General features: G+C 37.7%; 3 protein-coding genes across 5 annotated transcripts in view; 2 read left to right on the forward strand and 1 right to left on the reverse strand.

The window, feature by feature from the left end:
• The first annotated feature begins 18,995 nt into the window (after positions 1-18,995).
• LOC143020679 (tetraspanin-2A-like) lies at positions 18,996-37,890 on the forward strand. Of its 2 annotated transcripts, none has more exons than XM_076177276.1 (6): positions 18,996-19,362; positions 25,872-26,069; positions 29,687-29,866; positions 33,113-33,190; positions 34,044-34,151; positions 34,496-37,890. In XM_076177276.1, the coding sequence occupies exons 1-6, from the start codon at positions 19,276-19,278 to the stop codon at positions 34,559-34,561; spliced, it is 717 nt and encodes a 238-aa protein (XP_076033391.1). In that variant the 5' UTR covers positions 18,996-19,275; the 3' UTR covers positions 34,562-37,890. The 2 variants fall into 2 exon arrangements, with proteins under 2 accessions (XP_076033391.1, XP_076033390.1); XM_076177275.1 differs by lacking the exon at positions 25,872-26,069 and adding an exon at positions 26,163-26,360 and having other exon boundaries at positions 18,997-19,362.
• Positions 37,891-41,002: 3,112 nt separating this feature from the next.
• LOC143020678 (KICSTOR subunit 2-like) lies at positions 41,003-57,861 on the reverse strand. 2 transcript variants are annotated; one of them, XM_076177273.1, is made up of 10 exons: positions 57,619-57,861; positions 56,819-56,934; positions 56,488-56,631; positions 49,813-49,964; positions 48,165-48,302; positions 45,337-45,475; positions 42,769-42,962; positions 42,404-42,566; positions 41,427-41,528; positions 41,003-41,167 (listed from the first exon to the last, which is right to left on the reverse strand). In XM_076177273.1, exons 2-10 carry the CDS (start codon positions 56,918-56,920, stop codon positions 41,003-41,005), a joined length of 1,299 nt encoding a protein of 432 aa, XP_076033388.1. In that variant the 5' UTR covers positions 56,921-56,934; positions 57,619-57,861. The 2 variants fall into 2 exon arrangements, with proteins under 2 accessions (XP_076033388.1, XP_076033389.1); XM_076177274.1 differs by lacking the exon at positions 57,619-57,861 and adding an exon at positions 57,106-57,240.
• Positions 57,862-60,934: 3,073 nt separating this feature from the next.
• Positions 60,935-65,000, forward strand: part of Alas (5-aminolevulinate synthase) — a 144,348-nt gene continuing 140,282 nt past the window's right edge. Inside the window, exon 1 of the mRNA XM_076177282.1 lies at positions 60,935-61,062. The gene's annotated coding sequence lies outside the window, so the exon portion shown is untranslated. The remainder of the gene's footprint in view (positions 61,063-65,000) is intronic.

A 65,000-nucleotide genomic window follows, 5' to 3' on the forward strand; every position in this document is an offset into this window, starting at 1 on the left:
TGCGCTTGTGGGCGCGCGCGCGTATGTGTGCATGAATTTGTATGCTCGTGTGTGTGCGCGCGCGTGTGTGTGCGTGTGAGTGTACGTGTGTGTGCTTGTGTGTGCGCGTGCGTGTGTGTGCGTGTGTGTGTGTGTGGGTGTGGGTGTATGTGTGTGTGCTTGTGCGCGCGCGTGTGTGTGCGTGTGTATGTGTGTGTGCTTGTGCGCGCGCGCGCGTGTGTGTATGTGCATGTATGTGTGTGTTTGTGCGTGCGTGTGTGTGTGCATGTATGTGTGTGTGTGTGTGTGTGTGTGTGTGTGTGTGTGTGTGTGTGTGTGTGTGTGTGTGTGTGTGTGTGTGTGTGTGTGTGTGTGTGTGTGTGTGTGTGCGTGCGTGTGTGTGTATTCATGTATTCACCTTGGTCTTTTGGATCACGTGTTGGACTCGTGATCGACAGCTATTTCCCTCCCGGAAGAGTGCTCAGAGCTCGTATGACCGATCTATGGGTAATGCTATGACCTTTCATACACACACACACCCAACTCCCCGCCCACGAGAGTCAGAGTAACGACCCGAAGCGCAGCGATACCGAAATGATTTCGGCACTGGGCAGGATTCGAACAATGTACTGCGAGCACCACCGTTCTTTCCAGTCCAGCCCTCTACCAACCGCGCCACCGAGTCGTGTTGTGTGTGTGTGTGTGTGTGTGTGTGTGTGTGTGTGTGTGTGTGTGTGTGTGTGTGTGTGTGTGTGTGTGTGTGTGTGTGTGTGTGTGTGTGTGTGTGTGTGTGTGTGTGTGTGTGTGTGTGTGTGTGTGTGTGTGTGTGTGTGTGTGTGTGTGTGTGTGTGTGTGTGTGTGTGACGCCGCGGTTCCGGTTAGGGTCGTCATTGCGTGGAGAGACGTCCCTCTTGGTCCAATAAACGGTTCCCTCCCTCCCTTGTGCGGTTTTACGCAGAACGGCCCAAAGAGAGGAACAAGGGGAAAGGCAAGAGGACCACGGAGAGGAGGAGGAGGAGGAGGAAGAGAAGGAGGAGGAAGAGGAGAGGGAGGAGGAGGAGGAGGAGGAGGAAGAGGAGGAGAAGGAGGAGGAGGAGTAGGACAAGGATTAAAATGAAGATAAAAGGTGGGAGGAGGAAGAAGAAGAGGAGTAATAGAAAACGGAGAGAGAGAAAGAGGTGGAGAATGTGGAAAAGAGGAGGAAGACAATGAGTAGGAAGAGGAGGAAGAGTAATTAGGAAGAGGAATAATAGAAAGATAAGGAGGAGGAGGATGGGGCAAAGAATTTGCGTTTTGTATAAATTTACATCATTTTAATAAAGAAATAGCTAGTCAATATCCTGACGAAATGCAGATAAACATGAAGGATCGCAAAAGTAATAGATATTTATGAATAAATACCAAATGCAAAATAAATAAAAATAAATAAATAAATAAGAGATAATGACCAAGTCAATATGCAGCAAACATAATTCATAATATACATACACACACACACACACACACACACACACACACACAAACACACACACACATACACACACACACATATATATATATATGTATATATATATATATACATATGTATATATACATATTTATATATATATATATATAACAATGGCAAACACTACTACACAAACACGACTGTCGACCAGTGCGTTGCATCTGCCGACCGACGCGTCTGTTCCAAAAGATATGCTCCAGCGAAACGGGAATGAAGCTATCCAGTCACGGTCACTCCGACGTCAAATAAAAAGAAAAAAAGGGGAAAAAAATCTAACAAAACCATCGTCGAGGCTCGGCAGGGGCTGTAGCCACACGAGCGGAATTTCTTTCCAACGGGTCCTTCCCCCGACATCTGTTGCAATCATTCTGTTAAAATTAACCATTCCATGTGGATTTTATGAGCAACTAAAACATCAAAATACTGCAAGAAAAATATAAAGTCATCTTTAGGCCTAAACGACATAGGGAAAGGACCCACTGAAGAATTCTATTTAGCTTGATGTTAGTCTCCAGACGACGCACTGTTGGCATTGTTCGTTCGTCTGTGCTCAAAAGAAAACGCGCGTAAATAAGACGACTGCACTCTCCTCCTCCTCCTCCTTCCACCCACTCCCGTCAGGGTTGGCGGTGAGTGAATGACTGCTTCAATCAGAAAGCGTTCCATATACTTGGTAGCCACGGAGTAGTCGACATCTCCATCCTGGCGACCCAAAAAAGAAAAGAAAACACGCTTTTGTGTACAGGATACGTAAGGTCGACGAGTAGATAGTGACGAAGTGTTGATTTGTAATGATCATCTATATTACAGTGTCTTTACCGCCCGATCATCCCATGGTGTTGTAACAGTGTTTTGAAGTCAAAAAGACACCATTATATAGATTTTCGTAACTGAGAATTTGGGTTCGCTTTTCAAATAGAAAAAACAAATAATAGTGATTCTTGAATTTGAAAAAATGGGGGCATCTGCGATGTGGTTCCTGCTCATTTTTGGCTCTCTCACAACTTCACTTGGACGAAATCGAGAAAACTCGAAACGACTTCGCTGGGAGGATGACCAGGTCCCCCTTGAACCCCCGAGTATCCGTTCCGTCTATTCCCGCAAGTACGACGCCCATGTGGTCAAGGCGGCCGGCCCTCCGTCCGCGACGCCTTCTGTAGCCCGCCAGGGGCGTAGGCTCGTGTTTATCAACAATAAGGCTTATGACCTGGACGACGCTCAGCAATACCACGTCTGGGAGCTCTACCAGAAGAAGGGGTTTGTCCCTACAACCAACCAAGACTCGAACTCATCACCAGAGCCTTTGAGCTTCCCTCACGCCTCCTCTGAGATGAGCGAAGAGTCGAAGATGACGACGACGACGACGAAGGCGACGACGACGACACCGAAGGCGACGACGACGACACCGAAGGCGACGACGACGACACCGAAGGCGACGACGACGACACCGAAGGCGACGACGACCTTGCCCAAGAAGGCAAAAATCCCCGAGAAGGACCCGACCAAGGACATCCCGAATGGGCAGCTCCTGAAGTCCTCCCGAATCGTCGCCGACCCCGAGAAGGCCAACCTGATCGAAACGGTCACCAAGGATCTCCTGGCTCACGAGAACCCACCTGACGAAGAGGTACTCGAAGTGGAGATCCCAGAACGAGCGGCCACGGAGGCGCCCCTGGAGACGTCGACGGTGCGCTACGTGAAGACCAGGTACTCCATCCTGGAACTCATCTGGAACGAAATCATGAACTTCGGCGACTTCTTCGGGAGGGAGATGGTGGGTACAGTGGCAGGAGTCTTGGAGTACTTGTGGAACACTCTCGTGTCCTACCTCCAGGGCAGGAACAGGAAAAGGACGTCATAATCCTGACGAAGTCGAGCGGTATGTCCTTTTCGCCCGAATACTCTTACACTCTTTCCCAGTTGTGGGTTCGAATCCCGCACTCCTCCCCTATTCCCAGCAGTGACTCCCAATTACCTGTTATCCCAACAGTCCCTAAAGCAGGTAATATGGACAAGGGCGACGGCTTCGGCCGCAGCTACTCAGCGCCTCCTGGTGTAGGCTCCTGACCTTCTTCGACTGACGAAGCTCTCCAAAAAGAATGAAGACGTCAGCGCATGTCATTTGACACGAGAAGATCGAGATGCATACAGGACGTGTCGGAATGTGACACACGTGCACACGCACACACGTACATACGCACATACCAGAAGTACTCATCTTGGTTAACTAAGAAATAATCAATTTGTCATAACTAAGAAAAAAAAAAAAAAATCCTACCCCACCACCACACACACCCTCCATGGCGAAAAACTTAATGGATCAACTGTGTAATAACGATAACCGTTGCCTCGAGGCCTTCCCCCCGCAGCCCCACAGTAACCGCCAACGATCCTCGGCTCCTCCCACAGCTCTCTCTCTCTCCGGGAAGAAACGTTTGACCCTTGTCTGTGTTATGTGAGTTTGGGTTTGTTTCGGTACTGTGAGGACAAAATTATCAGTCGCCGGTTACTAACTCTCCTTATGTGAAAACGTGGAATTAATCTTTATTGAAAATGATCTTGTTGCCGGTTCACCGAATGACAGCCCATCGGGGCTCCACTTCTAGATGGAAGTAAGGGTGTTGAATATGTAGACGGGGAAGCTTGGAGATGCTTTTCTCATACGTTTATATAGTGACCTGTATGAGCGTGGAATGGTGTGTGTATACAGTTGTAGTCTCCCATAGCATTACTACGTTTCTAATTTTATTAGAAATCCAGTATAGAATTCCACGGGGAATTGAATAAACTCATTATCTTTTATAATTCATTTCGGTAATGTCTACTTTATCTTGGGTGATTATTCATGAAAAAATATTGACGAACATATTTTGAATTCTGAAACTTCAGATTTTTCGAGAAAACATAATAATGAGGCAACAATCGCTTGGGTTTGGAAACGCACTGTCCCAAGCCGCCATGGCAAGCAAACTTACGAATTTCCAATGAAACCATTTTCCTAAAGTACTGTCAGTAATATTTGTGGTTGAATCTTCATGAAGAAATGAACGTGTATGTTTGATTTTAGAAATATTTTAATTTCCCAGTCATTTTCGAGACAATGCAACAATGAACACCAATTCGGGTGGATGGTATGTTTGGAAATTCAATTGTCCCCAAGTCGACATGGCGCGCATGCAAACGAACATCTTTTGAATCGTGTTCATTTCAAGACGCGCATCGCTGGCCCTTCTTGCATAGTGAAATCACTGAGGCAAGCCATCTGTCATTCCCGTTAATCATTCCACATTTCACACATGCATCGATACGTGGCACGTATACATCCCTGTATTCCTCATACGTACCTCATACCAAGGTCTTGCCTCATACCTCTGCAAGCTCCTATACGTTTCATCAAGAATGTATCATGTTTATATTCACACCTCTATATTTACTTGCAAACTTTGCATGATTTATCTAAAACTCAATTACGTCACGAATTATTCATTAACATATTTTGTGTATGTGTCCCCATTCAAAAACTCATCAGAAATCATATTCATTCCATCCGCAGTCTTCAATGCATTTCTTGTCGACAAAGCTCTGCGCATGCGTCACATGGAGGGCGCGTGTATGTGCGAATGCCGTGTCTCAGTTCCCCTTACCCACCCTCCCCACCATCGATGTGGGGGTGATTATTGTCTACTACCGTTACGGGGCTAGACGGACAACCATAAGCGTGAAGTTGCCCCCCCACCCCCTCCCATTCCCTAAGGCAGAGAGCACGCCCGCCAGCCCCCAGTGGCCCCTACGCGGACGCTGGCGTCCTCCCGTAGGAGTGACCGTTAAGGACCACAAGAGTAGAAATTCTCACGTAAAGTACTTCCTGTAGAGGTCGCTGTGCAGAATGACCATTCGTCTTAACGAGGTTCCTTTTACAACTGGACTACCGCTTGTTTCACATACACACACACACACACATATATAATATATTGATAAATTTATACAAGTTCGTTTAAAATGCAAGGGAATTACTGTATATAAATTGTACACAGGACTAGAACTTCGCTCGTGGGTTCCCACTGTCATCAGTGGTCAAACTTGGGTTTATAATTAATATTTTCTTGTACATTTCAAACAATCGCGCACGCACGCAAGCAAAGACGTACGCACACACACACACGACTCGATGGCGCGGTGGTAGATTTCCCGGCTACCACTGCGGTGATCCGGGTTCGAATCCCGCCCAAGGTTCAAATAATTTCAATATCGCTCTGCTGCGAGTCGTTACTCCAACTCTCATGGACTGGGAGTTGTGTGAGTGTGTGTGCGTGTAGGGTCGCAGGATTACCCACAGATCGATCATATATGTACTTCCTGGACATTCCAAAACATTCGAAGTTGGGAAGGCAAGATCCTCACCACTTTCTTGCGTTTTTATTATTATTAATTATTATTATTATTATTATTATTATTATTATTAATTATTAATTATTATTATTATTATTATTATTATTGTTGTTATTATTATTTAATAGGTGAAAGTTAGCTTGCATCTCTTCTGGCCACTTTAGTTACCAAAATTGTCACAAGAGGGCCCCAGGTATGCACGTGCCTTCAAATTATGAAATAATTAGGATTAATAATGGGCATTGTTGTGTGAAACACTTCACAAAATAATCGTACTATTAATAAATAAATAGACACATTAATAAATAAACTAATAAACAAGTAGATAAATAAACACATCGACTTTTGAGGTCAACTGCTCTGCAGAAAACAAAAATACTCTACAACGTTGTGGGTCAAATCAAAATTTGCTCTTGATGTATTTGTAGTCGAAAAAATTACCTTGCGGTTCAGTAAATCATGAGATGTGGGTGACGTGGCAGTATTGTTTGTGCGTATCAACAGAAAGCGTTGTTGCCATAATGCGTGTAATGGATTACAATATCAAGAACGGAAAAGTATGTCGATAGTAGTATATACTTTCGGTTCAAAACGAGGTAGGATGCAAAAGAATAAACAAATAAATGAATAAATATACAAATAAAATAAATAAACATATGGTGTAAATAAATGTAGCGGATAAATCAACTAATAGATACATTTAAAAAAAATGTGGACTTGGCGCGCAAATATGTCGCCATAATATCCGGCAACCTCTCCTTCCCAGCTTATCAAGGCCAATATTGGCATCACTTCATTGTCGGTCGAGTTTCATCTATTCATCTTCCCTCCTCTGTAGGTCACCTCCCCCACCCTCCCACCAGCCCTGCCCATGACCAACGACAAACGCTCCAATGCCGCTGTCACTACAAGTCTACAACAGTTTATCTGACTTTGAAGTCTTACGATTTCTCTGTCACTCACGCGTTTCTACATCCCTTCTCCCTTCTCATTGAACATTATCTGAGCTCCTATTTCCACGTTCATGGCGTGTTTTACTATGAAATACCATGACACGTCTATAATTTATATTTATTTCATCACCACCAAATGCAGTATGATTGTAAACAAATTTTGTATAATAAAAAGTTCTAAATGTAAAAACGGTTTTGTTCTCCTTTGAGGAATAATAAAAAGATTTATGAAAATAGAGAATCACGTAGAATAGATTCCAATACTACGCACATCAGCGAAGACAGCAAAAAAATGAGATCTAATACCACATAATTTCTTGGTTATTCTAATATAAGAGATTTCCGACATAAGATATTTTCTGTGTAATTATGAGAGGACCGCCACACGTGTGTATTTGTCTAGTTGTATTTTACGGGACGAGAGCTATGCTCGTAGTGACCGTTTTTGTATCCCTACCCATCCAGTTTGTTCAATCTTGTATAGTTTTGGCACTCACTGTTTCCCCGTTTAGTTTGTGTGCGTGTGTGTGTATATGTGCGCGCGAGCGTGTGTATTGTGAGTACAATGACGGCAAATATTCGTGACCTCTGGAATAATGGGACAAAGACTGGCCTTTGTAACCTGGAAGAACATGAAGAACATGAAAGGGAGAGAGAGAGAGAGAGTCAGATAAAGATGCAAAGTAAGAGATTTCTCTCTCCCGCCAAAAGCCCCCTTTCCCCGTTCACCTTTGAACCTCCCTCCCTCTCCCTACCGCCCACTTCCTCCGGGCCTAGTTCCTCCTTCTCCACGCCTTCGGGCTTAATCTTCCTCCCCCTCCCGACGGGCCTACTTTCTTCATTCGTCAATTTCACTTGTTCCTGTACCTACCATTCCTGAACAGATAATTTGTGTTACCAATAGATCACCTCAACTTGTCACTCGGTTTCTCTGGTATTAGAAATGACCCACAAAATCTCAGCCTGTCGTTTCTCTTCCTTTATTTATAGTCAAATCTATAAAATGCGTTGTCTACGCATCGTCTGCAATGTCTCAGCGTGTGTAAAATATCGACATTTTGTACAACCCAGCCATACCATAGAAAACAAAGAAATGTATAAATAGGTAGATAGATATATAAATGAAATGATTAATTAAATCAATGAAATGCTTAAGAGGAAGTCGACTGATCGCTGCGGACTGTACAAGCAAAGTGATCCATAAATTTCTTGGAAGAATTCTATTCGCAATAGAAGCCATTTGGAAATTTTCCCACAAATACCGAGAACTAAAGTGTTAGTTTCAACAAAAACCTTCCCATGGAAAATCGTTGATGTATTTGAGAAAACGACAAGACCGTTTAGCAGTAAATACCATTGAGTCGTCACCTCTACAATAAGATGGTCACGCCCAAAGCAGTCGCTAAAAGATTAATTATATAACAGTCTCCGTTACGTTCACATTGATGAGATCACGGAAGAACGACTGAGCGCGTATGAATGACAGAGATAAATAGAAAATAGAATTTAGAAACAACAGACATTTAGTGTAAAAACATAATCACAGACGAAATACATTACAGAATCAGCATTTATTTTACATGTTGTTGTAATCCTATCAACACTTAAAGATTTAGTTACACTTACAATGTATAATCTCTGACTAAACTTTTATATGAATAATACAATTATTTTCTTATCCTTTTACAGAGCTGTCAAATAATTTAATTGAATATTTTTTCTAAAACTTCTTGATGATTCTTGCTAGTGCAACATGAATATATTGATATCAATCACATCTTGTCTTTTTCACATTTAGATTGAGCTGGGCGTCCTTATAAAATTGTGTGTGTGTGATTCACCATTGTCTTGGATCACGTGTTGGACTCGTGATCGACAGCTATTTCCCTCCCGAAAGAGAGCTCATGTATGACCCTATGGGTAATGCTGTGACCTTACACGCAAACACACACCCAACTCCCCACCCACGAGAGTTGGAGTAACAACTCGCAGCGCAGCGGTACTGAAATTATTTCAGCCCTAGGCTTGATTCGAACCCGGACCGCCGTAGTGGCGGACGCGAATGCTACCACTACGCCGTCAAGTATGTGTGTGTGTATGTATTTGTGTACGTATGTGTGTGTATGTCTGTATGTATGTGTGCCGAGCTGGTAACGGTTTCAAATTCAAATTCTAAACTGTAATATGACCGTTATATTTGAAGGGGTATGCTACCATAGCCACTCAGTGACATTCAATATGATTTACACAACATTGATTTACATCAATAACTTAATATTAGTTCATATCAATATTGCTTTTGTTATTTTATTACCATATTACTATATATCGATATTACTCCGCTCGTGAATAAATTTTCAAAATATAACACACGTGTTATATATATATATATATATATATATATATATGTATATATAATATATAATATATATATATATGTATATATATATATATATATATATATATATATATATATATAAAAATATGTATATATATATACATATATATATATATATATATATATATACATATATAATTTTATCGGGTTCATTGATTCACTGCGGCTGTGAAATTCACGGAGCCAATGCCAGTAAATGTGAGGCTTAACTTCTCATTATATAACGCAAGAGTTATTTGGCATTTGGAAAATTTGAAAATAAATATCGTAACCGAAGAATTCGGCGAAGTCGTTTCTACTTAAACGAAGTAACAAAAGCGAGTAGCATGCTAGCGAGAAATGCCTAGTATGCCGCCACTTTTTGACGAAATGGTACTACATTTAACCAGTTATTATGAGAAAGACTATTGTACCACGAACCCCAGAGAAAGGGAGCGGATGTTGGGCAGTGCCTACGAAAGAAGGCCATGGAGATTAACATGTCTGGCAATGTCGTTCGTGTGTGAGGCACTGAATTCCCGTTTTCTGTAATAATAAGAGTTCGTCAGTTTACGTTTTCTATGGTCTCATTTAGCAGAAGTCATATACACCAGCATGTATACGTATATGCATTTGCGTATGAATGTTGTGTATGTATGTATTTATGTATGTATGTTGTGTATTTATGTATGTATGTTGTGTACGTATGTATTTTTGTATTTTCTATCCGCGTCCTATTGCATCCTAAGCTTATTATAAAGATACATTTCACACTAACCTTTTCAATACTATTAAACGACTTAAATATTTAGTCTACCTGTCGCCAGGCAATTTCATTCAGAAAATGGATTATTTGATTAAAGTATGACAATTATTATGTGGGAGAGTACCGAAAAATATCTAACTACGGATACCAGACACAAATGTTTCAAATTATTTTAACATCGGTTATGCTGCAGTGAATTTACATCATCGCTACTTACCAAATTATTTGTAATTCCGCTGATTTTGAGCTGGAATTCGTTCACATAAATTAGAACAATTCATTGATATCACAAGGCAATGGAAAATATCACTAAACACTCCAGTATTTGCACTCTCCACTACAAAACTTGCCTAATCGACAAACGTCGACATAAAGTAGTAGACACAAAATGTCGATCTTTCATCCGTAAATTTCTCATAAATTAATTGTTCGTTTTTTATATAAACTTTATGGATTTTCTACCAATTAGTAGGCACTAACTTTATAAAGACTAAAATGCAAAAATTCAAATTCAAGAGAAAACGATTTTTCAAAACGCGACTGACTGCAATTAACTGAAAATAGTGAACACGTAATTCACAACTCATGAAAGACAATCCATTGATTTTATTTATAAAACTTATGGATTTTCTGCTAATTAGGAGGAACTAACTTTATAATGACTGAAATGTATATATTCAAATTCAAGAGAAAACGATTTTTCAACACACGGCTGACTGCAATTAACTAAAAATAGTGAACACGTAATTCACAAAACTTGCATTTATTAACACACAAAATAAATTACATGTTAATACATACACAAGGCACATTTGTGTGAAAGGAAAAGGACTGAATGAAAAAAATTATTAATTTTCTTAAATAAGGTTTGAGGAGATATAAGAAATATCGATGACCAAATTTGGTGACGTCATGTCGCTTCAACGTCAGTCATGTGACGTCATGTCATGTGACGTCATGTGACGTCACGCGCCAACTGGACTGAAGTTGGGTCCGTAGTAACCAGACCTTCTCTACCTTCTCTAGTCAATATTTTAGGGATTTTAGTGACACCCCTATGGATCAGATTCATGTAGCATTCTTTTATTACTAGAGATAATAAATAAATAAGTACATAGGTAAAAGATAAGTATATAGATAAATAAATATTTAAATATATATATATATATATATATATATATATATATATATATATATAGATAAATATATATGAATAAACAGATAAACAAACAAACAAATAAATAAGTTAATAAGATAGATAAATAAAACATAAATGAAAATAGATAGATTATTTATATTTCTAGAATAGCTCCTTTCTACTGCCCTCCGTTGAGGGATTATCCCACTGGGCAATTTTTCCTCCGACACTCTACTTCCAACCTCCATTTGAGTAACTAGAATATGACTTCACTTACAGAAATGTAGACTTCTCTAAGAACATTTGAACTGTGTGTCTAACATTCGTCTAGGTTTACAATCTCTATGGCGGGAAGATAAATTTGATATTTGGAAATTTGAAAATTTAAATATTTTAACCGAAGTCGTTTTAACTCCAACGAACTCTCAACTGTCGGGGCTGGCGAAGTCCGTGGAAGCCTTTGACCACCGCCTCTATGAATCCATCAATTCGGAGCGACATCGTCCTCAAGGATAGAAGCACTGGTTCGTAACGGCCTCTCTCCGTCAGGTGATTACATCCACATGTTCCTTCGTCAGGTGGTTCCTCCTTCAGGTGGTTCCTCTGTCAGATGGTACTAGGTAGTTCCTCCGCCAGGTGGTTCCTTTTCTCATGTTCCTTCGTCAGGTGGTTCCTCCGCCAGGTAGATCTTCGCCAGTTGATTCATCCGCCAGATGGTACTAGGTAGTTCCTCCGCCAGGTGGTTCCCTTTCTCATATTCCTATGTCAGGTGGTTCCTTCGTCAGGTGGTTCCTCCGTCAGGTGGTTCCTCCGTCAGGTGGTTCCTCCGTCAGGTGATTACTTTTTCATGTTCCTCCGCCAGGTGGTTTCTTTTCTCATGTTCCCTCCTCAGGTGGCTCATCCGCCAGGTGGTTACTTCCGCATGTTCCTTCGTCAGGTGGTTCCTCCGTGAGGTGTTTACATCCGCATGCCCCTCTGTCTTTCCCTTGGTCGATCGATTATCTCGAGTTCGGAGAGTCGAGGCCGAGGTTCTTCAGGTGGTCGCTTCCGCATGTCCCATCCGTCCTTCCTTTGGCTGATCGGTTATCTCGAGTTCGGGAAGTCGAGGCCGAGGTTCTTTAGTCTGTTTACGCCCTTCGGGTGGGAGGTCATTGACTTTTTTTTTATCTGTTTATTTATTTTATTCTATTTATTCTTTTACTTATCTAATTTATTGTTTCGTTTATCTAATTACTTTAATCTATTTATTTATTTTTTTATTTATTCATCTACCTATTTTTATAGATTATTCATTAATTTATCTAATTGTTTTTATTTATTCATCTATTCATTCATCTACTTATTTTCACTTATCCGTTATTAATCAATTAATTTATTTTATGATTTTACTCGTTTGTAGATTTCTCTAATTATTTCATCTTTTTAATTTAATTTCGTATCCTATTTTAGATTGTCCTATTAAATTTTATATTCAATTATCTAATTTATTCTAATCATATTGATTTGTGCTCTTTCATCTCATTTCATGGTTATCTATTTAGTTTAATTTGATCTTATTTTGTTTATTCTTTGTTTTGTTGTGTGTGTATATGTGTGTGTGTATGTGTGCGTGTGTGTGTGTGTGTGTGTGTGTGTGTGTGTGTGTGTGTGTGTGTGTGTGTGTGTGTGTGTGTGTGTGTGTGTGTGTGTGTGTGTGTGTGTGTGTGTGTGTGTGTGTGTGTGTGCATTTACCTAGTTGTATTATACGGGAAGGGGAGCTATGCTCGTGGTGACCCGTTTTTGTATCTCGCAAGATCAAGTTTGTTCTTAAATTCTTGTACTGTGTTTGCACACACTATTTCTTCATCCAATTTGTTCCATATATCTATCACTCTGTGTGGGAAGCTGTTCTTTTTCAGGTCTCTTCTGTAGTTATCCTTTTTGAGTTTCATTGCATGTCCTCTTGTTTTTCCTCTGTCCCATTTTTATAAGTCCTCTCCATCAAGGCGTTCTTCACCTTTTATAATTCTGTAAATGTTTAGTAGGTCCCTTCGTTCTCATCTTTGTTCTAGGGTCGGCAATTCCATTTCGGCCAGTCTTTGTTCATATGTCAGGTTTGAAAGTGCTAGGGCCATCTTTGTCGTTGCTCTTTGTATTCTTTCTAATTTTCTTATATTCTTTTTTGTACTGGGTGACTATATCAGCGCTGCATATTCCAGTTTTGGCTTTATCAATGTTTGTAATATTTTCTCAATCATTTCTTTATGCAGGTATTTAAAGGCCACCTTTATTGATCTCAACAAATTGTATGTTTCTCCGACTTTTTTTTTTTTATATCGTGATGATTACTCCTAGGTCCCTTTCAGAATTTACTTTCTTTACTTCTTTTCCGTCAATTTTATACTGTCCTGATATTCTCTTCTTGCTTTTTTCCAAATTCAATTATACTGCACTTCTTGATGTTGAATTCTACCTCCCATCTCTTGCTCCACTCTGAGACTTTGTTCAGATCACTCTGTAATGAGTCACAGTCTATTTCGGAGTTTATTCTCTTTGATAATTTTGCGTCATATGTAAAGCAGTTCATGTAACTTTCAACGCCTTCATCCATGTCATTTACATATATAGCAAACATTATCGAAGGTAGTACTGACCCCTGTAGGACGCCACTACTCATTTCTTCCCATTTTGAATATTTGTCTCTGAGCACCACTCTCATTTTTCTTCCATGTAGGAAGTCCTCCATCCAATTCAATAATTTTCCATGTATGCCTCCTATTGCTTCCAGTTTGTATAGTAATTTTCTGCCTTTTGTAAGTCCAGAAATGCACAGTCTGCCCAGCCATCCCTTTCTTGCAATATATCTATCAATCTTGAATAGAAATAAATTAAATTGGTGGTACATAATCTTCCTTGTCTGAATCCAAATTGCCTCGGGTTCAGTATATTATTCTCCTCCAGATATTTTGTCCATCTATCTTTGATGATTATCTCACAAATTTTAACTAGTGTACTCGTTAAGGACACCCGTCTATAATTTGTTGGGTCTTCCTTATTTCCCCCTTTATATATTGACGCTATATTGGCATTTTTCCAGTCTCCTGGTAGTTTTCCTTCTTTGAGTGAATATTCAATTATTTTGTATATTTTTCCTGTTAATTCGTCTATACATTCCTTCAGTATCCAGTTTGCACGCGCGCGCGCGCCCGTGTGTGTGATTCACCAGACTTGGATCACGTGTTGGACTCGTGATCGACAGCTATTACCAACAAGTCTGTTAGTGGATGGTACGCGACGTAGGTGAAATGTAAAAGGCCGTTTACACGATCAAACCCGGTTTGTCAAACACATGTTTGAAGTGATGTTAGACCGTGTGAATGGGAGTATTTGGTTGTCAAACACGTTTGACAACCAAATACCCCATTCACACGGTCAAATTGTTTGTCAATCCCGGTTTGTCAAACAAGTGTTTGAAGTGATATTTGACCATGTGAATAGGATATCTGGTTGTCAAACACGTTTGTCAAATATGTTTGACAACCAAATACCCCATTCACACGGTCAAATAACACTTCAAACACTCGTTTGACAAATAGTTTGACCTCAGAGATTTATTGGAGAGGCGTGACCTAGGCTTAGACATGAGTGTTGACCTGACCCTGGCGTTGAGTACCGAAAAGTAGCGTTAGCTTGGGTCGCTCGGAATGGCCAGGATTTTAATACACACACACTATGGCCGAAATCTTCAGATTAATACGCTCAGGCAGAAGGTAAGATAGATCTAAATCACATTTACAAATTATCTACCTACAAAGAGGATCTACTATATAATTATTACATTAAATTTTATATGGGCGACTACAAGACACCATATTCCGTGTATAGGCCGATCTATGGGTAATGATGTGACCTTACACACACACACACACACACACACACACACACACACACACACACACACACACACACACACACACACACACACACACACACACACACACACACACACACAAACACACATTCATACATACACACACATCCATACGCACACACACACATACTAACACGCACATACATATGCATACACGCATAAATACACAATAACAAGCAAATACACACACACACGCATACATACATGCATACATACATACATACTTACATACATACATACTAATACGCAAATACACATACACACACGCATACATACATACTAACATGCACGCACACGCACACACACACACATGCATACACACACATACACATATACACACACACATGCAAACACATACATACACACGCACACACATACACACCTATACATACACACGCACACACACACATACACATATACACACATACATGCAAACACATACATACACACGCACACACATACACACCTATACATACACACGCACACACATACACACCTATACACACCCACGCACATACGCATACACACGCCCACACACTCGGTGGCGCAGTTGGTAGAGCGATGAACTACTAGCATGGTGGTGCGCGTAGTGCTTGGTTCGAATACTGCCCAGGGCCGAAATTATTTCGGTACAGCTGCGCTTCGGGTCCTTACTCTGACTCTCGTGGGCGGGGAGTTGGGTGTGTGTGTGTGTGTAAGGTCATAGCATTACCCATAGATCGGACCTACGAGCTCTGAGCTCTCTTCCAGGAGGGAAATAGCTGTCGATCACGAGTCCAACACGTGATCCAAAGACCAAGTGAAAGACCAAGTGAATACACACACACACACACACACATAACTCCGAAAATTTCAGCCCTGGACGGGATTCAAACTTGTATCGCTAAATCAGTGGTTGAGAACGATACCACTACACTGTCAAGCCGTGTATGTGTATGTGTGTACGTTTATGTATATAACTAAATTGTATTTAGCAAATTGCAACACACTAGATAAGAACTACGTTCGTGGAGCCCCGTCTCTATTCCTTCCGGGTGAGTTCATGGACCAAGGCCTCTCTTCGGAAATAGAAATATATATATTTATGTCCTTCAAACATCTTAAGTATTTTTTTTATTATTAATTGCAATGTCTTCCTCTTGTCCTTCCTCTCCACATGTGTGTGTCTGTGCGTTTATGTGTGCGTGCGTCAGCTCGAGCATAGCTGTGTCTTCACGCTGGAAAGATAATCGTCGATAAGGACAGGCAGATGTTATCTTATCGCTATAGATTATAGCGGCCATGTTCCGTGATCACATCTCCATTGCCTTGAATTTCAGTATGAACATCGTCATATATATAAATATAAATATAAATAAATGAATATGTATATATATATATATATATATATATATATATATATATATATATATATATATATATATATATATATATATATATATATGCTGGTACATTATGACAAGTTGATGGTGGAAAAAGAAGTCACGGGTTTAGTTCGGAGTTTGAGTTTATTCCTGACCGGTTTCGCTCTATGCTTTTTCTGAAGAAGCATAAAGCGAAACCGGTCAGGAATAAACTCAGGAACTCGAATACTAGGCCCGTGACTTCTTTTTCCACCTTCATCATATATATATATGTATATATATATGTATATATATATATGTATATATATATATGTATATATATATATATATATATGTATATATATATATATATACATATATACACACACACACACACACGAGTATATTGAGTTTATCAATATATTTTCAAAGTACGAGTATATGACTGGACAATATAAATAAGTACGCCATTTATTAAGATTATTAAGTCAATAAAATTAAAATATTGATTAAATACTGAGTAAACATTGTTCAAGCACAGGGAGGCGGGGTTTATTGAGTGACATCGAATCATCCAAGCTCACATAATGTGTGATATCGACATGACGTCATGTCGACCCCAAGGACATTCCCTACCAATATGGACAGACTCTACACAAATATTGTATTACCTACAAATCACTACTTTATTATTTACATACTAATGCAAGAAAAATTGCCTTTGGAATCTTCGCACATTAGTCAAAGGTGACAAACGATATTGTCAGCAGCTATGGTGGGAATTTCTTACAGGAAAACTAAATATGGTAGATATTTGCACAATGTCGTCAAAATACGAAAATGGAGAAAAACAAAATCCTAACGGATTTGAATGGAGTTATGCCTGTAGGCAGGTTAACAAGAGAGGAGCAGTAAAATACATGCGTGGGAGCTCCGAGATAAGATATCAATTGATAATATATGATAAACCAGCTCTATCCACTAACGGCAGGCTACAGCCTCTAACATGATGTACGTTCAAAATACGAAATTAAACTCATTTATTTTGTTTTGGCGTTAGCTAGACGATTTTATCTTTTATCAACCAAACTTGATCCACTCAAAGCACTCTGTACTCATTATCTTAATACTTTTACTATTCCCAGTATGCCGATTTCTTTATTTTTCTATTTATTTTTCATTCGTGTGCCTTGTGCGCCACGTGTATTCACCTCGGATCTGCTGCAGCCTCTTTTCGAGACAGCCAGACACCACCCTACGGCAGTGAGCTCAGAGCTCATTATTAGCAGATCTCTGGGTAGGTCTGAGACCACTCACACTCCACACACCGGGACAGCAAGGTCACAACTCCTTGACTAACGTCCCGTACCTACTCGCTGCTAGGTGAACAGGGGCTACACGTGAAAGGAGACAAACCCAACTTGTCTCCGCCCGGCCGGGGAATCGAACCCCGGGCGGAGACAAGTTGGGTTTGTCTCCTATATATATATGTGTGTGTGTGTGTGTGTGTGTGTATTCACCTTGGTCTTTGGATCACGTGCTGGACTCATGATCGACAGCTATTTCCCTCCCGGAAGAGAGTTCAGAGCTCGTATGACCGATCTATGGGTAATGCTGTGACCTTACACGCACACACACACCCAACTCCCCACCCACGAGAGTTGGAGTAACGACTCGAAGCGCGGCGATACTGAAATTATTTCAGCCCTGGGCATGATTCGATCCCGTACTTCCGTAATGACAGTCAGGGACTCTACCAACCGCGCCACCGAGTCGTGTGGATGTGTGCACGTGTGTGTACCTGCGCGCGTAGGCGTAGGCACGTACACACTTGGGCCAGACATTTTTATTATATAATTTTGTTTACACTTTTCTTTGAATTTCCTAACACTGAAAACCCTCCCCTCACTATTTTTCTGATATAAATAAGATGAATTATATATGTTAGCTTCCTATAGTCTTACGTGTATGTCTATTTTCTAATTAGGAAATAGTGTAAGAGCATTTGATAAAGAATAGAATTAAATCAAATCATTCAGTAGCAGCCAAAGCAATTGAATTTGAAATCTATGAAAACCAATTGAACTTAAACCAGGAACTGACCCTAAATCATTTAATTTGAATAATTAATTGTTTAAAAATATTTCGTTTAATGTTACTGCTGAAAAGGGATGGTTCAGATAATACAGGTTAGTTACTACATATTTCAGGTAATTTTGATTACTGGTAATTAATTAAAAAAGAAATGTCACGAATTTACGCGTAAATTCGTGTGGGGTGTTTATCAAATACCTCCTCAAAAATTATAATAAATATGAATAAAATAAAGTAAAATAAAATAAAATAAAATAAAAAATAAATAAATTAATAAATAAATGAGTATACAAATAAATAAATAAATAAACAAATAAATAAGATAATAATAGTAATGATAAAAATCACAAATACCACCTCCTAGAAGCCTGGTCTACGTAAATATCCCCATTTTCGGACATAATTACCCAAAATACACCATTTGGTACAGGCCTGTGGTGGTGCAAGGGAGAGGAAGTTATGTGTTGGTGTGCGCGCTATCTCAAAGCCACCGATAACAATCGATAAGACCTCCTTATCTCTCCCTACGGGGTTCTGCACGATACTCGGATCCGTCGGGGTGCGCAGTCGCAAGGAAGTTGCCCTCCAAGGCACACACACGCGTCCCGTAGATCCAAAAATATATTTGGTGAAAAAAAGAAGAAAATATTAATGTGAAGCTTAACGAGGAACTCGAGCAAGGTATCCTTGTCCCCCACGACGTCCCTCGTCTGCGAAGTCCTTAAGGGAATCGAAGTCTTTGTCGTCAGCGGCGTCGTCGAAGTGAAATTAGATTAGGTTCTCCTCCTGTAGAAGTCGCAGAAGGAGGGAAAAGTCAAGATGGCCCTTGGAGTCGGCAAGGGACGGCTCGAGGAGCACGTGGAGCTCCTTCAGTACCTGGTGTACATCTTCAACACCGTCTTCTTCGTAAGTAACACTCCAAGTGGTGAGGACGGGAGGGAGGGAGGGAGGGAGGGAGGGGGTGGTCCGCCCTTTGCACACGAGCGCATAATGTTCCTTTAAAGGAACAAAATGTTCAAATTTTGAATATTTTTATATGTAACTTATGCTGGGAAAATTACTTTTATTTCGTTAATATGTACCAATGTTTTCTTTTACATATCAGTGATCATTATCCGCTCGTGGGTTAAGATGGAACAAGATCTATTAAAAATCTTAATTTTTTCTATTATCACTAGTATTTGAAGATTATCTAAGATTTTTTTCTCATTATTAAAATGCATTTTAAAGATTTTCTAACGATTTATTTCTCGAATTATTGAATATTTTGTTTAAGAATATAATAATTATTTCAAGATTATCTAAGATTTTTTTGATTTCTAAATATTAAAAAAATATATTTTCTCTTTTTCTTTTGGGAATTTCTATAATCTGGAAGGAAAATATATTTTGAAAAAAAAAAAAAATACAACCACAACGTACTTTGTGAGTTGGAGTTAGGTGTCTCTAGTCGGGTGGTCAGTTAGGTTAAGTTAATCTAGGTTAGGTTAGATTAGGTTCAATAACTGTTTTTCTCGTTATGCAAATTATATTCAGTGTGGTCTAGGGAGACGATTTAGGGTAAAAATTTCTCGTTCTAGGGTAATCCGTCAGAGCCTCTATTATCTAGAAATATCTCTCTAGATTTGGGAACCTGATCTTCCCAAAAGAGAGAACTGTTATGTTTTTATTCTGGTCACCGTTGGCTTATTTCATTCAGTTCTGCAGGGATTGGGTAGAAGTGCCCTACATCAGCTCCCTCTGTTATTTGAATTCAATTATATTTCCTCTCACTCGTATTTCCTTATTTGCTTACGTTTTATGTCTATGATGTGTCCTAAAATAATAGCGATAATAAATAAATGAATAAAAGTTGTACAAAATATATGAAATAAATGAATATATAAAGATGTAAATATATAAACAAGTAATTAAATAAACACATAGATAAATAAATAAATAAAAAATGCACAGCGCGTAGCTCATCACAGGCATGCACTTCCTGCTGATGCGATTGAATGAAACAGCTCGATATATATCTTTATTTATTTAGTTGACTAACCCCCCACTACCAACAACAACAATGTCTTCATCCACAATCCCAATCCATTCACTCCAATCTTTTTCACCCTCACTTTCCTGCTCGACAGACAATCCTCTTATATCCAAGGCCCCTTTCACTCTATCACTTCACCTCATTCATGGTCGTCCTCTCTAGCTCACCTCATCCACCTCCTTCTTTGCTCGTCGTCCTTAAATCATTCTTTCCATGTGCCCAAACCACTTCAGCTCACTTTGATCTGCGCTAACGGACATCAGCTCCCTTCCCAACCCAGTTCTCTGCCTCAATGCCCATTCCATCCATTCTTGCAACACCTGTCTTCTCTCCCTCTCTTCCGAGAGGACAGAGTCCAACTGGCCAGACTGTGATGTGGCCACCAAACAGCCCTTCTAAGTTACCAGAGGAAACTGGATGACCGCATCGCAGATAACAATCCAGGATGCAACACTTCCACCCCATACAACACATTATGGAAGACTGCATTGCACATAATCACGCAAGCCAACAACACAATATATATATATATATACTCTACAAAGAATTTGTGGGGAAAACCCCGTTTCAGCCATGACGTTCCTCAAGGAGACAGAACTGCTCGGCCAGACAGTCTAGGGAACGACAACACCTATCATACTTCTTAAAATACTCATTTCAAACACAGTCATTTCCTACCTAATTCCCTTAAATTCCAAGCCTCAATTCCATACACATAACCTTTGTACAACATTCCATTCGCATTCTCTGTCAAGTATATATTTCTCGTGACACTTTTCAATCCAACCAGACATTTACTTGTTTCCTTTATCTTTATCTTCCCCCTCCACATCCGCTTTCATCACATGGAGTACTCCAAACTCTCCATTCGCTCCGTCCACCTCACTCCATCTACTGCCCACTCTCTTTGCTGGTCTTTCCTCAGCCAGTCTTTCCATAGACACTCCTTGATCTACTCTATCCCAAGGTCCCTTTCACCCGTTCTCTCCCTAACTTCCACATGTCTCATCCTATCCTACCTTGCCACACCATCCTTACTTTTCACACTTTATCTCAAAACATCTTCAGGATCTTCCTTCCGAGTCTGTTCCATACCACGGGTACAATCACTTCATGTAACCTTCTCCTTGCATTCTTCCCCCAAATATCTATTTCTCATGACGTTTCTCATTCCACAAAGAGTTTTCTTTGCTTTCTTCAATCTAACATTCACACCCAAACCCACTCCTCCGTTCACTCCCACATGCAAACCAAAACTACTTCAAACTTTCCAGCTTCTCACCTTGAGGACCACAATGGAAATAAGCGTACATGCTTTTTGTGTTATCCTCGGCAATTTGCATTTATTATTCCGAATTATGTGTTCTTGTCATTATTTACACTTCATGTACATTGATTCATTGCCAAATAAAGTCTATCTATCTATCTATCTATCTATCTTCAGACTCCTCGTGTCCAATACGCCACCATTATCACGTCTTGTCCAAATCATTTCCTCACTATTCTCAACATTCAATCTCAACTTCCTTTCAAACTCAATCACTAACTGTTTCAATCTTTCTCAAATTCGGCTACGAACGCTGTGTCATCCACAAACAACGATTAATCACTTTCCAATCGAAATGCTCTTTGGAGAAAATATATTTGTAGGGGTTATGTATCGACATGACGTCACTCAAAATTAATGACTCATAGACTGTAGGCGATATGACGTCATGCGATGACGCATTGCGATTTCAGGAAATCCGTTTAATTTTTCAAAACTTCTTTTTAACGGTTCCGCCTGCCGGCAACGAGAGTTGCCAGATATTGCTATATACAGATTTTAGCTATTTATTTATTCACGTATTTATTTTTTAAGTCAGAAGAAGACAAATTTGGAGAAATCTACAACAATTCTTCAAAGTTCTAAATATCTTTTAATTCAATTCTGCCAAAAATAATTGTTTATGTAACTTTTTTTTTAATTCTTAACTTTTCCAAATATATGTGAATTAAAATATTCAACTTCCTTCCATATTTGGGGACACTACATTTTGTTCCATTTTCCATTTAGAAAAAGAACATTGAATATCGGAAACACCTCGTACCCCGAATATCAGAAACAATTCCGAATAACGGACACTCCGAACAACAGATATTCCAAATAACGAACATTCCGAACAACAGATATTCCAAATAACTGAAAATTCCGAATAACGAAAAATTCCGAATAACGGACATTCCGAATAACGGAAATTCCGAATAAGGGAGAGAATAGTGCGATCATGAGAGTACGAACTTAACCTGCTTTAGGATCTCGATTGACCAGAGGGGCTATCACACTGGGCTTCCACGGGCTTCGCCAGCGCCTACCGTTGAGAGTTCGTTGGAGTTAAAAACGACTTCGGTTACAATATTTAAATTTTCAAATCTCCAAATATCAAATTAGCTTTCCGTTATATATAGAAAAGCTGAATGATGAACTCAGAGATTATAAACCTATAAGAAAGTTAAACAAACTACTGAAATATTCTTAGAGAAGTCTAGATTTATGTAAACGAAGTCATATTCAAGATATTCAAACGGAATGTCGACGGAAAAACAGCCCAGTATGATAGCCCCCTAGAGGGAGACTGTGGGCATAAAGTCGACAAAGAGAGCTATGTCGACGTTCCAACCGGGCAAAGGAGAAATGCTCCGATAAGATAAAAGATAAGAGAACTGGCCCACACTGCACAGCCGTGCCGTGAATGTAGGCGTTGTAATCAGTACATCGAATGGCCTGAATACATAGTACATTCCAATGTCTGTTTATTTCAAACTGGCGAATACAATAATAATAAATCAATACAAGAATCAGGACAAACATATTAGAATATATACATAAAGAAGAAGTTAAATTAATAAATAAAAAACGAAACAAATACGATGATAATAGTAATAATAGTAATAATGATAACAATAATAATAATAATGATAATAATAATAATAATTATAATAATAATAATAATAATAATAATAATAATAATAATAAAAATAATTATAATAATAACAATAATTATGATAAATTATAATAATAATAATAACAATAATAAAATATTCTGGATGCAGTAACAATCCTTATAAAAGAAATAACACTCAAAAATTATTGACACTGGTGAAGTTATTAAGCTTCGAGTGTGTGTGTGTGTGTGCATATGTGTGTATCTGTGTGCGTGCGTGTGTGTGTGTACATGCCGGCCAAGGTAGACGGTCAAACACATACGTACACACACGTGTATACACATGTACACACACACATATACGCATAGAAACCCGTGTAAAACGCACATGCATGTGTATGCACGCACAAACGTGTATCCACCTACATACACGTGCACGCACGCACACACACGTGTAAACACGCACACACGTGTATGTACATGTGTACGTAATCACACACACGTGCACACACGCTTGTACACACGTGTACACAAGCACACACATGTATACACGCACACACACACACACACGCTCACACACGGTTTGCTGGTGTGGTGGTTAGCGTTACAGGATGCCACTGTGTAGATTGGAGTTCGTGCTCCGCTCAGGACGTGAAAGCGTCAAAACATTCATAACCGTTACTGTCTCCTTTAGGCAATGGGGCAGGTGTACGGTGTGTGTAAAAGGTCACACTATTGCACTTAGGACTATATGAGCTTTCATTGGAAAGGATAGTGTTTTGTCAGTAATAAAACATTGTAACTGTTATCATTATTACTTTATCATTTTTATTATTATTATTTTATCATTATTATTACTGTTACCATTATCCCATTACATTTATTATCATTATCATTCTTTTCATTATAATAATCATTATCATTGTCACTATTATTATCACCATCATCATTATTATCATTAACTTGATTATTATAATTATATTATTATATTTACAATTGTATAATTATTATTATTATTTCTACTGGGTGACATATTTTCTAGCTAAGCGCAGGAAGGTAAAAGTTATAGATTACGATTCTATAATAAATCACACTACGAATTGACCTAGAAAAAGAAATGACCCGTTACACTTTGACGGGATCCTACGAGCATTAGAAGTCGCCGAGAGTTCGACGAACGTTTATTATTATCACAAAAAAGAAGAAAAATAATATGAATAAGACTACACGTAGGCAATTTTTGTGAAGTTAATCTTTCTGGAATACTTAGAAATTAATACATTAATAAAATGCGAAATAAAATCAGATACAAAAGAAATAATATTTATAAATGATCCGCTATGAATAACAACAGTTGGCAGCTCTGTCCGGAACGAAATAACTAATATATATATATATATATATATATATATATATATATATATATATATATATATATATATATATATATATATATATATATATATATATATATATATATGTGTGTGTGTGTGTGTGTGTGTGTGTGTGTGTGTGTGTGTGTGTGTGTGTGTGTGTGTGTGTGTGTGTATAATCACTATTCTTTTTGTTACTTGCACATTGAATGGATTTCTGAAACGAACAATTACACTTATATTCACAGCTCCCTTCCCAATACCGAAAGAGTTATCAAAGAACTGAATGAAATAACCTGGAGGTAGAAAGAATAAAACAAATATGCTCTCCTTACGGATGAGGTTTATCGAGGCAGGTACAAAGTTTCACCCACAGGAAAGTGGGGCTTAAGACTGATGTCACATCCGCCTCAAACCAGATTAGAGGTCGACATGACGTCATGTCGATCCCGAAGACATTATATAAATAAGTGAATAAATCAGATAAATAAATTAATTAGATCAATAAATAAATAAATGGATCAATTATATCAATGAATAAATAAATGATAAGTATATTATGAATAAATAAGATTAATTAATAAAATAACAGACTTTGGATGGTTTGACTTCGCTTGTCTATTTTGAAGGCAGTAAATTGTAATCATATAATTTCTCTGATGTTCATCTCCATCGCCAAAGGTCTCAGGGGTTTATCCCCTCCAACACGGTGACGTACGTATATAAATAAGCTGGGCATAAAATCTTGATACATTTATGGGGTGAGGATACACTATATTCTTTCCCCAAATTAAATTCAATCAAAGTGAACAGTTTGTACCCCTGGTTGCTGATTCCATATTTCATAGAAATAAAAAATTCCCGCCTCTATCGAAATTCAAATTATACACTTGGGGAAAATAAGTTCTTATATTTTTAATCAATATGTAATAATGAATTATTAATAACGTAAGAGGGAAAGAAATTAAATAAAAAAATAATAATAATCTTCGTTGTCGTCACCGTGTTGGAGGTCTCGTGAGGACTTCCCTGCCGCAGGCCCTCACGACGTCGCCCTGTAAAATAACCGGACAACTTTTACAGTGTGGAGGCGCTACCGTCTTCGCCCTAGGTCTATGGATTCGATTTGACGAAGACATGATTGACTACGTCAAGGGGCTTGGCATGTACCATTACTGGAATGGAACGACAGTGATCATGGTTGGAGCAGCCACTGTTATGATCAACGCATTCGCGGCCTGTTGCGGCGCATTCTTCAGAAGTGCAAAAATGATACTCTTAGTACGTCAAGCATGCCCCAAACCTCCTCCCACTAACCAACTAATTTTACTATATATTTTTCCTTTTTTCTTGACCTGAATCTTGTGGTTGCAGTGCGGTGGTGCCGCAGTATTTGCACTAGGGCTATGGATCCGTTTTGATCAGGATATGGACGATTACGTCAGTGGACTGGAAATGTACCATTACTGGTCGGGCACGACTGTCGTCATGGTAGGTGCCTCCCTGATCATGATCAACGGCTTCATTGCATGCTGCGGTGCATTCTTTAGAAGCGCTAAAATGATCATCATAGTGAGTAAAAGAAAGATAAAAATGCGTTTTTGGGCGCTTAAAAACAAAGTACAAACCCAAGCACCTCAATCCTGCTCATCGGGACTATTTGTTTACCTCATCCTCATCCTGCTCTCCTCCTCATCCTCCTCGTCTACGTCACATCCTGCCTGGGATCAACACCCGTGTATATTTGTTTGTACTTTTTATATGATGTACATATATCTTTGAATATTTTGCATATGATTCTTTGGTGGACGCGAGTGTGTTGTCAAAATGAATGTTGGCAAAATTTATTTGTACATAGTTTGTACAGGATATATCTAATTTGTATATTTCCCAATACAAAAATGTGTTTATCAGATCTTTGTACATATGATAATTCTCAAGATCACATATAATATACGAAATTTATGCATATCATTTACCTACACATATAGTGATAATTGGCATCACAAGTTGTCATGTAAGAAAAATATTTGAAATGACACTACAATGACTACATCCTTGACGACGATTAAATTTTTTTCGTTGCATATCGAATTCGCATGCCCCAATCATCGACTAATAAATCCGCTGCTTTATCAAAAATATCATCAAATGATTGAAAAAATAACAAAGTCTAATCTGTTAAGACACTGAATGAATGTGATTTTGCTTTAGTAAAACTAATTCGCGCTCTAAATCTTGGTAATTTCACTAAACCTTTTTTGTACCACAGAAATCAGTGGCCCCCAAGAATGAGAAAAAAAATTAATATCAACACTTGCCATAATCCTATGCTTAATACTTTTCTATCTCTCTAAGATTCTCTTAAGGTTAATTGGCATATCTTCAACGGTTTAAGTGGCTAAAATAATGTAAAAAATAACCTGGGTTCATAGTGCACAGCAAATATTTCCTAAAGCTATTTCTCATGTTATATGGAAATATATGAGATATTTTCTTTTTCAATTGCAACTTCCAATCCTTCTATTCTACTTTTTCGTGATTTTGGGTTAAATTATTCATCATTCAAATCTTTCGGAGTTCCTTTCGAGTCATCCAATATTTTCCAACATGAGTACAAAAATTTGCGTGTAAAATTGTGTAAGAATATTGTCGCAAACTAAGCTCAAATTTGACTTAATCTTTTAAAGAAAAAAATATATAGACTTCATAAGAATTTACACGATTTTTTTTTATTACTGGCATGATTATCACAATATTTTTTCAAACATAAATCTTACGCTAATACGATATTTATTTCTTAAATCCATCTCATCAAAATGCACGTGAACCCGGCGTTTTCTAAATTTATAATCTTGGTGACTGTCTCTTTAATCAGACAAAATTTTGGGACTTTTTTTTCCAATCCTTTGTAATGAGAAACTTTTCACTTCCTGAGTGCTTCTGCTGCAATCCATGACTATGGACAACAAACTATCATTTTGCTTTGGTATTTCTGCAGCGAAGCTGCACTTGGTGTACATGGAAAATAGTATTTTTTATTATGGTGGTAATCATGTATATACCTATGTTAACTTTAAACAAATTAATGTTATTTTCTATACTATTGGTACTGCGTTCACTATTGCGTTACATTTCACGCAAAATCGAATTTGGAAAATACAAACGTTCTCACAATTCTCAAACAATTTCCAAACGCATGGAGTTGAGACTTAATAAAATTATCAATCAATTTACAAATAACCAAAGTCTCAGCAAAAATCACCTACCTGATATTTACCAACGAAAAAAAAAATAGCATCGATGTTACTGTGCTTTATCATTCATATGGTGTTTTCTACAGCATAATGCACTATTGAACGCAGTCCAATTTTCCAAACTGTTGGCATTATTACAGATACCTTCTTAGGTTAAGTATTGTTTGGGGTTTTGTGTCTGTAGAGTCTGGAGTGTAAATTTATTTATAACTGTAATTCCTAACCCATTGGTACATTTCTTGGACATTTCTCAAATGGATATACTATATCTCATGTTTTAGTGTGTTCTGAACATCCCTATGTATGTGTATACCTGTGATACATGAGATGGGTTTTCCAATAAGAAATGTTCAGTTTTGTGCATTCTGGTTTATGGGAATGGTTCCTTTTTCGATTGTATTACCTCACCTTTCCAAATACTGTATTTCTTTTGGCGAGTTTATCAACTTGCCAGTGGAATCGACAACCTTATCCTGATTTCCAAACCGTGATAATCCCATCCTTTTTCCAGTTACCAATAGGTCTTTTCTTTTAAGCCTGTTACATTTTTACAAACCTGTCAACAAGTCTTTATGTTTTGAAAAAACGGCATGTGTCAAATGGACTCGTTTCCTTATTGATCAATTTGTGTTTAAAACAAGTGTTTCCCCTTGTAGAAGAAGTAATTGTAGACGTTTACATTCTGCATTAATGTTGGGCCAATGAATGTACTGTTAGCGAGTGAACTGTAATCTCCATGGACTTGTTCCAGAGGCAATAGATTAACGATAATTCAGATAAGACAGCCCTAATAATAAAAGTTACTTTAAACGCAGTTTATTTGAAAATGCCACCATTGTATTTTTGTAAATTATAGTTTTTGGAAAAAAAAAAAAGTTCCGGCGAATCTACAAATGAATATTAGATTTGTGTTCAAGTTCCCAATATCTGTTTTTTTTTTTTTACATTGTTTACGTAGAATTTTCAAATGGAAAATATTCAATCTAAACAGGTATGAAAGATGAGGCCTTTACTTTTACCTCAGACCTGAATTTTAGTCCTTGGCCAGTCATCAGTAAACCTCTCGATATGGCAACATCTATCAGATGCTGTGATGATGTCATACTATGAAGTTTATTATTGGCAGTCGCTTCGGCGGTCTATAGTTAAATATGGACCAGTAAGCCGGTGATATTTTCCTTTTCATATTCCTTTGTATTTATATCCTATATACCTTACCTCTGTGGACATATTTCTTGATAATATTTTTATGGTCTCTATCCTCTGATTGTTCTTTCTCAGAACAATACTGTGTGGTTATTTTTTAGTGTGTTTATACTTTATATTTATTTGTCAATTTATTTCACATTACATTCATGGTATATTAAGTTAAAAACAATAAGTTGAATTAACAAATATATTTGTACTTGCAGTTTGCAGAGCGAAATAATTTTTGTGTTATTTGACTTCTACTTTAAAATTAACTTCACATAAAAAATAAAAGCTCTTTGTATATTTCAACTGGATATAATTAAATTACATATAATTGATATTACCTATATTTTTTAATTTCTTTGAAATAAAATACTCAAATTCAAATAAAGTCCTTAGATTACTTCTGAACCACCCATACCACTCTCTGACCTTATGGCTCGATTACAGTACAAGGTCATGACTGTGGTGACCTTCATCCTCCTTCTTGGAGGTTCAGCCTATATCCTTGACAACGGTCTCGAGCAGTCTAAGATCTACCCTTGGCTTCAGGATGCCATCAGAGAGAAAATTTACCAGTATCAATGGGATGTATCGGCGAAGAGAACGGTTGACATTATCCAGGAATATGTAAGTAATTTAGATTAAATTTTCTTTTGATTTCTGTCCCTATATTGGATAAATATCGGTTTTCTTAGTGTGTGTGCACAAGACTAAAACGAATACTTGTCATCAGGTGTTTGAATGGTAAAAACAAGAGGAAATGGGAGAAGTTTGGTAGTAGGTTTCAGATGAATGTGTTAGCACCAAGTGCAACTAAATTGAAAGGAAAATGTGAATTTGAGTTTCGGAGTATGACAGGCACATTATTTTGTCGGGAGTGAAAACAAAGGAGAGGAGTATCTTTGTCATGAATCACGTGGTGGACTCGTGATCAACAGCTATTACCCTTCCTGATGAGAGCCCAGAGCTCATATATGGCTCGATCTCTGGGTAATGCTGTGACCTCACACACACACACACACACACACACAAACTCCTTGTCCACAAGTGTAAGAGTGATGAGATGTGTAAGTATTGGAATGCAAGTGCCGTTCAGATTAATGCAAATTAGAAATATGAACGTGTTGGGAAGGATGGGTGATATTAAATGCTCTGGTAATGGGAAAAACGACAAAGAAAGAAGAGATTTGGTGTCTAGAAGTAAAGAAAATGTGGTCAAGTTATAGAGGGTCTGAAAGCATGAGAAGATATATTTTGATCTTTATTTTGTCTGAAACTCCGTACCTGTTTTCAGCTGCACAAGGTAATGTGTGATACATTTAGTAACACCTAAAAGGTAGAAAAGAAACTTTCAACACCCAAAAGTGATCAAATAAGTTTTCAACCAAAAGAAAAAAAGAAAAAGAAAAAAAGAGACTTTCAACACCCACGAGAGGAAAGTTTCATCATCAAAAAGAGAAAAGAGACTTTCAATACACAAAAAGAGAAAAAACACTTTCAACACCCAAAAGAGAGAAATGTAAGAAAAGAGACTTTCAACACCCAAAAGAGTGAAAAGAGACTTTCAACACCCAAGAGAGTGTTAGAAACGTAGGAGACGTGGGCCTGGCTGAAGGCAAACTCTGGAACGTTTTGCTAATTTAAAGTTGGAGCCTATTAACAAATAAATAAGATAGCTTCTGGCCGCGAGAGGAGCGGGAGAGGAGGAGACGGGTGTCTGTCCTCGGCGGTGAAGTCTCGGTGCGGGAAGTGGCTGGAGATGGTTTCCTCAGTGACCTTTTTTTTTTTTTTTTTTTTAATTCTGTAGATAAGGTTTATCTACACACGGGCCTTTCTCCATTCGGAGGCCCGTAAGTGTTGAGCCGCTCTGAGATCAGCTACTCCAGCGTTTTTGTAGTTATCTGGGCGGAGGGTATCCGACCAGGATATGGGCGAGCCGTTCTATGTTTTCGGTGATGTTGTAAACTATGTCGGCTCCAGTCTTCCAAGCTTCGGGGGCCATGGAGTTGAAGTGTCTGCCTCTTCTCAGGGCGATGGTGTGAGCGCACTCTAGTAGGTAGTGAAGGAGAGGTTCTGATGTGTTCATCCCGCAGTGGTCGCATTCCCTTTCCTGTCTCTCGATGATTTCCCAGCAGCACTTGTATCCCAACCTGAGCCTGTGGATGATCACGGCGAGTCCTCTGTCGGCGATCTTGGTGGCGGGATGAGGGCACAGTTTGGTGGCTCTCTCAAACCACTTGCACTTGCTGATGCTGAGCTTATTGATCTTCTGTGGTTGGCTACCTTCGCTCGCTGTGGGTGAGCCCTGGCCCAGCTTTTGATTAATGTGGTTGATGGTTGGACTTGGGTTTCTATGTGAGGATGGTAGCGTGTAGTTTTGGCCAGCTCATCTGCTCGTTCGTTGCCGTGGACCCCTATGTGGCTGGGTATCCAGTTGATGGTGACTGGGCGATTTTGTCTATTGTGTAGCTGCAGGAGGTAGAGTATTGTTGTGATAATGTTTACGTTGGTGGGTATGTCCTTCTTCTGGAGTACTTGTGTCGCCGCAAGAGAGTCTGTGTGTATGACCACCGGCCCTTGTAGTTAACTTTAGTACTCCAGTGCTTTTTGAATTGCTACTAGCTCAGTCTGTAGGGTCGAGCAGTGGTCTGATGTGCGCCAGGCGGCGGTGTATGTTGCGGAGTATACCCCTGCTCCTGTTATGCCGTTCTCCGGGTCCACAGTGCCGTCAGTGTAGCAGACAAAACCACCCTGGGCCTCAGTTGCCTCGATCGTTGTTCGTGCGGCATCTCTCAGTTCCCCTGGTGAGCAGCAGTTCTTTGCGTGTGGTAGTTGTGTGTGGTTGAAGGTGGTTGATGGGGATATCCACGGGCCTGGAGGTCGGTACTTCAGGCATGCTCTATCTGGCTTCAGAGCCCGTAGGTGCCCTTCCATGCCTGTCGCGCGGATTTGGTCTCCTAAGTGTCCGATGTACGTATCTGGTCGTGGTAGGTCCGGGTGCGCATCCAGGTGAGCCTTGAGTTTGGTCTTGAGATGGGAGTCCCTGTCGCTCAGCAGGGCCTTGGCTGCCGCGGTGCAGTTCCGGGTCTGAATCCTGGCCATCAATGGTGGCATGCCTGATTCCATCTGCAGGTTGCTTCTTCTGGTCCACATGGGAGCACCTAGGATGAGGCGAAGGGCGTTGTTCTGTGCTACTTCGAGTGATTCTTCCTGCTGTGCTGTTAGATGTGAGAGGACAGGTGCTCTATATTCAATTATGGGTCGGATGCAATACTTGTAGTGTTCCAGTACCAGGCGGCTGGCACCCGCATCAAGTGGTTGCATATATCTCATCGGAGCTGTCTTCGTTTTTGTCATTTGCTTCAGCTTCTGGATTTGAAGAGAGGATGACAAGGTTTTCTGCACAGTGACTCCAAGATAGGTGAAGTCGTCCACCCACTCAAGATCTTGCTGGTGTATGGAGATTGGCCTTGGGTTTGCCATTTTAATAGCCATGGCTTTTGTCTTCCTTACGTTTATCTTGAAGCCTAGGTGTGTGCAGCTCTCTTCTATAGTGTTGAGGGCATAGCTGAGGGCTACAAGTGTTCCAGGAGACTCGTTTTGTCCGACTCGCCGCGACGGGTCGGACCTCAAGGACTCGTTTTGTTCGACCCGATGCGGCCGGTGACTGCCTCGTGTTCGGTCCCTGGGGACTTTCGGAGGCGCTGACGTCGACCTTGATGGGTATGCTTCACCAGGGAATGCAACTGCCTCACAGAAAGAAAAGAGACTTTCAACACCCAAAAGAAAGAAAATAGATTCCAACACCCAAAGGAGAGAAAAGAGGTTTTCAACATTCATAGGTACTTTAAATGTCTTTTACCCTTTTTACAGGTTGGATGCTGTGGTGGGTATGGTTCTGGAGACTACGAGGAAATTCACTTGCCTATCCCAGATACCTGCAGAGACCAGGTATGTTATTTGTGCATAATTGTGTTGATTCTTGCTCAACCCCAATAGTTACTGGTAATTATTGCTTTCCAAGAAACTTGGGCATATGTAATGAATTTTGCCATAGCTAAGTACCTGGTGTAAGTTTTCCATCATTTTGGAAGTGGTGGGTGCAATTACTATTTATTTATTTATCTTTTTATATATAATTTTTTCAATATCTATCTGTTATCCCCAAAAACGTGAATTGATACAGTCTGTACATATCCATGGGTACAGGGTTTATGAATGACATACAATATATCATCTGAGGGCTACATGATAGCATGTTGACTTCTAGGGTGTTTTCAACAGATGCAGACAAATTTCATACACATAGACTTTGGTATGACCCTATTCAACTTTGGTGGACATCTATCTGCTGTAATGATTATAATTTATGTTATATTATTTGTTTTTGTTTTGTTATAATTTGTCTGTCTGATTTTCATTTATTATTAGTTATATGCCAATTTATTATCATTTACTATTTACATGTTTGTTTGTTATTCAATTATACCTATGAATCTATTTATGTATTTTATTTGTTATTTACATTATTATAGTTTTTATTTATTATTAATATGATTTTTTTTTTTTTTTTTTTTTGCATCCGACCTAGATATGGATCAAAAGGTCTCCTGTCGGCATGCTCCGCCTTTGTAATCCTTTGTAAAATCTCAATGTATCTACATACCAATAGGCTTCTTTCCCCTTATGAAGAGAGGTACCCAGCAAATGGATGAACTCATCCCCACCCAATACCCATTACTCTTTCATCTTGCCTCCTTGTGGAAATACTGATCCCTTCTTTCCCTCTTCATTTGTTTCCCAGGTGACAGGAAACCAGTATGGGGACTCCTGTGCCGAAGTATTCTCCTGGTACCTCGAGGTTCGTTCTGGATGGATCTCTGGACTCTCAATCTGTCTCTGCTTCCTTCAGGTAGGTTCTCAACAGGGCAGGACTCGCAGTAATGGGTATAAACTGGACAAATTTAGATTTAAGAAGGAAATAGGCAAGAATTGGTTTACTAATAGGGTGGTCGACGAATGGAATAAACTTAGTAACCATGTAGTAAGCGCTGAAACTATCAATTGTTTTAAGAAACGATTAGACAACTTTATGGATGGGGATGACAGGTGGTGATGGATACGGAGCTGCCTAGTGTAGGCCATATGGTCTCTTGTAGTCTCCTTTATTCTTATGTTCTCAACTTCATGTCTTTCCGTTTCTCTCAGTCTTTCTCCTTATTTTCAGTTTTCTTATGTTATCGTCTTCTTTGACAGGTGTTCGCCATGATCTTTGCATTCTGCTTGTGGCGAGCTATCAAGGAACTGGACGATGAAAAATAAAAGGTCTAACTCTGGATTTACTGGATATCTCAGAGAAAAACTATTGTGTTGTAAATAAAGTGAAGTAAGTGTAACTAATTTAGGTGCTCTATGAGCTGGTGAATGTAGATGATGTGGAAGAAATCATTCTAGCTCTTTTATTGTAATAACAGATTTGTGGCTATCGGCTACGGAATGTGTGATTATCTTAAGACGTTCTTTGTGCACACCACAGACAGTTGGATCGGACAGGGTTTCAAGTTTTCTGTTCCAAATCAGTCTCCAAAATTCACAAAATATACAAGTGGTAGTTTATATAGAACAACGCAATACAACCCATTCATTTTACATATTAATATCTCCCATTACATTAAATTTACATATTAATATCTCCCATTCCAGTTTTATTTGTTATGTAACTAAAAACTATACACTGGAAGCCTAAGGATGAGAATCATTCCCTTTGCCAAGAACAATATGAATGAGAGTGATTAGTGAGGTTATGTGGAAACACACACCCATACCAAAATACCCACATTCACTTATTTTCCCATCTTATATAAGATGCCTGACATTATATGATTTGATATGTACAGCTACCTCTTTTTAATTGAGGGTTATGACCCATGAGAGCATCATTTAGAACTGTTTTCTTCGTAAGACTTAAAGGAAATATAGTAAGCTGCATTACTTCATAGAATAATGTTGCAGTATGAAGCACACTTCAAAGTGATATCAGCACAAAAATTGTATGCTGATATTACACTCTTATCACACAACACTATATATCTATCCATATGCCAAAGGCTTTTTCCCCCTTACCAGGGAGGTAGCCAAGTCAAAAGGCATATACCTATTCCCACCCATTTTATTCCCATTACACAACAGTGTTAGATTAAAAAAAATAATAATAATAAAAAAATAATAATAATAAAATAAATAAATTAAATTAAATATATATATATATATCAAAATCAAATCATCACACTGCAATAGTTAGAGTATGCAAAGAGAAAGTGCAGAAACACCATATTCCCCTCCTTTTTCTTATCAGTTCATATAAATATAGAAATTGTACTTAATGAAAATTTCCTCTTATTTATTGCATATTATTCCAAAATCATGCAATCTAAACTTGTGTAAAGAGAGAGGTAGCTGTACTTGTGCAGTCTTTGTGGACTCAGAAGTGTATTATTTTGGCACCTTACTGATTTACTTTCTTATCATATGCTACAATGAGTAAACTTATGCCTGGCATTTTTACACTGCATACCACTCATGAAAATCAAGTGAATTGTAACTGACCAAAATGCTCTTGCAGCCTCAAATGACTAATTTTCAAAACATATTTCATTAACGCCTCTCAACAAAAATAGTTTAAGTATTAAAGAACTAAGAAATATAAGTGTTAATCCCCCTAAAAATAATAAATAAAGATAAATAAAAAATAAAATATGTAAAATAAATCAATAAAAAAAAAAAAAAAAAAAAAAAATGGAAGTTAATCCAGTGCTCCATAGTAAAGTCTATTAGTTACAGCTCCCATTGTTGTAAATGAGAGCAGCTCCTTAAATTACACAGACACATATATATTTGCTTATGGACATGAATACACAAATGTTGAATCTTGGGTGAATTCAGTTGTACGATTTGATACTGATCAGCAGACAAACATTTTGCAGCATGCAAAGAATTTCTCTTTTAAACTATGAATTCAAGTTTTTATATTCATGGTATTTTCAACATCAACCCAAAGTATTTCTTGGTAGCAGCAGTATATTCTGTATAAGGACAAAAACACTGGTGAACTTTTGGTAATAATACTTACCCACCTACCACCAGCCCACCAACAATGGTCCTCAAGCCCTTTTATAGTTCTCTCTGGAAAGAATCTTTGGAATATGTCTGTATTATATTAGTGTGGGAGTGTTGCTTTGTCGCTGGTTTGTGGTAGTATTCAGGGAGTGCCAGTTGTCAACTCTCTTTGTGTGATAGGGTGAGGGAAATTTAGTCAGAGTTGACAGAGAGAGCTTGAATGGTCTAGAGACTCCATGTTATCCCTTTAGGACTGCAACTCCTCACAGATGTAAGGATGTTGACAGGTTTTGAAGGTGGGCAGTTGGGAGATAACACTGACATCTATCTCAGATGACCAACTTATGCAAGTATCTTTTGTTGGTCCTAATGCACTCTATTCCCGCCAAAACAAAAGAAGTTTGTAAGTTTCAAGAACAAAGTGTACACTGGAAAAGTGTTGAGACTGGAAAATAATCCTAAGTTACACAACTTACAATGTGGATTGATTTTTAACCCAGTCTAGTCTATGTGATGTCCACAAAATTACGCCTTTAAATGATGTCAGTCAAGCATCTTCTTCATAGCCTAGCTACCTTGTACTATGTGAAATAAGTTGTTCCTCTTTGTTTATCAATGTTGAGAATAACAATACAAACTTATTGTAAAAGTATTAGTTGTATATCTTTATGAAAGTGTGTTTTTTTATATATATATATTTGTGTGTGAAAGGAAGAGAAATGGAGAGGATGTTCAGCATATGTAATTGTATCAGTACTCTAGACTATAGCTTTTTGTATATTTTGAGGCTGAATGGGGAGGCAGGGGAATCTAGATGTATAATAAGTGATTGAGGGAAAGTTTAGAATTCTTTGAGCAACAGTTATTTGCACCAACAATGACCATCAACATAGAATAACAGGTGAAAAATCTTAATTCAGGTGCATGAGCCTATTATTTCATTTAAACTTAACAAGTTTAGAATTCTTTGAGCAACAGTTATTTGCACCAACAATGACCATCAACATAGAATAACAGGTGAAAAATCTTAATTCAGGTGCATGAGCCTATTATTTCATTTAAACTTAACTTTAAAGCCATGGTTTATATGTTATACTAACGTCATAGGTCTTTTGTAACTTCTGAAGGCTGATATGAATAATAGTTATATCATGTGTGTACATAAATCTTTTTTTATTTTATAGGTTAAATCTTTTATTGGCTGATTTGAAGTCATTAGGGCCCTTCAGGAAAATCTAACTAAATGCTTAGAATAAATAAATACATGACAACCTTAACATCTCCACAACAAATTTATACAGGCTCAGAAAATTCCTGTTTTAAAGTTCTAGTACCTTTTGTAGCGAGGTGTCCCTCTATGGTAATACAATTGTGTGGAGTTAGTCAGACAAACTCTTGATAGGGGTACACTGGTTTCTGATGATAAATGATACCATTCTTCTATATGACTTTTCACACAACCTCGGTAGGAATTATATTTTTGTGATTATGTATTAGTGACATGTTCTTTTATAAAATAAATGATGTTCTTTTTACACCTAAAGTTTATATGCCCAGCACACAAACTATATTAATGTAATGACTTTCACCCCTTCACTACCAGAAGGGATGCCAAAGAAATTAATAGAACAGCTTAGTAGCAACCGCAATAAAAAGAGAGAAAAACAAAAATAAAATAAATAAATAAATAAATAAAAATTGCTGCCAGGTCCAGAAAATTGGACTATTCTGTGCTGGCCAAAATTTATGGGAAATGCATACTGAGATGGGAGGGGTACTGTGACTGGATATTTTGGTGTGGTGATCTACATTGACATGGCCAACCCACTGATAAAATATAATCAGAGGGAGTGAGGCTTGTGGACTATTTATACATGCAAATTTTTAAATCATACATACTGGAGACATCTATATATATATATATATATATATATATATATATGTGTGTGTGTGTGTGTATAAGATTAAAAAAGCAAAGAAAATGCAATCAATGGATGGACAATAACATAATTTATTCATATTTACACAAGACAATTGAAAGACTTTGGCACATAACACAACAATAAATCTGATCAAATATATATATATATATATATCACTCACATTAATTGCATGAAAAAACACATCTATTTACAATTCTCAAATCAACATAATTACAATAAGCGTAACCCTGGGTTTCAATGACTGGAAATCCACAGCCCTGTAGTGGCTGGCAACAATCCTTAGGCCCTCCCATAGATCTTTCTAGGAAGAAACATTGGAATACTGTTTGTGCTGTACAGGCGTGGGACTGTTTCTCTGTGACCAGTTTGTGGTAGTAGGGTGAAGGGAGTAGTCACTGACTGTCAACTCTCCTTCCATGAAAAGGTGGAAGGAATACAGTTAACAATGACAGCAAAATACCTTATGCCCAGGAGGGCCCTCACATGGGGGTGGGATGGGGTGGGGGGTGCATATGCCCTGGGGCAGCACATTTAGGGGGGCGGCAATTCTAGCCTGGAAATGCTGCCCATAAGGCTGACAAAATAATTATGATAAAAACACGTCAAAGGAGCCCTGAATATTTCACCTTAATATATGAATTTTACAATAGGGACATTAATTTTTTTGTTTTAAATCTGTTCAATTATTTTGCTAGCCAATAGCTATACTAGGCAGTAAGGAATGGTGGAAATGGGATGTGGTGATGGGGGAGGGGGGGGGGGGTTGTCACTGAGAATTTTGCACCGGGGCGGTACTTGGGCATGTAAGGGCTCTGACGCCTAGTCAGAGCTGGAGCTCCAAGTGGATGTGAGGATGTTCATGGATTTTAAAGACCTTTGACTTACAGATACCCATCATTGGTCCATCAAAGAAAAATCAAATATAAGAATATATTACAAAAATAAAATGGAAGAGGGGATATGCTTCTGGAAGCTGCTGTTTGGTGGTTGTAGAGGAGGAGAAGAGTATTTGTGTGTAATATAGGTATTTGGGTGTTGTTTTGATGTTTCTTGGTGTGTGTTGGTGTTCTACTATGTAGTGTAATGGGTGGGCTGTGTTTGAGGAGGCTGGGGTAAGTGTTTGTGTGCTTTTTATGTCAAGGTGATCCTTGACTTTGAGGACTTTTGTGGTGTAAATGGTCTCTAGGTGTTGTATTTGTGCAGCCTGTAATTGTCTTTAGGGCTTTGTTTTGTATGGTCTGAAGGGTGATGTGGTGTGTATTGGTGAGATAAGGGGCCCATGTGGGCCTTACATAATTCATCACTGAGTGTTATGATGCACTGTTTGTATAATGTAGTATTAGTTTCAGTGTTTTGTCCAAATATTATCCTTGCAATTGATTTAAGCACATTAAGTCTAGGTGTGCATTTAGTCCTTATGCTTGCGATGCATTGTTTGGATGACATGGATGTATCATATGTTATCCCAAGAATCTTGGCTGTATGTGTCGTGTCTGTGGTAAGAGAGTGTTGTTGATATAGAGGTGTGGTATGTATTTGTGTTCCACTGTCCAATTGGTGAGAAATGTGGCTGTAGATTTGTTTGAAGCTATTTTGAGTCTATTTGTAGTGAACCAGGTATTGAGGTATAGTTATAGTATTTCAGCAGCTTTGTCTGTGTTACAGTGTGTTCATGTAATTGTTATGTTGTCTACATAAGAAGAGATTTGTATTTCTGAGGTGTTGCATGTGGGTATATTGTGTATGTGATTAAAGAGTGTGGGGGATAGAACTGACCCCCATGGTACTCCATTCTTAAAGTTTCTGGTGTGCAATGATTGGTTGTTATATGACACATAGGCATTTCTATCTACCAGATAATTGGCCAGCCATCTTTTGGTATTATTGTGCATGTCTGCATTATATGTTTTGTTTGTGAGATTGTGACAAGGGATGGCATCAAAATCTTTACTGATGTCTAGTGTTACGAGAAGTGTTCTGTGTGGGGTCTTATCAGAATTGATGCCATCAAAAACTCTTTGTATGAGGTTACATATTTTGTTTGTGAGATTGTGACAAGGGATGGCATCAAAAGCTTTATTGATGTCTAGTGTAATGAGGAGTGTTCTGTGTGTGGGCTTATCGGAAGTGATGCCAACAAAAACTCTTGGTATGAGGTTTATCAGAGGAGTGTTTGTGGAGTGTAGTGGTCTAAAACTGGGTTGTGATTCAGCCTGGAGGGTATGTAGTGTGATGAGTTGTAGTATGAGGCATTCTATGACATTGGAGGGGGTGCAGAGAAGTGTGATTGGGCAGTGTGATGCTGGAACTGTTGGGTCTTTGTTGAGTTTGGGAATGGTGATGATTTTCCCAGGGTATAGTGTTGTGTGAACAGCCGTAGTTTGCAATGTTGGTGAGTGTGTGTATGCCATGTGGTCTAATGTGTTTTAGGTGGATGTTAGTTATATTGTCAGGTCCACAGGTGGATGAGTGCTTGAGGTTACGGATTATATGTTTCATCTGGCTGTTTATTATGAAACTGTTAAGCCCTGACATGGAAGTGCTGTGTCTTGCTGCACTGCCCAACCCAAGCAATGTGGTTAGGGAAACGGATGGCTTTTCATCCACAAAGTGCTATGATGGTAGGGACAATAAATGGGTTTTTGTATGGGTGTAGGATGGATTTTGATTTGGCCACCCCCTTATGAAGGGGGAAAAAAGTTCCCTACTTTGGTTTCAAGTTTGCAAAAACTTTGTTGCACCTTAATTGCAATGCCAATTCATATATAAAATCACGAATGTAGTTATCTTTCTCAGACTTCTTGCTGTCATATATTACTACTATTGTAAATCGTGGCTCAATTTGACAGAGGAAATACGTTGAACCCAGCTGAAAGATTAAAGCATAACAACACAAAATCAATGATTAGCATAACACAGGAAGAAATCAACAACTTATCTATATAATGCAACATATAACAACATTTAAACTATACTAATTTTCAGAACTGGGTGCGTTTCTCGGTGGATTCCTGGGTGCACTGCTCAGTGTCCTGACTATATACGTGTCAGTCAGGACACCGAGGGAGGCACCTAGGAACGCACCAAGGAACATGTCCAGGTTTGCTAATTTTATGCCTACAACCTACCTGCTGATCATGGAAATAATCAACTTTATCCAGTAAGGAGCATTCGCTGTTACGATCAGATATCCTCATGACGACGCTTGGCCATTTGGACAGCGGTTTATTCTAGAATACAAAACAAGTTTCGATATAAATATGTGACAAGTGTCAAATCGTAAGTGCTATGCATATTGTTCACTCATTCAAATACAGCTTAGTCAGTGTTTCCGCTAATTACACAAAAATGGGGCAATGAATGTGTTTCCTATAAGTTTGAAATAGGTGCGGGATTGGTGTATATTTTAACCTAGCCATACCCTCTACAAGGGAGGTATCCAAAGTCATACATACTTTTTCCCCCCCAACATACTCCACTCCCATCCACCCGTTTTCTCTTATCTTAGCATCTCCTGGATGAGGTGGATGTGGCGGAAAAGGCATAATTCCACTTCCATCCATTTCATCCCCACCCATTCCACCCCCATTCACCACCCCTCCCTCCTTCCGTCTCATCTTGGCTCCTCCTGGAGCCATACCCTTTACAAAGAGGGGAAAAAGCCTTTTGGGATGTACGGATATCTATAGCAACACTTTCTACATGTCTTCTATCTATATACCAAGGGCTTTTTCCCCTTTATAAGGGGGGGGTAGCCAAGTCAAAAAGCATGTACCTGGTCATAACCATTCCACTCTCATCCACCACCCTTTCCTCCCTCTCATCTTAGCTCATCATGGATGAAGGGTCATCCCTGTCTATACCAAGGTTTTTTTCCCCCTTACCAAGGGGGTAGCCAAAGTCAAAAGGCATATACCCACTCCCACTCATTCCACTTCCATCCACCATACTATCCTCCCTCTCATCTTAGCTCCTTATGGATGACAGGTCATCCCTGTATCCCGTCCACTGCCCTAGGTCAGAAACAATGCAGCAAGGCATAGCACATCCACAGCAGGGCCCACTTGTTCATCCCTGTCTAAAAACTAAAAATGACATGTTTTACCTGAGGATAAGAGAAGATTGCAGGATAACTTTCCAAGCCTTTTGGAGGAACTGACGTTCTGGATGGGTAGTGGTAACCAGGTCCTTGATAGTCGTCTACTCCAGCTGCTTCAAAAACGATACTGAAGTATGCAGCATCAGTTTTGCGTTGGAAACTCTGAATTCTAGAACAAGAAATGAAGAAAGAAATAGTAACTAATGAAGATGTGTATCAATCATCAAATCTCATGCCAAATGAAAAAAAAAAAAAAAAAAAAAAAAAAAAAAAAAATAGATCCATGTACTGTAAAATAAATAAAAATGACACTTTATATAAAAAAGTTAAAATTATATATTTTATTCACAGAACTGTTACATAATACTTACTTCAAAACATAGTCACAGGCCTGCCTTGACATTAGAGCTTTCATTTCGGTAGATGTGGTTTGTGCAGCAAGTGTTTCATAAAAATAGAGAGAAAACTTGGACACGTAAGCTGCTTTAACTTGCCACAACCACTGGTAAAGTGCAGGCAACGGTGCTGGTTTTAGGAAACTGCTACCAAACCCGTACTTCTTAGTCTTAAAACAGAAACAAAGAAAATTATATCAACTTAATGAAAATATATGTGTAGCTAAGGAGACAAAAAAAAAGTACTTAGGCTTTCTGAAGTATCAAATTACTGCATAGTCTGTGTACATTAACTATATCTCTATCCTATCAACTGTTGCCTTACATTTTTTTTTATTAGAAATATGAGTTCCCACAGCAGCTAGCAAAGACTAGATTTTTCTATTGATATCTCCATAAAGATAATTAATGATCTGATGACTGAATTGGTTTAATGTCACAATTGGGAGGGTAGAATAGTGGCCCTTACATTGGACTTTGTAGCATGGAATTTAATGAACCATGCCCTTGGTTTAACTCGCCCTAAGCAGTGTTCAAATCGTCATCATTTCGACCTTCGCCGCAGGTAACGACAAAGATAATATTAATAATAATAATTGTTGCCTCAATCTTCACTGACAGAGAACCTGCTCCACAGGGGCTAGCAACAGTCTTCAGGTCTTCACATAAATCTGTCTCGGAAGAAACATTGGACTGTTGTTTGTTTTACATTTGAGTGGTACTGTTCCTGTGTCACCAGTTGAAAGTAGGAGGAGGAGGAGAGCAGTCACATGTCAGCTCTCCATATGTGAAAAAGTGGAGGAGATACAAGTGAAATTGAGAGAGAGAGAGAGAGAGAGAGATAATAAAGAGAGAGATAGAGATAGATAGAAATAGAGATATAGATAGAAATAGAGATTGAGACAGATATCTTGGTGGCAGTCCGAAGACTGAAGAGCTGCACCTCTGTTCTTAGATTTTGAAAATGGGCAGCAATTAGATGGTTCTCTTTGCCATTTATCCTACATGACCACTAATATAGTCAGCGCAATGAGAAGTGACTGCTAAGGCGGGGTTAGGAGATTTCCCAGTGTTGCCACATCTCCACAGCCCACACGGCTCACACTGAATGCAGTGTGAGGGGGGCGGGGCCAGAGAATAGATGTAGCGGCAACGTCGCTCTCTCTTGCTCATATGCCATGCCTATGACTCGAGGAAACGAAACCTTTGTATAGAAAACACTGCTTTGATTTTTACCTCAGTGGTGGTGTATGACAAAAAATTATAATATACAGTCGAACCTCGAAAGCCCGGACCCTCGTATGACCGGTCAAAATGAACAAAGGGTGGACTTTTCAAGCAAAGTTCCCTATTTGTCTGGTAGGTGGCAGCAACGGCCGTACACGTGTACTCAAACCCGGCCCAGTCAAGCCGCCACCAGGGCTGCCGTTTCGTAGAATTTTGTACCAACACGTAGTAAAATAGCGGCATGTGGCAACTGCACAAGGACATGAGGAAATTTTTTCTACATAGTGGGCTGTTAAAAACGTTCACAAACTCAAACTTTTGTTTAAAAATCATAGAACTAGTTATCAAATAATAAATGGTACATCAAAATATGACTTTTATTGGTAATTGTGTTACTTATAAAATATTATACCCCAAAAGATACGTTTTTACGGTGTAGACAAAAATTCTACGCTAAAGTTTCAGCTTTCTTTTAGCGATAATAATATAAGAAAAAATTATTTTTATATCTTACTGAATATGTTAGGGCATGGGGGCCTTATATACATTCAAGAATATAAAAACCAGAACCACCATATTGTCAAAGTTTGACAAGTATATCTTGCTGTGAAAGTCTGCACACGCCCGAGAAAAATGTATGCCCCGGTATGGCAACACTCCCATTCTACACGGTAGTGTAGAAAACGCGGCAGCCCTGGCCGCCACCACTGTCCCGCGTGCATACCTTCCGATATTTACAGTGTACATAATAAAAAATACAGTACAGTACACTGTATATACAGTACATTTACATGCCTGTATTACAGTTATTATTGCAGAATTATTAGTATTATAGCATTATTATTACAGAGTATTATTCTTATGTGTTTCTATGCCATATCATACATTACCTATACGTATACCGCTATGAAAATCTACGGGTATTAGGGCGATATTTTCGATGAGCGGACGTTTGGCATGACCAGACCACCCTTCCCCCCAATTAGTCCGGGCTTTCGAGGTTTGACTGTAATTATATGTGGCAACATTATAAAAATATAAAATCAAATTATAAAATCAAATCAAATTATAAAATAATTCTATGTGGCAACACAGGGGGACTCCCAATGCTCTGCCCTAATGGCCATTTCTCAATGCAACGAGTATAGCAGGTGTCTGTCACTGGTTCCCCCAAAGGATGAAATGTTGTCCTGCTACCCATGCCAGTATCCAATCAAAGATATTCTAGACAACAACTGAAGAATAAACCCCCAATTCCTAGTCACTTTTATCCTACAAGATACATTTCTGAAGTACAAATTTATATGTAAACCCAACCTCTTTAGAATGCACTGTCACATGCCAAGAGGTGAGCTTGGAATGTGCATCATGGAGATGTAACAATGAAGGAAGGAACTTCCAGTGCTGCATCTCAGCTTGGCTCTGAAGCAGATGTACTAAGATGTCGCATTCATGACTGCCAGAGAAAAAATAGAATTCTTATTTCAATATTATATGTGAAATGTTACACAAAATTGGCATCACAAGTCATGTCACATCAGTATTGCAAAATTACATCATCATGTTACACAGAGATGCAAGTAACAGATACATGTTCTTACTCTGCAACACACAAAAGAAGAATATTCATAAAGAAATCACTAGATCAACAGCAATTATAAAATTGGATAAAGAACAAAATTAATGTTATATTTTGGTCTAGAAGGATTGGATCCTTAAAATATGCTGAATTCTATGAATCATTCTTTTTCCCCTGAAGAAAATAGAATTCACATATGCTGAAATTGAAACAATGAACTGCAAGCAGACTGAACATACATGTATATGACTGGGAGTGTCCCTAATCACCTTTGCTATATTGTAATGATTTTGTAATGTAAATGTACAAACTTTCATACTTTATACTAAAAACAATATATATACATATATATATATATATATATATATATATATATATATATATGTATATATTGCTAACAATTTTTTTGAGAACCATGAACTGATAGTTACTCATAACAAACAATACAGTTACTGAACAAGACTCTGGGAAGGGGTTTGTTCATCGATAAATCCCCTACAATATATACTGAATTTGTACATTCATTTACCTATTTAGAGATATCTTATGTTGTTTATTGATTTCTTAAGTTTCTGCAAAAAGTTTTTGACAAAGGGTAAACATATCTTCTAGGATTCTATGGATTTGGAGAAGGAATATAACAGGATTGACAGAGAAGCGTTACGGAATACGTTGTGGAGGTATCATATACGGAAAAGTTTGCTGCAGGTGGTCATGAGTAGAAGAGCTTGAGTAAGGTCTGGGAATAGAGATTGACTGGAGAATGGTTGTGAATAAGTGAATAAATGGCACAGCCAAAATCTATTTTCTTTTTGTTGTTCTGTACATTATTTTGAATGAATGAGGAGAGGAGTTGCTATACAATGAAGTAGTGGGGGCAGTCCAGCTCAGGCCATTAACCACTTCAGTATGATGACACCTACATAGAGGCATGAGTGGGTACACGAGGATGTTGGCATCGGCATCTTGATTATATATTTCTTTCTGTAGTTGTGACTGGAGAATGGTTGTATATGGATGATGTTGTGATGCATGAGGTGGAATGGGCGGGGGGATGGGGGGGTGAGGTAGTATGTGTGAGCAAAATTTGACGCAGCCCGAAGGGATTTCTTCCTGTCTTCTCCTTTTATGCATGGGGGGATGGAAAGGGGGGGGTCGCCGATTTAATGAAGCGGCCTTGCTGTGGATGTGCTGTGTCTTGCGACACTGCTTCTGACCCAGGGCAGTGGACAAGGTGCAGGGATGACCCATCATCCGGGAGGTGCTAAGATGAGAGGGAGGGTGGAGGGGTGTGGAGTGTATTCAGGGATGGAATGGGTGGGAATGATTTTATGCCTTTTCCTTTTTGGCTACCTCCCTTGTAAGGGGGAAAAAGCCTTGGTATATGTATGTATGTATGTAGTTGTACATGAGTTACCCCTGGATTCTGTGAACTGGTTTGATCACATTTTCTGTGTTTATTAATACTCAAAGTAAAAGAGAACGAGTAATACAGCAGTGACTTTATATTTTATAATGTGAGTAGTGTGATGCATCGTACATATAACAGCTGAAGCTGCGTGTGAAAATTTGACGCGTACTGAAGTGGTTAAGCTTTGCTGTGGACATGTCTCATTACATTGCCTTTGACACAAATGGTGTGGCAGGGGACTGAGATGATCCTTCATCCATGAGCTGCTAAGATGAGAGGGGCAATGGGTACTGGAAGAGGGTGGGATACAACTACGGTGTATGATTTGATTTGGCCACCCCTTCATATTGGGGGAATAAAGCCTTTTGGTATATGATTCACCACAGTCTTGGATTATGTGTTGGACTTGTGGTCAACAGCTATAACCCTCCCAGATAAGAGCTCAGAGCTCATATATGGCCCGATCTCTGGATAATGTTATGACCTTACACACACACTATACATGAATTTAACCCCTTCCATACGGTGCCGCACACGTAGGCGTCATGGGGAGCGAGTGTATTCGCGAGGCTGCCATATCGGCGTCTTGATTATATTTATTGTAGTCGCCCCTCCATAATGACATTCTTTCTAATTCTTTTGTAATCGCATTTTCTATGGTTATCAAAATTCACGGGTGAAGAGAGAACGATCGATATAAGCGGTGACTATATTTTATGATGCGAGTATTATTACGACACGTCGTACGGCTGGCATTGGCTGATGCCACCGAGATCTAAGTCCATGACGCCTACGTGTGCGGCACCGTATGGAAGGGGTTAAGAACAAACTAGACATTGCAAGATACAAAGACAGGTCACCACAAACATAGCTTCCCTTCCCATAGAATACAACTAGGTAAATACACGCATACATACACAACTCCTTGCTCACCAGAATTGGGGTCCCAGCCACTGTGGGGCTGTGAGTTTTACACTTAGTGAAATTTGAGGCAGCAATTATTATTATTATTATCATTATTATCATTATTATTATTATTTCTGCTCCTTTTTACTGACTGATAAATCTCCTGTTGGTATGTTTTTCTGTTGGAAAAAACAGAAGGTTAGACACACTAGGTTATATGATAATACGAAAGAACTTATCATTACTCACGTAAACATTGTCTTCACTGGTGTGAAGAGTGGATGGTGAAAGTTTCTGCAATTCTGCGTACTGATTTCTGTGATATTTCTTAATATGCCCTCAAAATCCATTATTCTTCCATGACCCATCTTCATCAAGTGCTCATAGCTATAAGTTCAGCTAAGAAAAACTGAAAACTATGCATACAATAGTGACAAAGGAAAATACTGTATTATATTATCTGTTGCCGTGTGTTATTGTCACCATAGTGATGGGTATATATATATATATATATATATCTATATATATATATATCTATATATATATATATATATATATATATATATATATATATATATATATATATATATATATATTGGAAAACAGTAAACACCAGATTCAATTGAAGGGTTTAATTGCCCGACGTTTCGATTCCCGTCCAGGAATCGTCTTCAGGGGGTATAACGGTTACAAGAATGTGAACTCCTTATGAATCGCTGAAATGGTAAACCTGGGAAAGGTTCACCCTTTCAGTCAATTGTACAACGCATACATTACAATAAAATAAAATAAAATACAATAATGAAAATAATAAAATAAAAATATATTCCAATACAAATTAAATACCAATTAGAATAAAATAATGTGAGTAAATTTTGACGCAGCCCGAAGGGATTTCTCCCCGTCCTCGCCTTATGCAAAGGGGGACGGAGAGGGGGGGGGGGGGTCGCCGATTAAATGAAGCGGTCTTGCTGTGGATGTACTGTGTCTTGCGACACTGCTTCTGACCCAGGGCGGTGGGCAGGGTGCAGGGATGACCCGTCATCCAGGAGGTGCTCAGATGAGAGGGAGGGTGGGAGGGGTGTGGAGTGTATTTAGGGATGAAATGGGTGGGAGTGTTTTTATGCCTTTCCCTTTTTGGCTACCTCCCTTGGAAGGGGGAAAAAGCCTTGGTATATGTATGTATGTAGAATAAAATAAAATAAAAAGTTACAATTTTGAACATAAAACAAACGAAGAAAAAATGACCATAGGTGACACATAATAATTGCCCGAAACGTCGGGCAATTAAACCCTTCAATTGAATCTGGTGTTTACTGTTTTCCAATATGGATCCCAGATTCCAAATCTTCTCTTATATATATATATATATATATATATATATATATATATATATATATATATATATATATATATATAAAATCATAACTAAAAAATAAATAAATAAATAAATAAAGAATAATAATAATAATAAAATCCTGGCTAGGAAAAAAAAAAAAAAAAAAAAAAGCCTAGCTACCAAAGAATGCAGCATCTCGGAATGACCATCAAATGAGAACCAGAAATTGTACATTGGAATCCCCCAAGATGTTACACTAATACCAATGCTGTTCAACCTTTTCATGAGTGACCTCTACATAAAACTCCAGAGGACAACATCAAAGTTCTTAACTGTTGAATACCATGCTGTGGAATCATAATTAATTGTGGCTGTTTTGAGTATCTGACAAACTTCCTTGCCAGCAAGGAATGAAGAATATTTCAAAATAACCATCTATTGACCAGAGGACTCTCATGGGAGCATTACAATCACCAACAATGTTTAACTTTTTTACACAAGACGTTTCCATGTGAAACCAGGAGCAAATCAAAGCTTTTACAGTAAATAAAAGGATACAATGCTATGAGATGTAATCGGCCTTCAAGAAATAGAAGAATGTGTGAACAAAGATGAGAAAGTACCCCATCAAGACTGGAACATCCTTCTCCTGGGTCCTTCAGCTTTATCATGTCATTTTTAAGGCTCTCATATGTTGCTCTGAGGCAACTCTGTAAAGGAAAAAAATCTATAATAACAATAATAATGATAATATATATTATAAATTATAATAATTATAATAATAATAATAATATTAAAAATTATAATAATAATAATCATTCAATTTTTGGTTATCATTATTACTTTGTAGTAGTAAAAGAAATGTGCCTTTTGACTTAGCTACCTCCCTTGTAAGGGGGAAAAAAACCCTTGGTATATTGATAGAGTTGTAGCAGTAATAATAATAATAATAGTAATAATAATAATAATAACAATAATAATAATAATGATAATAATAATAATGATAATAATAATGACAATAATAATAATAATAATAAAAATAATAAACATTCATTTCTATATCCATTTATTTATTTTTTTTAAATGACGGGTTTCCGAAGGAGTTTGCCAATCAAGCCATCCTTGGCAGTGTACCTTGACCCAAAACCAAAAGAAAAGTGAAACTCATGTCCTTTTCCCTGCAGGAAGTGAGTTACTGGAACAGGTGGTAAAGCAAATTTGATGAAAGAGCACAGAAAAAAGGAATAGTTGAAGTTGAATATAGATTAGCATTTTTTTTTAGAAAAGACTAAACTCCACTCATAAAAGAATGTCGTTTGACTCTTGGATGTAGGAGTGTCCTGAAGTCCCTATATTAGTGTACTTACTACATGAAAGTTATGCAGTTAATACTCCATAAAGGGATCTCAGCATAACATTTAAATTCATATGCCTATTTTGCACACAGTTGCCAAGAATATAAATTGGGTATGGAACCCAGTTGAGAATAATTACGAAAAACAGAATATAATATTGAGAATTAATATCAAATAAATATTCAAATATCCAAAAAAAGAACATGGTAAGGCAGACTGAGGGTAGATGAGAACAAGGGAATAAAGGATAGAAAAATTAAACAAATGGCAATATAAAAGAACAACAGAAAGAAGAGAGATAAAAACTGATGACAGAGATAAGACAAGGAGGCACAGAGGCATAAATGGAAGATGTAAAGAGAAATGAGAGAAAGATACAATAATGAGAGTACAGGAGGAAAAAAAGAAAGAAATGCAATGGAAGGGGAAAAGGAAGGAAGCAAAATGGAAATACAAAAAAAAAAAATACAATAATGAGAATACAGGAGGAAAAAAAGAAAGGAATGCAATGGAAGGGGAAGAGGGAGGAAGCAAAATAGAAATACGAAAAAGAAAAAAAGAAAACTGATAAAGGCAGGCAGTACAAAAATATTTATTTCCACATGCAGACCTAGTTGCCCGTGCAAATGCTCTGGAGCCCAATTTCTTCATTACTGCAACATAACTTTTAGATTTTCTTTTGGGCTGTCAAAAGCAAATTTTAGGCAGATAATGAGCATATCAACCCTTGAACAACATTTGGGAGAGGGGGGGTCTCCCCTCTGCTGAATAAAATCACCTGGCTGCAGGCAGAGGAAATATATAAGAATAATCCCTACTGTCTAAGGGTTAATCAAGATGGGTTTTAGCCATACAGTAAAATGCTTCCTCTTGTTGAATGAACCCACATAGCAGCAACCAGAAAAAACAAGTACGGATGATTCCCGCAATCTACAATTTAAAGAATGAAGTTGGCTCTTGAGTGACTGAGATCTCACTCAGTCTGTTCCTCACAACAGAGTTTGTTATTGTGTCAAAGCATTAACCCTTTCAGCAAAGCAATTTATTTTATAGTTTACTAATAGATTGTACTCAACTATGGGACAAATCTCACAATAATTTAATTAATGTGGTCTTAACAGATGTCTTCATCATAATGATAAGCTTCCAATTAACTTCTAGCTAAACTCAGACATTTTCAATTAGCCAGGATTGTGTTCTTGGTATTGTATAGTATTTTATAAGTAAAAATGTTTTTTACAGGTAGATGCAGCTTTGGCATGAACTTATCTGATCTTTCCAAATACAGATCACGAGCTTAAAATTTACAGGATCATCAGACATGATTTAGATATCATTTGTAATGAATGCCAAACTATTCTACATATTCACTTAAAGGATAATTTAGAACAAATCAGATTTCCCTTGATTACAACTAGCTGGCTGGGCAGGTTAAGACATCGTTACTTGAGGCAAAGGTCGAGGGGATGGCAGTTCGAACCCTGCCACTGGTGAAGTTGAACCAAGGGTATGGTTCATTAACTTCCATGCTACAAAGTTCTCTGTGAGGGGCACTGTCCTAGCCCTCTGATATGGGGGAGTTTGTGACATTAAGCTATATCATATCACAACTCAATTATGTTTCAAGTCCATCCCTAAATTGAATAAAAGTTTATGATATTGACCTAAATAAAAATTTATACAGCAGAATAAAGTTCATTAATGCAATAAAAAGATTAACTCTTTTCATACAAGATGGCATTTTCCCTTTTATTCTGGCTGCTCCTAGGCTCGTCTGTTTATTTCTGAGGCATATTTCTGTGGTAAAGTGGTAAAGGGGTTACAGTATATCTTGATTAACCCCTTCTATACCAGGGGTAGCATTTTCTCTTGTAACATCAAAGCTATTCTATTTATTCATGTGGTACCCCTTGTGGTATCAAACGGGTTAACACGTATACCAATACCAAAAACGTCATAATCTGTTTTCAAACTTTTTGTTTGTGGGTGCATGAGAATGGGTGTAACACATGCCTTACCTCGCCAGCTGACACTTGGTTACACATACAATACAATGGAATACATTGGAAGGGCAGGCCAGCTGAAGACCAATAGGTCCATGATGATGCTGGCTGCAGAAAAAAAAGGGGGGAGGGAAGATGGAGTAAAGTATGTCAGGCATATGTTTGTCCTAGAGATGTGTTGCATGTGATTGCATCGGCATGAAGTCGACTCAATCAGGTAAGTTGTTCCTCTCTTTGTCAAAGTAAAACACAAGGATACATGAATCTAACTCCTTCAATAAAGTAGCACTATATAGGGTACTGATAGCATAATTTTCATACAATCAGTACTTTAGGGCAGGGGTTCTCAACCTCTTTCATTATGTACCCCCGTTCTTATGTACTGCTGTTCTTTAAGGACCACAATGGAGATAAACTTACATGCATTTTTGTGTTATACTCGGCAATTGTAATTGCTATTTCGAACTATGTGTTCTTTTCGTTATTTGCACTTCATGTATATTGGTTCATTGCCAAACAAACTTATTATTATTATTATTAGTCTCCTAGAAACCCTATCACTAGTGGGTAGAACCCTAGTGCATCCACTTACTATCACTAGTTTTTGATTTGTGGCCCTATTTGTGAACCACAGTGGCCCACAAGGAGCCACTGAACCATAGGTTAAGAACCGCTGCCTTAGGGGTTTTAGTGATATTCCTATGGATCAAAATCACTCGGTATTCTTTTATGATTAGAAATTAATTTCCACTCAAAATAGAACACTGATCTATTGTCCTTCCTTTCTGCTACTTTCCTCAGTCTCTCCTTTACCACTTCCATGACTCCATCTCTTTGTTGTGATATTATCAAGTGCTGGTTATTGCTGATGAAATACTAATACTTCAACAAAGTAACATAACTATTCCTTTCTGTTTCTCTGACAGGAAACTCACAGGCCCACAACATGACAAAAGTTCTCAGACCCTCCCATAGATCTCTATGGAAAGAAATGTTGGATTTGTAGTAGCAGTAAAGAGGGAAGCAGATGCCAGTTGTCAATTCTCCTTCTACGAATATGTCGAGGAAAGACCTACGACCCAACCTGGAGACCAAGTATCAGACCCTCAGGGCGTCACCTCCACATTTAACCACTTCGGTACGATGACGCCTACATAGGCGTCATGAGGTGAAAGTGGGTACACGAGGATGCTGCCGTCGGCATCTTGATTATATATTTTTTGTAGCTGTACAAGAGTTACCCCCAGATTCTGTGAACTGGTTTGATCACACTTTCTGTGTTTTTATTACTCAAGAGTAAAAAAGAACACGTAATACAGCAGTGACTTAATATTTTATAATGACAATATTGTGATTCATCATACATATGGCAGCCGATGCTGTGCATAAGAAGTTGACTCGTACTGAAGTGGTTAAGCAAGGATGTTGATGGACTTTGAAAACAGAGAGGAGGAAGTAGATTCCTTCTGAAGCTTATCTTGCAAGACCACCATTTGCAGGTATTTATTATTGGTCTGTAAAGTAATATAAGTTCAACTGTTTTGGTTGTGAACAGGCACTTCTATGTTGCCAAGGGACAAATTTCAGACTGGATGAGAATCTAATTCAATAGAGATGCATTTAATAAGTTCACATGTACTTATCCAATAACTACTTTTTTTCATTGTATAAATAAATGACAAATTTCCATAGCCATAAAACATGGATAAAAACATATCTTAACAAATTCTTAGGGAAAAAAAAAAGAAAAAAAAAAAAGTACTGCAACAGTTATGATCTCAAATTGTTTTTTAGAAAATGGGTGCAAGTCACCTTTAATCATTCCAAAGGTAAAAGTTCCCAATTTGTTTTTCTTATCTACCTTAAATGCCCTGATATGGCTCCAGTTCTCCATAACTACAATCCTACTCATCTATTTCATTAAATTACACATACACAATCAACTGAATGAAAAAAGCAGTACGACACTCAAACATCTTTAACAATCTACCACCTGCACCACACAAAAACACACTCACACTTGTTGACCATATTCAGAATTATGAAAGGGATGGAAGTTCTCGATAGAGATGACCTACTAAAATGGGACAAGAGGACACGCAAAGAAATTAAAGAAAGACAGTTACAGAAGAGACCTGAAAAAGAACAGTTTCCCGCACAGTGTGATCATTGTCTGGAACAGGTTGAAAAATGAAACAGTGAATGCCAGAACTATACACAAGTTCAAATCTAAACTGGACGTGGGGAGATACGAAAACGGGCCACAACGAGCATAGCTCACGTCCCGTAAAATACAACTAGGTAAATACACTCAGGTCACAGAACAAACATTCCAAGACCAACCACCAAACACTCTTCTTCATCTATCCACTCCAAGCACTAGACCCAGAGAAAAATCCCTTCCAAGAGAAGGGACTAGCACAACTGTGTTTAGGTCACCATCGAGCACTAAGACAATACCAAAATAGACAGGGCTTGTCTTTTAAGGTGTGCATTTTTGCGCCTGCATCATAACATGCCTAAATTTGAAATGAGGAGCATTAAAAAATGTGCACCTATGAAAAATCGAAGTTCAAATTTCATGCGCCTCAATGGTAAAGTTTAAGGGTGAATACTAAAAAACAAAGACAAGACAACTGCATAAAAAGGCGGAAACAATTTAATATCTCCCACTTATTATTAAGGAGACAGGTAGGTCTCCTGTAATATTCACATGTTAAAGAAAAAAGACATCTCTGTTTAGTGTGTCGTGATTCAATTCCAACAGTATGAAAAAAAGTGCTCACCCAGCAACCAATGAGAAAATTTAGGTGAGTACTTTTTTGCTTGCCCACATTTTTTTGAGGACAAGGACTGCATAGAATCAGCCTGGCCACAGAAACAAACTACCCCAAGATGCAAATATCATACAGAAGACACTGAACACCTAATTTTACACTGCCACCTCCCCCCCCCCCCCAACCCCAGTGATACCTTGACAAGAATACAATATTTCTTCCTCGAGTGATTTATGGGCCGATCTGATGGCTCTTACCAGTTATCTGGGAGCTGCAGGTCTCCTGCAAGAAAGACTTGGGGCAATAAACTGAATGATTTGTAAAATAGTAAGGTTAGGGGTGGCTGAGTCAGTCAGGTCCCAGACAGAATAAGTGCCATAAAATGCAACAAGTGGAGTTAATCTATTTTTTATAATTCTACCCATTTGACTTTAATACAATTACACTTAGTGGTCTGTCTAATAATACAGCCATATCAACACCCAATAAATTCCAAGAAATATATCTTTTTTAAACATCATGATAGTATTAGGTATCATACTGAAATGGCATTGTCTTCAATTCAAAAATACGTTTTTTTTTTTTAAATAACACTTTTCTGAATTAACATTCCTGCTATAAGTATTATAGGAATAATGTCCAATGAATTAAATCAAATAAACATAAATAGCTTATTTTTTCCTTTACTCTGTAAGATGGTTAAATATTCACAAAACAGGATTTATTCAATATGAGACAAAATGTTGATTTTTTTTTGTTGTGTCAGTGTAAGTTTGTATCTCTTTTATGTAATTAGTTTGGGATTAATCTGAATAAGATTTGCTTAAACACGGCACAGAAAACATGAACTGGGAGTGAAGCATTTATTCCTGACGTTTCATCTACAGTTGACAAAACATCAGGAATAAACGCCTCACTCCCAGTCCATGTTTCCTTTACCATGTTTAAGCAACTTGTTCACATGGATATTAAATTTTAAATAAGATTTATCAAGTACACCATTATACTAAAGGGTTAACAACAAACGTCACAATATAAAATTCTACAGTGACCGCAAATACTGTGGCAACAAGAACTGCAACCACAGACTAAACTTACCTCTTTCCTCAAGAAGCTCTTGGTAGTTAGGAATGATAATGTGATGTACTGTTTCTCAGCACCTGCTAACTGGCTGAGACATGGTAAAAGATGTGGCCATATTAGGGACGAGCTACAGGAGCTATTTGCTGTTCGTTCTCGATCCTAGATTGTGAATTCATTTTATGAAAAACTTATGCAGAATCACATTATAAATATATCTAAAGATCTTCCAAATATATGAAATTATTGAAGCTGTCTGTGTCAAAACCTCACAAATGAACACAACTCCAAAATTAATAGAAATAATTTACAAAAACTGTGAAACACTGTAGTATTATATATCACTTACAGCCATCTCCTTAGCTTTGTCATATCCAAAGTATGAAAAGTGACTAAAGAACAGCTGAAGGAAAGCTTCTTCTTTCTCATCTGTTTGTGAAGCTGATGCCATTCTTCTGGATTATCCTGAAAGATAAATAATAAATCTAAAATATACAAATATAAATAAATAACATAATAAGACATTCATAGACTTCTATAAACTAAACAGTAGTATATATCTAATAAAGGAGAAACATGAAAACTACAACTTCACACATCCTCATCTAATGACTAATCCATCCTACATAGACATACCTTAGCTACAATTTGCATTCCTTCCCTATCTTAATTACGGATTTCTTGTTATGAATATTGACCCCAAGACAACACCAATTCCCCAGTCCTGCTGCAGGAGCCTACCCAGGTACCAAGTCCATGGCCACAAAATGAAAACCTCTCCTCTGCCTTCTGGCTCAACATTGATTATGATTGTTACATTGACTTGGCCTTGGGAAGTTGGGTATAGACTATACTCTACAATCTAGAAGCCCAAAGCCCCAACTAAGTTTATTTTCGACATGAAATTTATAAAATACCTTTCAACCTTTGGTTATTGATTTCTTTCATTATAATTTGTTAATCAAGCACACAAGTATTAAAAAAATGTGTGTATATATATAATATATATATATTATATAGATACATAACTGAAAAAATAAATACATAAATAAGCAAACAAATAAATCTACTGTCAGATTCGATAGATTAGAGCTGGTTACATTTTTTGTCATTTATGATTATTGTACTTGTTTACCATATCGAGCCTACCCATTTCTTCCTCTCCCCAGGAAAATAAAGATGAGAGAAGCCCTAAGAGAACTAAATCCTTCCAATGAATGTCACATCGATCCTTGGTGAGAAATAATAAAAAACTGAAACTTGAAGATTACGTACACGGGGTTTTGTTTGTTTACATTGAAAACGCTGAAGTGAACGAAAATTCAATTCATAAAAAAGTTGCGGTTTCAAACCAATATATGACCTAACTAAAATTTGTGGTAATAAGCCCATCTCACCGTTAGTAAAATTTGCCTGATATTTGGGCAATGAAGTATCATACCCTACATTATTACGACTTTGCTCAAAATTATATGGGCCAATGAATTCTCATTCTAGATGATTTTTTATTGTATTTATTTTATTTATCTATTTTGATTTTGCAATCAAATGTATTTAGCTAATTAGTTAATTTATTACTTGTAGATATATGTAGCCGTGACGCCTTTTCTTTGCTTTGATAGATGGTATTTCAAATAAATTATCCCACACCACACAGAAGTTACCAGTTCGTTACCCGTCTGGGTAACTATAGTCCAACTTGCAACTCAGTCCGGGCGTCAATACTACATTGAGCATGTACACATACCCAAAGCTTTTTTTTTTTTTTTTTATCACAGTATAAGAACTTATTTTTCGAGAATATTGCATTTTAATAATATGTATCAATAGCTATACTTGACAATAAAGGCCACAGTGGTTCCCGGGTAAGTGACAAGTTAGATCGCATGATTTATCTCCGGCGTAGATCTGGGGGCGCAGATAACCTATATTGTTTAGCCGGGCCACAGGTTTCCAGCTTGCCATATTACGATATTCGATGGTCTTGCATTCTGCTTCCGACATTGTAATAGCTTTATTTCTATCTCGCATACGTTTAATCCCTCTTTCTGTGTTGAATAGAGGCATATGGAGTTAAGTACAGTAATATTTTCAATAAATTTCTATCGGTGGCGAATTGTCCAAAGAAAAGGTGGCGAAAAGTCCACGCAATAGGTGGCGAAACGTCCATACAATGGGTGGCGAAAGGTCCAAGAAAATGACAGAAATGAGTGGCGATCTGTCTCAGGTGGCGAAAAACCCTGTTCCCGGATCAAACTACACTCCTTTAAGTGTCTTACTGTTGTGTTATTAGTGTAATAGACTAATTCAACTATATGCAGTCTATTACACTAATAACACATGTGTTATTAGTGTAATAGACTAATTCATCTATATGCAGTCTATTACACTAATAACACAACAGTAAGAAACTTAAAAGAGTGTAGTTTGATCCATACCACCAGTAATCATAGACGGCGGGCTGGACGAGTCGTAGCTGGGGTCGGTAAAATTGCAGAGGATAAGAACGTAAGTTCTCTCTGATCATATTACATGGAAATCACACATCTTAAAGAAAATAGTTCAAATAATGCAACCATACATATATAGAAGCGTGCATTTGAGCAAAACCCGTCCTTGTTTGGGTTTTGTTGTTTTGTTCGGCTTTTCTCCGTTTTTGTTCGGTTTGTTCGGCAATTAGTAAGACCCAATACTAGTGCATAAAGCTAAGATCAGAACATGTTACTACAAATAATAATTTTTATAAAAGAATAAAAAATTAAGGCACCAGTAGTATTAAACCAATAAGATATAGCAAAATAGTTAAAAAAGTAACAAAATAGAATTATCCTTGTTGGGTATTAACGTGATACGGGTGTTTGAATGATGTAAACAGTGTATGATGTATATTGTAAGTGAGACTTTGTGATTTTTTCTTTTTTGCATGACCATGGAGTGGAAGAAAATTGACTAAAAGTATGAAATTGGTAACGGTATCTAAGATTATTCATCGAAGATAAGAATAATAATGGTTGCAAGAATTAGACAAAATAAATAAATAATGTAAACAGAGGATATTAGACACTTAGGAGAGAAAATGTACAACAATTTTGCTACCCCTTAAAAGTACATACTTTCTTTGAATTTTTTTCGTTTTCTATATTTAAACTATGTTGGTCATGTATCCAAGTACAGTATACAGTATGCATGGATAAAGCAATCGTGACAAATGCACGACACCTAAATATATTTATATATTTTTATTTGCTCCATAACTGCATGTCAATCAATCAATCAATTTATTAGTAAAAGTAATTTCCAGATTTTCGACATAAGAAACCTAAAACCAGAAAACTTGTTGAACAGCGATTCTCATACAGTTTACTGTCGTTTGCCTCTGTCCTGTATGATCTATTTTAGAGTACACAATCCGTCCCCAACTCGGCTTAAGATAACATTACAAATTCACAGTGAAAAATTGTCATTTTGCAGCACTTTTTTCTGAAAAGGCGTGTTATCTCTCTATGGAAATTGAATGAAGAAAATCTTCATAAATTAAATTAATTTTTATATGCAGTTTCCTTTCATCATTAAAAAGAATCCCAGGACTGTCATTCAACAAGCGATCAGCTGATTAAATGTAAACACGTTGGTAAAAAATGAAAATATAATTCTCAATAGATGGCGCTGGTAAAAGACTAGTTTTGTCGTCTGCACCGTACCACAAACGTACCGGTGATCGATGCAACATATACGAAAAAGTAGTTGCCACTATAATTGAGAAAGCTTCATAATAAAACAAGAATAAAATTATATACCATATTTATCTTTCATAACCATAGGAAAATATTCATTAAATTTCCATTTATACATTTGCGTTCCTTAGTTTCCATCATGACAGAATTATATTTTCCAATGTATGTATGAGAATATATATTTGCTTAGCTTGATCAACGTCACTTTGCATGGTTATGTGTGTTTCAGGTGAATCGCAGAATATAAGTAATGGTCCAACCTCATCAATATTTGTTTTCATTATATACAAACATTCATGCAAACATACAGTAGTATATAAACCAAGAATAGATTTTATGTGATGCACACATACAAAGATTTTATTCTATCACAGAGGTTAACTGTTTGAAAATTTGGAAGACGGTTAGTCGATATACAAAAGCAAAGAATCATGTAATAGAGAAAAATATGCTATGTTTAAAAGAGCCTCGTATCGATCGTACTTCTTTCAATTACGAAACTATTGCCAAGTAGGGCAACGGCACCACCGCTAACAAAACATACCTACTTCTCTTAGAAATGTATGATTATTTTCATATCAAGATTATCGTACAGTTGACATGTCAAGAAATTATATGTTATATTTTTATCTTTTATATATGATTTATTTCTATGTAATTTTTATTTGAGATTGGTTGTAGTTACGATAAATAAATGTTTAGCGCATGCGTTGAAGATTTCGTCATTGTTGTCCTGAGACTCGTCCGTTCGCTGAGCCTGATGTGGAGTGTAAGGAAGTGGATTTCTTAATAAATCGCTTTTACTGCGGCTTACTCTAGCTTCAGTTATTACTGGGGGAAAGACATAATACTACCAAAGGTAAGTACTTGTTTTGATGATAATGTTTGAGAGAAGGATGATGTACTTGATATAACAAGTGGAAAATAGCACAACTTGAATCTATTTTTAAAACGAGTGTTTATAAATCTGAACAGGCCTTCCAAAAATTTAGGCGCGAGATCGAATTATTCTATATAAAGCTTATATTGGAAATTTATGTGGCAGTCGGAAGTCCACAAAAACAGGTTTTATATGTTTGTTTTCATTCTAATATTACTTTGTCATGCTACTCCGTAACTAACCGGGTTAAAGTTGTGTTGGATCAACACACCTATGGCTGCATTTACTGCTTACGTGTGAATGATTTTTGACGCAGCCCGAAGGGATTTCTCCCCGTCTTCTCTTTTTCTGCATGAGGGGACGAAAAAAGGAAGTCGGCGGTTATGGAAAGTGGCCTTGCTGTGGATGTACTGTGTCTTGCTGCATTGCTTCTGACCCAGGGCAGTGGGCAGGATTATGGGATACTCGTACAGGAATGACCCATCATCCATGAGGAGCTAAGATGATAGAGAGGGAAAAGTGGTGGATGGGAGTGGAATAGGTAGGATTAGGTATGTGCCTTTGACTGTTACCTCCATTATAAGGGGGGAAAATATGTCTTGCTACATAAATTATTAAATAGATAGTACCCTTGATTTTTGCTGACTGGTATGGGAAAGGTCCTTGTATAAATTTCCTTGGGAAAATATTTGTCTGCATTACATTAGTGTAGGACAGTTTCCATATCGCTGGCTTATATTGGAGAAGAGGAATAGTTGCCAGTAGTATATGATTGTGCTTGAAGATTATGAAAATACATACATTTATCAAGGGCTTTTCCCTCTCGCACAGGGGAAGTAGTCAAAGTCAAAAAGGCATAAATCCACTCCCCCCTATTTCAACCCTACATACTCCACTCCCATTCACCACCCCTCCCTCCCTCCCTCCCTCTTTATTTGGCTCCACCTGGGTGACTGATCATCCTTGCATCTCGCTTATTGCCTCTCGGAAAAAAATTAATAGTTATCGAGCTTAGTCTGAAGTCCGAGTGTCTTTATTTTATTTATTATTATTATTTTTTTTTTTTAGCAATTTTTTCTATTATTGATTTCTGCCAAGAATAACATATTATACATATTTACTATGTATAGTACTAGTCTTACCTGTATTGTATTTTATTGTATGTATGATTGAATCCGAATAAAATCAAATAAAATGAAAGCATGTTAACATATTATATATTAACATATTACATAATATATTACATTGATTTACAAGTTTATTATTTAACTTTCTGTTGCAATACTGTGTAGGTGTGCACTTCTAAATATTTACCATCATTACCATATCCAAACTAATTTAGTCACAGGATTTGGGAAGTGTTTGGATATACGAGGTAAAATTATCCTCCTCCCCAATATCCACTGCTACTCCGGTACTATATTATCAATTCTAAAGGAGTAAAGTTGATTATAGTAAACAAATCATGTTTGGATAATGGTTCAGTAACAAAAAAATTCAAGGGTTATTTTCTTAAGTTGGAATGGCCAACACGTTGGACGACAAACCTAAGGGCAAATGGTTTTTCAATATGTATTATTAAATACTGGAATTCTCTGCCGGAGTGGGTTATCATGTCTGGGAATATCTTTACTTTTAAAGAAGATTATGATAAGCTTGTTGGATTACCTGAGGCTTTTTGAAATATGTAACATTAAGAGGTGGGGAGTCTTATAAGAAGATATTTCTTGTTCCCACACTGTTTGACTAGATGTAAGATTATATATATATATATATATATATATATATATATATATATATATATATATATATGTACATATGTATGTATGTTTATATATGTGTGTTGCAGGAATTGCTTTTGTCAACCTGTTTATATTTGCATGGGCCAGTAATGTACCTCCAAATGGTAGTCCTGTAAGATGGATGTCAAAGTTGTCTCTGTCACTTGTCTTCAAAACCTGTCAGCACCCTCACCTCCGTCAGGAGGTGCAGCCCCGAAGGGCTGACACTCGGTCATTGGACTGGGCCCAAGATTTCTCGGTGTCAACTTCAATCAATTTCAGCTATATTTCCTTCTATTTCCTTCATCTTTTCTTATGAGAAGAGCTGACATTTGGTGACTGGTCCCCAACTACTAGAAGCTTGGGATAGAAGAAAGCCCATATCTATACAGCATAGATAATAGGTCAATATTTCTGCCTAGAGAAGTATATCAGAAGGTCTAATGAACATTGTCAGCTTTGGTGGTGGTGTTGTGTTTCTGGTTGATGAAACTTGAAGAAACAATTGTTATTGCCATCACTATCATCATTGTCATCAACGTCACTGTCATCGTCATTGTCATTGTTATTATCTCTGATTTTATTTTCTCAACTTGTATTCATTTATTTATTTATTTTTTATTATTTATTTATTTATTTTTTATTTATCTATTTTTTTTTTTTTTTTTTTTTTTTTTTTTTTTTTTTTTTAGTAGAATAGGCTAAAACTGGTCTACAAACTGGTTACGAGTGCAGAAACTTTGTTTTAAAAGAAGGTTAAATAACTATGGATTGGGATAGAAGGTGGTCATGTACATGCAACTGCCTAGTGTAAGCCTTATGGTCTCTTGCAGTCTCCTTCATTCTTATATTCACACTTCTTTCCTTGTTGGGATTTTTTGTAATGCGGATTTAGTAAGTTTGTTAACTGATTGTTTTATGTCCTCTTCAGTAAGTTTTTTCTTGTTAGGAAATAAAATTTACAATTACTATTTTTTTTTTTTGCCTCTTTTCCTAACTTCCTCTTTTTCTTCATTGTCTTCAACTTCTTCCTCTCCTTTTTCTTCTTCACATTCTTTTTCTTTTTTCATTTTATTGATCCTCATTATCATCATAATTTTCTTTTTAATAATCTATTTCTTTCTTCTTTTTCATTTTCTTGATAATCATAATCTTCATATTTTTTTTTTTTTTTTTTTTCTTCAGTAAACATTTTTATATTATTTAGTCTGAAGGTCAGTGTTTGATTCACATGTAAGGGAAGATTATCTTATGTTAACTCATGTTCAAAGTAACAAGTCATCCAGTACAATTCCCCTACTCGTGTAGTACAACAAAATACTGTTATACAAGATGCAGAATAATGATCATTATTTTGAGTGATGTATTTGTTATGGCCACCACCTTGCAATTTTAGCTGAATCATTTTGTACTTATTCTGGCTAAAGCCAGATGAATTTATTAAGCTGATAGAGAAGTTCCCATACCTTAAAGTGACTAAGTTTATGATTTGGTATTTCTTTTATAATACTAATAATAATAATATAAACATAGATTTGAATCTTTTTGGGTGATAACCTGGTAGCAGTAATTAAGTTCCTCCAGTTCGAAGGATAAACAATTGATGACCACAATGGAAATAGGCTTTCATGCTTTTTTGTGTTATCCTCAGCAATTGTAATTGTAATTTCAAACTGTGTGTTCTTTTCATTATACATATTTAATGTATCTGATTCATTGCCAAATAAAATTATTATTATTATTATTATCATTATTGACTAAGTAAATTAATATCGGGTCCCGGAAAACCTTCTTTGTTTGAAAGTGCATTGCAGCATCAGCCCCCCTGTAAGAGAGCACAAGGAACCAAAATAGCCTAGTAGGCTGTAGCTGTTGCAACTTGTCCTTGGCACCAACAAGTGCCACATACCAGAGAGTGCGTGTGGCACCTGTCAGATCTACATGACACATGGAGCAAAATGTGAATTCCACTTATCCGTGTTTCCATGACATGTGTGGAGGAAGATTGAAGTTAAAGATATAAAGATGGGTTTTTGGGATGACATACATGTATTGTGGTTTGTTATTATGATTTTTACTATATTATTGTTTTGTTTTACTTTTTTGCAAGTATATGGTTACTGTATTAGGTTTCAC

Source organism: Oratosquilla oratoria, chromosome 40, assembly GCF_046742065.1.
Source record: "Oratosquilla oratoria isolate Oo_2021 chromosome 40, ASM4674206v1, whole genome shotgun sequence".
Classification (NCBI taxonomy): Eukaryota; Metazoa; Arthropoda; class Malacostraca; order Stomatopoda; family Squillidae; genus Oratosquilla; species Oratosquilla oratoria.

Excerpts from the sequence above, each read along its gene's own strand:
- LOC143020678 (XM_076177273.1), bottom strand. The coding sequence starts at position 56,920 with ATGGCATCAGCTTCACAAACAGATGAGAAAGAAGAAGCTTTCCTTCAG. Across the intron at positions 45,476-48,164 it reads CCAGTGAAGACAATGTTTAC|TCATGAATGCGACATCTTAG; the intron begins GTGAGTAATGAT and ends TTTCTCTGGCAG. Across the intron at positions 42,963-45,336 it reads TGACAGTGCATTCTAAAGAG|ACTAAGAAGTACGGGTTTGG; the intron begins GTTGGGTTTACA and ends TTCTGTTTTAAG.
- LOC143020679 (XM_076177276.1), top strand. The coding sequence starts at position 19,276 with ATGGCCCTTGGAGTCGGCAAGGGACGGCTCGAGGAGCACGTGGAGCTC. Across the intron at positions 19,363-25,871 it reads TCTTCAACACCGTCTTCTTC|TGTGGAGGCGCTACCGTCTT; the intron begins GTAAGTAACACT and ends CAACTTTTACAG. Across the intron at positions 34,152-34,495 it reads TCTGTCTCTGCTTCCTTCAG|GTGTTCGCCATGATCTTTGC; the intron begins GTAGGTTCTCAA and ends CTTCTTTGACAG.